Source organism: Phoenix dactylifera, unplaced genomic scaffold, assembly GCF_009389715.1.
Source record: "Phoenix dactylifera cultivar Barhee BC4 unplaced genomic scaffold, palm_55x_up_171113_PBpolish2nd_filt_p 001429F, whole genome shotgun sequence".
NCBI lineage: Eukaryota > Viridiplantae > Streptophyta > Magnoliopsida > Arecales > Arecaceae > Phoenix > Phoenix dactylifera.
In genome coordinates, this window is record NW_024068751.1 from 4,660 (window position 1) to 76,748 (window position 72,089).

Sequence of the window (72,089 nt, forward strand, 5' to 3'; positions counted from 1 at the left end):
AGCAGCACAGCAGCGGGCTCCCATCTCTCCCTCTTGCGATTCCCTTGAGAACGGCTCCTTCTTAGCTCTTAGGGGAAGTTATTCCCAAAATAACCAAGAAATCTTCTCTCTCTTTTTCTTTCTCTCATGTTTTTTAATTCTCCCGTGGGAACATAGCTGTGAACCCGAGCTCTTCTTCTTCCCGTCGTGAATTTGGCCTCTGAGGAGATGGGAGAAGCCTCCCCCCCGGTGGGGGGAGAAGGAATGGGATCAGCCCCCTCCCCTGGTGGGGAAGAGGAGGAATCGGAAGAGGAAATGGACTGGGAGCGTGGAGTTGGGAGGTTAGGAAGATGCTGGGAAGAGGATGAGGATAAGTTCTAATCCATTAGCTGCTGTGTTCTGTTTCCGTGAAGTTTGGGAAGCAGAATCGGAAGCATGAGATGAAGATGAAGGAGATACGTGAGCTGCTGGGTTCATGCGGACGGAAGGGAAAATGATTTGCTGGATCCAAATGAAACGCACACGGGTGGAAGCGGTTTGGGATGCAGAAGCTTCGGAAGAATGAAGCAGTTGGGAGGAAGTGATCTTGTTTGGATACGGGAGAAGATAGATCACGGACGCGGAGGAGAGAAGACGCTGGGATTTGGGTTCATCCCGTGGATCATGGGACGCTGTTTTGGAGCTAAAACAGGGGAGGATGAACTCGGAAGCTTGGAACGGCTGGGAGGAGATCTTACTATTGTTGTTGTTTCGAAACAGGGGAGGATGCGGTTGCGAACTGGATGGAGATGAATCGCGGAATCGTGGGAGGAGGTGAGATGCTGGGTTGGTTCGGAAGAAGAGAAGATGGAGATGGAGCTAATCCGGAAGTTGGGATAGTGTTCTCGGAATGGGAAGATGTGATCCGGAGGACGTTGGAGAAGATCTCGGACGCGGGAGGAGATTTTTGGAATGCAGACGAGATTGGCTTGGTTCTGTTCGTGGGAGCAGCTGGGAAAGGTGCTTGTGGATGAAGCTGTTTAGGATGTGGGAGGGTGTTGCTAGATTCGGAGCTGTGAACGGTGGACACGGCTGATAGCCTGGGAGGAATCACGAAAGGGGAGATGGGATGATGATGAAACAGGGGAAGCGGAACGGCTGGGAAGTTGAGTTCCTGGGATTCTTTTTGATCTGGATGAAGAGAAGAAATGATTCGTGAGCTGGGAGTTTGTTCAGTGGAGAATGTCGGATGAACTGAATTGATTTGGCTGGGAAGAATAAGAATGAATGCAGAGACGTGGGAGTTAGGATTCTGAACGAAATCTGGGACGTATATTGGATGTTATTCGGAGAAGATTTCGGAGCTGTTAAAGCATGGGAGGTGACTGGTTTGGTGGAACCGTGGAAGTTGAAACAGGGGAGAGAACTCATCCGTGGATGGAGTTCAACCCAGAATGGATTTGCACAGCTGAGAGGAGATCTGTGACGCGGGATGGCTGTTGAGATTAATCCGGGAGTTTGCTGGTCCGTGAGGCTCGGGAGGATTAGGAGAAGACGAGGCTTGACTCGCGGACGCTGGGAGCTTCGGAGAAGGAAAAAGATGATCTCGGCTTTTGTTGCGGATTTTGCATTTGATTTGGCTTAGCTGGGATCAATCCGGGTGTTGGGTTGTTGCCGTTGGATGAGAGGAAATCTAGGGAGAATCCGGAAGAAGATGAGGATCAGTGGTTTGTTCTTTGTTGGGGGATGCTGTGAGTTTAAGCTAGAAGAAAAGGATGGCTTGGTTCCGTTCTTTGAACATGGGAGTGAAAGTGACGTGGAAGCTTAATTTCTAAGCACTAAAAGGGTGACGTGGACATGGGTTCAGCTGCAAACGCGACCTGCACAAATTAGTTCAGACATCATCCCAATTAGTTCGACTCGATCTGCACATATTAGAATTGACTAATAAAATCAAGCAAACTCGAATTATTTTTAATAATGCCATGATGAAGGGGAACACATTTTCTTATGTTGAATTCACTAAATATATGAATTAAAATAATGATAAGTGCTATGAATAAGATATTAATTTATGCATTATTTAGCACTTATCACAAAGCTAAGTAGGAGACTCTCCATTGCATCGGTCAAAGTACCGAGCTTTGACTGCTGCAGCTCATAAAAAGTCACCAGCTGAGAGCAAATTTCAGCTGTGGAAGCCTCCATCCTCTCCTTCAGAATTGCGGCCTCCTTTGCAAACTCGGAGATGTCAAGTTGCTCAGGCTGCCCCAGTCTTGACACACGAGCGAGGATGCTCTCAAAATGCTCAGCGATGCTCTCCTGATGTCTGAGCTGGCTCTTCTCAACTGACTTGACACTCTCCTCAAGAGCGTCAATCCGGTGATGCAGCCTCTCAAAAGCAGACGCACACTGGGTAGTCACCTCACCAGCAATCCTTCCTACCAAGGAATCAAGCAGCTCTGTACTCAGCTGTGGTACGGAAGGACCAGAGGTGGGAGCAGACTGTGGCACAGTGGATGAAGGGCCAACATGATCAGTGAATGGGAAGGTGGAGGGATCAGTGGAGGTATCCAGATCACGGTCAGAAGTGGGAGAGTGAGGAGCAACAGGGTCAGATGGTATGTCAGAAGAATTCTTTCTAACCCATGTACCCTCTACCTTATGGAATCCCATTCGATGGAGAGTCCCCTCGTCCATATAGTCAGTATAACGAAGTGAACGAGAGGGTTCCCCTTCAGGGATAGGGACCTCAAACTCCCTAAAGATCAAAGTAAAGAGCATACCATAAGGAAGACTCAGTCTAGATTTTTTTAAGGGATCACAAATATAACTGTAAATGAGTTTAGAAAAGTTGAGAGGGATGTCATGTAGGATGTGGAACATAATAGAAAGTTCTCTCTCAGAAACAAAATCAAACCTACCCGTTTTAGGAAAGAGGGTGCGAGAAATAATGCTAAGTAGAAGGCGCATCTCAGCGGAGAGCTGATTTGTGAAGACCTCTTCAATAGGAGACTGGGGTACTCTCCCTAGAATGGCTGTAAGGGCCTTGGATCTATCAGAGGGGTGAGTGGGAGCTATACCCTCACGAGAGAGGTGGAGGACTCGGGCAATGAGATCCTCCGAGATGCAAACGGAGACATTGGCTATCCTTCCTTGAATACCGCCGCCACCCCGTGTGACGGTGCCATAAAATTTTCTGACTAACCCAGGGTATGTGGGAAGATCAAGAGAACAAAAAAAATCTAGACCTTGAGCCCTAAGATGATGCTTTAAGGTGTTCTTCTCGGGAGAGGAAGTCAAAATCGACTTTCCTCTCGGTTGAGACAACTCTTCCGGCGCACGAACGTGAGGAAACCGACCAAGGCGGAGAGGGAACCGGAGGAGGTGATCTTACCGGTTCGTTCCTCGCCTTGGATCGTCTCTCAGCGCCACTCGCAACGAGAGGTCTCTTCCGGTGAGACACAGTGGCTTTCTTTGGCATCCCGACCTACCCAAGAATGGAGAGACGTGAAATGGGAGGGAAATAGGAGGAAAAATGAAGGGAGGAGGCCGAGACGACTGTCGGAGACGACTCTGGGGTTTTGGGATAGTGACGGCCGAAAAGAAGAATTTGGGAAAAAGTCGGTTCGTTTAGAGTTAAAAGACGGATTTCCGACCTCGAGTCGACTCCTGGTAATTCGCGAGTCGACTCGCGCACGAGTCGACTCTCAGAATCATCCGAGTCGACTCGAGCTCTGGCACAAACCAAAATCTCAGTTAGAACCGTGCCAAAAGAGAGAGAAATGGTAATCTTTAGAGCTTAAGAAATAATTTGATGATCATTGGCGTGGGATACTATATAAAATATAAATTAATGATCAAAATCAATGAATGAGAGAAAAGAATCAAAGAAATGGATCAATCACTTCTAACCCTCTTCTAAGAATACAAAATCGATCTTCACTCAAGGGTTTTGTGAAGATATCAGCAAGTTGATTATCAGTACAAACAAACTCAAGCATCACATCACCATTTAACATATGATCTCTTATGAAGTGATGTCTTATCTCAATGTGTTTAGTTCTTGAGTGTGCTGAATTGGATTTTTAGTTAGATTTATGTCACTTGTATTATCACAGTTTATGGAAATCTTATCTTGTTTAATGCCATAATCTTTCAATTGTTGTTTGATCCATAGAATTTGTACACAACAACTTCCGGCAGCAACATATTCGGCTTCCACCGTAGATAGTGCAACCGAGTTTTGTTTCTTACTAAACCATGAGATTAAGTTCTCTCCTAAGAATTGACATGATCCGCTGGTGCCTTTTCTATCAAGTTTACAACCAGCAAAGTCGGAATCAGTGTACCCTATTAAGTTTATGCTTGATTCTTTAGAGTACCATAAATCTATGTTTTTTGTTCCTATTAGATACCTAAAAATTCTTTTAACTGCAATTAGGTGTGATTCCTTAGCATTGGATTGATACTTAGCACACATGCATACACTAAACATGATATCAGGTCTACTTGCTGTAAGATATAATAATGAACCGATCATACCTTTATACAGCTTTTGATCTACTGACTTACCTGATTCATCTTTGTCTAGTTTGCATGATGAGCTCATGGGGGTGCCGATTGACTTGTTTCCATCCATATCAAATTTTTTTAGCATCTCCTTGATGTACTTAGCTTGATTGATGAAAATTCTTTCCTTAGATTGTTTGATTTGAAGTCCGAGGAAGTAGTTCAGCTCTTCCATCATGCTCATTTCAAATTCACTTTGCATTAATTCAGCAAACTCTTTGCAAAGACGATTGTTAGTAGCATCGAAAATAATATCATCTACATAAATTTGCACTATTAACATATCTTTGTTTTTCTTTTTCAAAAACAAGGTTGTATCAACATTCCCTCTAGAAAATTCATGATCTAATAAAAATTTGCTAAGTCTTTCATTCCATGCTCTAGGGGCTTATTTTAGACCATAAAGTGCTTTATTTAATTTGTAAACATGGTTGGGGTATTGATGATTTTCAAAATAAGAAGGTTGTTCTACATAAACTTCCTCATTAATATACCCATTTAAGAAAGCACTCTTTACATCCATTTGAAATAACTTGAGATCTTTATAACATGCCAATACTAGTAACAACCTAATTGCTTCAAATCTAGCCACAGGAGTAAATGTCTTATCAAAGTCTATACCTTCTTCTTGATTATAGCCCTTTGCTACTAGTCTAGCCTTGTTCCTAATCACAACTCCATTTTCATCAAGCTTATTTTTGTACACCCATTTAGTTCCAATTGTTGAGTATTCAGAGGGTCTTTCAACTAAGTTTCATACATTATTTCTTGTAAATTGGTTAAGTTCCTCTTGCATAGCGTTTATCCAATTTACATCATTTTCAGCTTCTTCAATATTTTTAGGTTCTAAATGTGATACAAATGCAAGATGATTATTTAAGTTCCTAAGAGAAGCTCTACTTCTAACAGGTTGAGATGGATCATCTAAGATTAACTCTTTAAGGTGATCGTAAGCATACCTCAAAGCCTTTGTAAGCCCATGATTAGCAATTACCTCTGGAAAAATCATCTACTATGATGAGACCATAACTAAGGCTTGTGGTCCTAGTTGGTCCAAAGAGGTCCATGTGAAGTAGCTCAAGAGGTCTAATAGTAGAAATATAGTTTATAGACTTAAAAGAACTTTTAGATTGTTTGCCAAATTGGCACGCTCTACAAATTTTATTTTTGTCAAATTTCAGCTTTAGTAATCCAATCACAGAATCTCTTTTAATTAATTTAGACAGTGTATCCATGCTTGCGTGACCTAATTTACGATGCCATAACCAACTTGCCTCATTGAGCTTAGTATCATTAGCTACTAAGCAGCGGCTGTTTTTAGCAAGATCATCAAGATCTACTACATAAACATTGCCACATCTTAGTCCTTTGAAAATTAAGCTATTGTCATTTGAATTGGTTATGATGCATAAAGTTGACTTAAACAAAACATCAAAACTTCTATCACATAATTGACTAACGCTAAGTAAATTATGCTTGAGACCATCTACAAACCGAACATTATCAACAAGGGTTGAAGGTGTGATTTGTATTTTACCGATACCAATGATGTGACCTTGATTATTGTCTTCAAAAGTTACTGCACCTCCTTTCTTAGATTCTAGGGTGAAGAATTGCTCCTTATCACCCGTCATGTGTTTTGAGCAGCCACTATCCAAGTACCAATAGTGTTTATTGAGCTTGGCGGCAAGACACTCCTCATCCTCGTTGGCCATAAGGCAGAAATTGGTCTTCTCCTCTTGTTCCTCTTTCGATGATGATGATGACTTATCGGAGTCAGTCCAGGTGGTGACAAGAGCTTTCTTTTTCTTGTGCTTGTTGACCTTCCTCAGCAAGGGGCAGTCAGCTCTGAAATGATCGGGCTTCTTGCATTCGTAGCATCCGATTCCCTCACTTTTCTTTTTTTTACCTTTATCCTTATTGAAGGAACTCGAAGGAAATCTCTTCTTATGGAAGGGCTTCTTCCTATTGATGAATCTTCTGAATTTTCGCACAAGGAGAGCCTCTTCTTCATCTTCCTCATTGTCTTCTTTTTCACTACTGCTACTGCAAGAAAGATCTTTGTTAGAAGAAGTAGACTTGAAGGCAATTACCTTTTTCTTATGGGTGGATTCTTCTTCGTTGTGTTGTTTCATCATAAGCTCATGTGTCATTAGAGATCTAAGAAGCTCCTCGAGTGGCAGCGTGTTCAAATCTTTTGCTTCTTGGATTGCCGTGACCTTGGCTTCCCATGACCTTTGTAAAGAGCGAAGAATCTTCCTGACAAGATCACTGTTAGTATAACTTTTGCCAAGGCTTTTTAAACCGTTGACAATATCACTAAATCTGGTGAACATGCAAGTGATGGTTTCATTAGATTCCACTTTAAATAGCTCATATTTATGAACTAGCATGTTGATTTTGAATTTTTTTGACTTGATTTATACCCTCGTGGGTAACCTCAAGCCTATCCCATATTTCTTTGGCAGAATTACAGGTAGAGATCCTATTGAATTCATTAGGGTCCTAGGTACAATAAAGAACATTAATTGCTTTGGCATTTAGTTGTGCCTTATTTCAATCGTTATCATCCCAATCTTTTTCAAGCTTGGGTATAGCAATGTTATCAATATAGATAGAAGAAATATATGGTCCATTAACTATAATGCTCCAAACATCATAATCTTGGGCTTGAATAAATATCCTCATTCTAGCCTTCTAATAGGTATAGTTAGCTCCATTGACCAATGGAGGCCTATTGGTGGATTGCCCCTCACTAAGAAAAGATTCAAAAGGGGTTGTCATCTTAATCTTTTACTCTTTTTAAAGATTGAAACACCAATCGATATGAGAGCACCTGCTTTGAGACCACTTGTTGCTTAAGGAGACAACCTAAGAGGAGGGAGTGAATTGGGTTTTAATTAATTATTGACCAATCAAAAATAAAGTGAGTGATTAACTAAATCTATTGCAAGTGGATTAGTTATATCACTAGATGCAATGGATGAAGAGAGAGAAAGAGACAGAGAACAATACAAACATAGAGAGGTTTATAGTGGTTCAGAGCCAACACTTGCTCCTACGTCCACTCCCTAAGCCGCACTTGGAAGTTCACTATAATCCCTAGGATTACAGCCGGTTGTTTTGCAAGCTCACAACCAAACTTGTTGTTTTCACGAGATCACAACGAACTTGGTCGATTTTGATAGGCTTACCGACTAGAACCAAAATGATTGTTTTTCGGGGTGACAATCAAACCCAGTTGGTTTTTTCCGATTCACCAACCATAACCTTACACCGTTGATTTTATTTTTGGCTCACCAACAAACCTTACAACCCTTGATTCAATCCCCTGATTGAATCAAGTACAAAAGGAAAGAGTTTAAAGTTCACAAGTAAAGCTTCTGAAAAGCAAATATTAAACAATATAAACAAGATTGAGTTAGAAGCCCTCAAACAGATTTAAGATGAGAAAGTGGGGCTTCTCGATTTCTGAGTATCCTCTTGAATGAGTCGGAGGATGGAGAACAATCAGTAGAGCTTTTAATGCGAAGGAACCCTCTTTGGTTTGAGTTGAATGCACTTCCCCCTTCTCTTGCTTAGATTCACTCTTAAGATGCTCTTGGTGGTTGAAAATCTTTCATGCTCAAATGGAACCCTCTTTGGTTTGAGTTGATTCTTTGTCTTTTGAACTAATCTGCCTTGGAGTCGACTCGGGCCTTGATGGAGTCGACTCGGCTAACTTGGGGGTCGACTCTGGAACACTTGGAGTCGACTTGTTCATAGGGTCTCCGAAACTGATTCTCTGTTTTTTGAACTGATTTCCTTTGGGAGTCGACTCGGACAACCTGGAAGTCGACTCGGCTGATATGGGAGATGACTCGTAGTCTTCGCAAGTCGGCTCGCTGACAGGGTCTTAAAAATTGACGTTCTGTCTTTTTGTCTACTTCCCTTTGGAGTCGATTCGGGACCATCGGGAGTCGACTCTCCAAGCATCGGAGTCGACTCACAACCTTTTGGAGTCAATTCGCTAACAAGGTCTAAAATCCATCGTTCTATCTTTCTGTCTGTTCTCAGTCAGAGTCGACTCGAAGAGTCCCGGAGTCGACTCGCAAGATTCAAGAGTCGACTCGTGATGCAGACTTTGGTTCAAATAGAGTTCAATACTTAACCAAAATACTTTGAACCAAAGCTCAAGACACTTAGACAGAAATTCATAAAGATTTACTTGAAACACTAGGTTGAATTCATTAGAACAACATAAGACATACTCAAATGCTTTGAGCTCATCAAAATCAATTAGGGAATACTCCATCACTCCACAATAACCCTAAAACTGATTACATTAAGCCTTTATATAGGCACGCAATTTTAGTCTAATCATACATCAACTCAATCTCCCCCTAAGCCACATTCAAAAGCACTCAACCCAAGTCCATGACTTACATGCTCTCTCCCTTTGAGCCTAAACCTAGCCCAAGAATGACTTAGACCCTTTGAGACTTGAAAAACGTTGACTTGGCCTGCTTCACGTCTGAAAATTTCATGAAAACAGTGCTCGGGTAGACTCTTGCTGTCCTGGGGTCGACCCCTGCAGTCCTGGGGTCGACCCTTGAAGCTGTCCCAGAAAACAGCTCTCGTACATTTTTCTATCGCTCTTAAGGAGTCGACCCCTGAAGTCCTGGGGTCGACCCCTGCACTGTGCCAAGTCTTCACAGCGTGTCGGAGTCGACTCCAAGTCTTCAGAAGTCGACTCCAATACACAACCTAGAAACTTGTTGTTTTCCTTTGGATGCGCCATACTTGAGCCTACAATCTCCACCTTGGCGCTCCAAAGCCTCCACAAGCTTCTCCTGGTCCATTAATCCCATCAGCGCCACACACCTGAGGAAGCCATCCTTTGGAAGAGACTTGGTTAGTGCATCTGCCAGGTTCTCCTTCGTATGAACTTTAGCAAGCTCCACTTCACGTTCTTCCACCAACTTCCTAATTCTTCGTGTGATGCAGGAGCACGAGCCCAAATCATAATGGATGTACGTCGAGTTTGGATTCTTGCTTGGGAGTGCCCGAAAACACATTGGGTTCGTAATTTCTAGCATTTAATTGGATTGAGTCTATTTTATTTTGGTCACATTGAGTCCTTTTATTTTGGGTTTATTTGGGTTCTTATTTTGGGTTTGCAATTTGCTGATTTATGTTTGTAATTGAATGCCAAGTGGCATCAAAAGAGTCCATGTTATGCAAGGATTGAGTCAAGTCATATTGGGTCATGTGTGGAGAATTTAGTTTAGTCGTATGAGTGAAATTGAGTCCTTATGTGAGAGGATTGAGTCCATGTGTTTAAGATTGAGTCCTTATAATTGAGTGCCATTAAGAAGGATTCCTAATGCCGTGAAGATCATCACTCATCACGTGGAGAAGTTCAACCAAGAAGATCTCTCACATGTGGAAGAAATTCAGAGTTCAAATCCAGTTGAAATCCGTGACAGATTGAATACCATGTGATATTTTGAAGATTTTGGAAGCTACAGAAGTCTGATTAAGTTGATTCAAATTTTGTTGGAAAGTAGACATCCGTAGCTTTCCAATGACTATAAGAACATGAAATTTGGAGATCAGATGAAATTTGAGGAGTCTCCCGAACTTCATGCTGATGTTGGTACCCGAGAAGGAGTTCCACCTAGATTCCAACTCGTGGCATGCGGCTGAATTTCTTTTGATGGGTTTCAATCCACACGCCATAAGGAATGGATTCCTAGGTGTCTAGGCTTAGGTGTCAAGGCCTTTGATTGGTCAATTAGAAAATTTAAATTTTGAATTGAGTCCTCATGTAATTAGGAGTCCAATTTAAAATTCTGTGCCAACCTTTCTTCCTATATAAAGAAGGGTATGATGAATGAAGTTAGTTTTTCTTTTGGATTTCGAAATTATGATTTGTTTGCGTGAAGAGAGGCTACTCCTCTTGCTGGTGCGATGCCAAAGGGGCTGAGGGAAGGTGGGACGCCTCCCCTTCACTCCATTTGAAATTGGGTTGGTTTTGGATGAGATTTCCCTAACAAACTCAAGTTTATCCTTATCCCTTCTTTTGTTCTCACGCCTCCACCTCTTGTGTGCACCCTCCTTGAGTGCCACATCAGCATTTCAGCTCCTCCCTCACGCCCAAGACTCCTTCCCACGTCCTCCTCTAAGTCCTATTGCCATTAGGACTCCACACAACCCAATTCAGCCTAAAAAAAATTGGTCTAGCCAATTTCAGCCCCCACAAAATTGGTGCCTAATTTTGGTCCATTGGCTGACCCTCCTTGAACCCAATCTCACCAACCAGCAACCCATCTTCTTCCTCCTTCCTTCCACCACAAAGAACCCTAGCCTCCATTGCCATTGCCTGAAAAAAAAAAAAAAAAGAGAAGAAAGATTCAGCCATCCTCAAGAAGAAAAAATCTGCAGCCCACCCCGATTGCGTCAATTGGTATCAGAGCGAATCCTTGTCGCCATGAGTACCAGAAGTGGTCGCCCCTACAACAATGAACGACAACGTGCTGAGATGATGACCGAGCTCATCCGGCAAGTGGCGGCCTTGAATCAGAAGGTGGAAGTTGTTTGGGATCGTCTCTTCCCCGAGCCAAACAATCTTGAAGATGAACATGTTGTCCCCGCGCAACCTGAAAATTCAGAAGTGCCATTTGGAGGAGACCCCGATGTTGAAGCATTCTCCCCCAGGGGTCTATCACCCCAAAGGCCACTTAGGGATCAGCGGATGCCCCCTCCAAACATTCCTCGTATGGGGAATAATTTCAGGAACCCCTATGTTCATCAAAATCAGCGGGAGCGCCATGATCTCGACGATGTCATGAAGCGGGTTCGTGTAGAAGTTGCTGATTACAGCGGAAGCATGGACCCAACCTACTTCCAGGATTGGTTGATGTCTCTCGAAGACTACTTCGAATGGTTCAGCATGCCCAATGAAACCAAGGTGCGATTCGTGAAGATGAAGCTCAAGGGCCAAGCACGCATATGGTGGCATAGCGTTGAAGAGAAGCTTCATCGACTCCGATAGCCCCCTATCAATGATTGGGAGGAGATGAAACTTCGTTTGAAGGAAAAGTATCTTCCCCTTGATTATGAGGAGACACTCTTCGAAGAACTTCTGAAACTTCGTCAAGGAAGCTCTTCCGTAGAGGAGTATACGGCCCGATTCCATGAGTTGATGATCCGCAGCAACCTCACGGAGACGGATCGACAGTCCCTAACTCGGTACCGATTCGGGCTGAGGGATGACATCAAGAGGGAGCTAATGACAACGCGCATCTTCAACCTAGAGGAGGCATACCAACTCGCCATTCGAGTTGAATCGCAGCTACGACAAAGACGCCCTGCGCAAGCACCAGTTGTACGACGATTTCCCGAGCGCAGCACCAACCGAGGAGTTCCATTTCCTCGAGGTAACGCCCCTGCTTTCAGATCTAAAACCTCTGTAAATAGAAGCACATATCAGGAAAGGGGTGCTCCAAGGGCTAATGAAAAGGGTAAAGGTCCTATGCCACAATCCACACCGCAAGGGAAGAATCCTGTTGAATGCTACAAGTGCGGCGGGCGAGGCCATTTCGCCGTTGTTTGTCCTACCCGAGACCAACGATTTGCATTGGTATGTGAGGAGGATGAGATCATAGGACCCTCTGAAGTCACTCCTCCCTCTCAGCCCGCTGATGAAGAGGGAAATGAAGGAAACGAAGAACATGATGAAGAAGCCCCTGCGGTGGAGCTAGAAGCTTCAGATCTACCTGTGTGCGTCGTGCGGCGGGTTCTTACGGGTTGCAAGCTGGAGGAGAACGTGGAGGAAGATTGGAGGCGCACCAATATCTTCCACACTCGCGTCGAGCATGCCAACAAGTCTCTAAACCTCATCATTGACAATGAAAGCTGCATGAATATCATTTCCGAAGAAGTGCTGAAAAAGCTGAATCTGAAATCGGTACCGCATCCAAAGCCGTATCGGGTAAGTTGGATCGAAGACTCCTCCATCCCTGTTAAACAAAGATGCTTGATCAGTTTTTCACTTGGTAAGGACTTCCGAGATGAAGTATGGTGCGATGTTCTGCCCATGAAAGCGTGCCATCTTATTCTAGGAAGACCTTGGTTGTATGATCGTAGTGTCGAGTATGATGGTCGATCCAATTGTTATTCTCTATATTGTGCCAACAAAAGAGTTGTGTTAAAGCCCCTTAGGATCACTGATTTTACCTCTAAAAATCTGATAATCCGACGGGTTTTAACCATGAGAAAGTTTGAAGCTTGTAGCCGAGAGATTGGGGTCATGTATGCACTAATGGCTAGGGAAGTTGGGGCTGAAATTTCAGAAGTTGTTCCTCCTGATTTCAAGTCTATATTGGATGATTTCTCTGATGTAACCCCTGAGGACCTTCCCAAGGAGCTTCCACCGATGAGGGACATCCAACATTCCATAGATTTGGTGCCCGGTTCAAGTTTACCGAATCTTCCTGCATACCGGCTGAATCCTAGAGAACATGAGGAGCTTCACCGCCAAGTCCTGAAGCATGGGCCGCATGCAGAAGATTTTATTGCTGATTCCTGTTGACCTCCTAATGGATTTTGATGAACACAAAACACTAGAGTATAATTCCATTTATCTTAACAATTTAATTGAGAAATTCATGTGTTTTATTAAGAATATAGTTAAGAAATGTCTAGGCAAGTTCCCATAATTTTTATGAATTTATTGAAGAATTTTTTTTGAGATGAAAGAAAAAGTTCAGGGACAGCCGAGACGTCTCCTGATAGTCTCAGAGATGTCTCTGGCACAAACAGGAAGAACTGGCACACTTGGAGACGTCCCCGGCACCTGCCGAGTCGTCCCCACGACAGCGGAGTCGACTCTCTCAGTAGCGGAGTCGACTCTCTCAGTGGTGGCAGAAAGGCAGTTTTTAAGAGATATGCGCGAGACGTCCCCACAGCAAGCAGAGTCGTCCCCACAAGTAAAAAGGAGACTTCCCGAGTCGTCCCCAAGATAGCGGAGACGGCTCTCTCAGGGTTTTCCAGAGAATGATTTTTTCGGTGATAAGGCAGCGGAGACGTCCCCTGAAAGAGCGGAGTCGGCTCTCTCAGAGAATTCCAGAGGACATGTTTTTCGGAGATAAAGAAGCGGAGTCGACCCTGAGACAGCGGAGTCGTCCCCATTCAAAAAGTGCAAACAAGCAGAGTCGTCCCCGTAAAGTGCCGAGTCGACCCCAGACAACGTAAAAAGTAAAATCTTGTAGCCGAGACGTCTCTCGTTGAAGCGGAGACGTCCCCGGAACGCCTGGGACGCGACTGACAACTTTTACAGGTTTGGTTTGAATTTCAAATCTCTTTTACTTTATCTCTAACGGCTATATTTGCTTTTTGGGCTATAAAAGGGAGCTCTTAAGTGCTTCAAAACAACTTTTCACCAACCCAAAAGCTAGATCATTTAAGAGAGAAGCAAGAGAGAGAAGTTCAAGGGAGTGAGTGCATTCAAGTGAAGAAATCAAGTGCTTTCAAGCTTTCCAAGTGATTTCAAGCTCAACCACTCTCTTCCGCTCGTGCATTCAAAGCTCACACTCAAATCTACGCGATCCACATCGGAAGAATCACCATTTCCCACGCTTCCAATGGCAAAAGGATTCTTCCGGGTTCTATTGTTCATCATTGCCATATTTGCCTTTCTAGAGCTTTTCTTTTCTGTGTAAACTCTTTCATTGTGGTGCTTGTTCCAGTCAAGAGACGTGGAACAAGGAAAAGGCGTCCCAAGCCTAAGTGAAATTGGGGGTGTTAGGGTTTGTTGTGAGCCCGGTGTAAAACAACGAGTTAGGTAGTGAACTCGCAAAACTACCGTACTGTAATCTTGGATTATAGTGAAAATTTCCAAAGGTGATTTGGAGAGTGGATGTAGGAGCAGTGGAAGCTCCGAACCACTATAAAACCTTGTGTTTGCGATTGACCTTTCTCATTCCTCCTTCTTTACTTTAGTGCATATATTTGTGTGTTTTATTTTTAATTAGGCGAAAAGTTTTAAAACACCCAATTCACCCCCCTCTTGGGTGACCATCTCTGGGCAACAAGTGGTATCAGAGCAGGTGCTCTGTGTATTTCTTGAAAGACCTAACCGTCTTAGCCAAAGATCTAGATGGCAACACCCTTTAACAATGTTCCTGCCGAGGGGCAAGCAACCAATAGACCTCCACTCTTCAATGGGACAAATTATACCTATTGGAAGACTAGAATGAGAATTTCCATTCAAGCACAAGACTATGCCTTGTGGAGGGTTATAGTCGAGGGACCACAAGAACCATCACACGTGGTTAATGGCATTCGAGTTTCCAAACCTGAGGAGGATTGGGATGAGAATGATGATAGGATGGCTCAACTCAATTCGAGAGCCATGAACTCATTATTTTGTTCTTTAGATGTAAATGAGTTTAATAGAGTCTCCACATGTAGTTCCGCTAAGGAAATATGGGATAGGCTTGAAGTTACCCACGAGGGTACAAATCAAGTCAAAGAGTCCAAAGTGAACATTCTAGTTCACAAATATGAATTGTTTAAGATGGAACCTAATGAAACTATTACATGCATGTTTACACGCTTTACCGATATTATTAATGGTCTAAAGAGCTTGGGTAAATCTTACACTAACCCGGAACTTGTGAGTAAAATTCTCAGGTCTTTGCCAAAAGCATGGAAAGCAAAGGTCACGGCAATTGTAGAAGCCAAAGACCTCAACACCTTGGGGCTAGAACAACTTTTGGGGTCATTGATGACGCATGAGCTCACGATGAAGCAACATGAAGAAGAGTTGCCGAAGAAAAAGACAATCGCACTCAAGGCTACCTCAAGTGTGTGTGAAGAAGAGAGTAGTGAGAGTGAAGAAGAAAGCCAAGATGAGGACTTGGGTTTGATAGTAAGGAAGTTTAAGAAATTCATGAGAAGAAAGAAACCCTTCCCAAGAAAGAAATTTGGAGGGAGAAATGATTGGGAAAAAGAAAAGGAAAAAGAAAGAGACCTAATCATATGCTATGATTGCAAGAGACCGGGACACATTCGTTCCGAATGTCCTCAACAAAAGAAGTATTTTGGAAAGAAGAAGAAGAAGGCATTGAAGGCAACATGGGATGATAGTGACACATCATCCTCCGAGGAAGAGAAGGAAGAGACCGCCAATTTGTGCTTCATGGCGTTCGAAGACGACGAGGTATGTCAAAACCCAACCATAATTTTTACTTTAGAAGAATTGTATGAAGCTTTTCAAGAACTTATGGGTGATTGTAGTATGTTAGGAGCAAAAAATAAAGAATTAAAAGCCTCCAATCAAAAACTGAAGGAAGATATTGAAAACCTATTAATTGAAAAGGAGAACGTTAAAAATATTAACACTACTAACCTAGAAATCAAAAATTCAAAACTTACCATTGAAAATGAAAAGGCAAAAACAGTAATTAAGGAATTAAATCTAAAAGTAAAATCCCTACTCGATAATAATACCTCACTTGCACAAAATGTTGAATCTCTTAAAAAGGATAAGGAAGAACTAGTCAAAGAAAATTTGAATCTTAAGAATGAGGTACATAAGTACAAACCAATTGTTGAAAAATTTACACAAAGCTCTGAAAAATTAAATCTTATTCTTTCAAATCAAAGAGCTGTTTTTAATAAAGCCGGATTAGGATATAAAACTAGCAAGCAACAAAAGTATCTAAAGAATTTCTTCGTAAAAGCAAAAGATGTAAAAACTGAAAAACCTACATGCTTTTATTATGGAAAGAATGGACATAAAGCCTACTCTTGTATTCAAAGAAAGATCCAAACTAACAAGAGTACATTTGTGAAAGCTAAAAACATAACTAAAGTATGGGTGCCTAAGGGAACCAACTACACTAACCACGAAGGACCCAAGAAAACTTGGGTACCTAAGAGCTTCACGTGATCATTTTGCAGGTATGCCTTGCAGCCGGGAATAAAAAGAGAATGTGGTATCTTGATAGTGGCTGCTCAAGGCATATGACCGGTGACAAGAGTCTCTTCGTCACCTTGGAATCAAAAGAAGGAGGAGTAGTCACATTTGGAGACAATGCTAAAGGCCGAATCATTGGTGTTGGTAAAATCTCCATATCACCCTCCTCATTCATTGATAATGTATTGTTAGTTAATGGACTAAAACATAATTTATTAAGTATAAGTCAATTTTGTGACAAGGGATTTAAAGTATCATTTGAATCATCACTATGCATAATTAGTAGTCCAATTGATAATGAGATCATACTCACAGGACATAGGCATGGAAATGTTTACATGGTAGATCTTGATGATCTCACCATGAAGGATGGCCAATGTCTTGTAGCCATGAATTCCAAAGTCAATGAGACTAGTTGGTTATGGCATCGTAGGTTAGGGCATGCTAGCATGGATTTAATCTCTAAATTAATTACAAAGGATCTAGTTAAAGGACTACCAAAAATAGACTTTGAAAAGAATAAAATTTGTGCTGCTTGTCAATTAGGGAAATAAACAAGAAATTCTTTCAAGTCTAAGAACATAGTCTCAACAACAAAACCCTTGGAACTAATTCACATGGACTTGTTTGGACCCACTAGAACTGCTAGTCTAGGGGGTAAGAAATTTGGTCTTGTAATTATTGATGATTTTTCACGTTTTACATGGGTTTCATTTCTTGCACATAAAGATGAGTCCTTTTCCGTTTTTATCAAGTTTCATAATAGAGTTTCGAATGAACTCAATCTTAAATTAAAAGCAATTAGGAGTGATCATGGTACCGAGTTTGAAAATCAGCACTTTGAAAAGTTTTGTGACGAAAATGGTATCAATCACAATTTCTCAGCACCTAGAACACCCCAACAAAATGGGGTGGTAGAGAGGAAGAATCGCACACTAGCAGATATGGCTCGTACCATGTTGTGCGAATCGGATCTACCAAAATATTTCTGGGCTGAAGCAATAAATACTGCATGTCACATTTTGAACCGTGCATTAGTTAGATCCATCTTGAAGAAAACAACTTATGAGTTAATAAAAGGTAAGAAACCAAATATAAGCTATTTTCATGTTTTCGGTTGTCGATGCTTTGTTTTAAATAATGGAAAGGACAATCTAAGCAAATTTAGTGCTAAATCAGATGAGGGGATCTTCTTAGGTTATTCCTCATCTAGTAGAGCATACAGGGTCTTCAACAAGAGAACTCTTGTTGTTGAAGAATCCATTCATGTTGTTTTTGATGAAGCTAATGGAGATTCTTCTAGAAAAGAAGAAGATGGTGATGCAGGTATACTTGAAGACCGAATGAAGGAATTCTCCATACAAGACAAACAACATGAGGATGAGATCAAAGAAGATACAAATCAGCAAGGTGAAGAAGATCAACCTCCATCAAGAATTCAAGATCTTCCTAAGGAATGGAGGTATGCACATGGTCATCCAAAGGATCTAATCCTTGGTGATCCTTCACAAGGTATAAGAACTAGATCCTCTCTAAGAAATACTAGTAATTATCTTGCTTTCGTTTCACAAATAGAGCCTAAATCACTAGAAGAAGCTGAAAAAGATGATAATTGGATGAATGCTATGCAAGAGGAATTAAATCAATTTGAAAGAAATAAAGTTTGGACTCTAATGAAAAGACCCCCTAATGTTTCAATTATAGGCACCAAATGGGTATATAGAAATAAACTAGATGAAGATGGGATAGTAATAAGAAACAAAGCCAGGCTAGTGGCCAAAGGATATAATCAGGAGGAAGGAATAGACTTTGATGAAACTTTTGCTCCTGTTGCTAGATTAGAAGCTATTAGATTACTTTTGACATATGCATGCTTCATGGATTTTAAACTCTATCAAATGGATGTAAAAAGTGCATTTTTAAACGGCTATATAATGGAGGAAGTTTATGTAGGACAACCTCCAGGTTTTGAAAATCACTTACATCCAGATTATGTGTATAAATTGTATAAAGCATTGTATGGCCTTAAGCAAGCCCCTAGGGCATGGTATGAAAGATTAAGTAATTTTCTAATTGAAAACAAATTTAAGAGAGGAAATGTAGACAAAATCCTCTTTATTAAAAGAAAAGAAAATGACTTATTGCTTGTACAAATTTATGTGGATGATATAATTTTTGGTGCTACTAATGATAGTCTTTGTCAAGAGTTTGCCAAGCTTATGCAGGGAGAATTTGAAATGAGCATGATGGGTGAGCTCAACTTCTTCCTTGGGCTACAAATAAAACAATCAGAGGAGGGCATCTTCATCAGTCAGTCCAAATACATCAAGGAAATGTTGGAAAAATTCAAGATGAAGGATGCAAAGGAAATCAGCACACCCATGGGCTCAAGTTGCAAGCTTGACAAAGATCAAAAAGGTAAAAGTATAGAGTGCAAATTGTACAGAGGTATGATAGGCTCTCTACTTTACCTTACTGCTAGTAGACCAGATATATTATTCAGTGTTTGTATGTGTGCTAGATACCAAGCATGTCCTAAGGAATCACACTTGCAAGCTGTTAAGAGAATTTTTAGATATCTAGTAGGGACATCTAATGTAGGCTTATGGTATTCTAAACAATCTGACATAAATTTAATTGCTTATTCCGATGCTGATTTTGCTGGGTGCAAACTCGACAGAAAAAGCACAAGTGGCACATGTCAATTCTTGGGTGCCAATTTGGTTTCTTGTTTTAGCAAGAAACAAAATTCAGTTGCCTTGTCCACAGCTGAGGCTGAGTACATTGCAGCTGGAAGCTGTTGTGCCCAAGTTCTTTGGATTAAGCAACAACTTGAAGATTTCGGTATCAAAATGGATAATATACCAATTAAATATGATAATACAAGTGCAATTAATTTAACAAAAAATCCTGTCCAACACTCTAAGTCAAAGCATATAGAGATTAGGCATCACTTTATTAGGGATCATGTGCTGAAAAATGATGTGATGATTGAATATGTATGTACTGAAAATCAATTGGCTGATATCTTTACAAAGCCCCTTTGTAAAGATAGATTCAATTTCTTGAGGAATGCTTTAAGCTTGTATGATCCTAGCAAATGAATTGAATTTGTATTACATTGCCTTGCTACTCAAACTAGTAATCCATCTCAAGGTCAATATAAGTGAAAGCATGAATCCATCTAATCTAAATGACGAACTGTTTGACTTTCTGGAGGATGGTTACCCTCCCTTGGACTCTTCATAGAGATATTTTCAGAGCCTATATCATAGGTATTCGAAATTTGGTCAAACATTCCTCATTTCAATATTAATAATTCAAAAATCATAACCAAATTATTATAGGGTGTATTATTAATGGGGAGGATCACAAACAAATTCACTCTGTGTTTATCAAAAGAAATCATGTTGTTTAGGGCGATTAAATAAAAATTTGGAAAAAGATAAAATTCAGTCTGAAATTTTTCAGTGCCGGAGACGTCTCTGGCAAGTCGCAGAGACGTCCCCCCAGGCGAGACGTCTCGCCTTAGTCGCAGAAACGTCTCGGGGACCGAACTAGGGTTTTTAAAATAAGTGAAACAACTCGAGCCGACCCGAGCTATCTTCTCTCATCCCCGACCAAAAACGAAAACCCTAGCCTCCATTTGTTCTCCATCACAAACCCTAGCCTCCTTCTCCACTTTTTCTTAGGATTTCCAATCATGGCACCCAAAAGAGCTAGGACAACCCGCGGAAGGCAACCTAGGGCAGCGGCCGACGATGAGGAATGGAGGGAAGAACATTCCCCGCCGTCTCCTCCGGTTGCTCCGCCAACCACGACTATTTCCTGTGCAAATCGCACAGTCACGACCGGAAGGTATATAGATTTCTCATTTTTAGATCATGAGGGGTTCTCTATTGGAGAGAGACTCCGAGCCCAAGGGTGGGAGCACCTTTGTACCCTAAATACCTCGACCTACCCCGGCCTAGTTAGAGAACTTTTTAGCAATATGGCCTTAGGGGACCAAGGGTACACTGCATATGTCCGGGGGACATTAGTAGAAGTCAATGAAGATGTCCTATCCACTGTCTTACAAATCCCTAAGGACGGTGAGGCTCCAACCTCACATTCCCAAAGGGAATCAGCCCTAAATCTACTTTTAGGAAGAGAGGACTGCGGCCCTCTTGATGTTGTCAATTCCCAGGACCTAAATGCAGAGATGAGACTTCTTTTAAGTATTGTCAACCGGGTCCTTTTTTCCAAAACCGGTCGCTTCGATTTTGTTTCGGAGCGAGATTTAGTTATAATGCACCATATCCTACTAGGGATACCCCTAAACCTCCCTAGACTTATGCTAAACTACATTGCCCTATGTCATAGGTATTCTAGGTTTAGTTTACCCTACGGCATGATCTTTACCTTAGTTTTCAAACACTTCAAAGGTTTACAATGACATATGAATGACATACTATCTCTTTTGAAACCCTGTGTACATTTCTAACTCTGTGTATGCGATTGTGTATGTGAGTTTGTGATGTGCCATAAAAATCTCATCACATACCTTGAGTGTTCAAATTTGATACAAAGAAACAATGCATCTAAAACAGAGGGGGCACATCTTGTGATAACTATACTAAACAAAAAGATGAGTCTGAAATGAATTCCAAAACAAAGGGGGAGTGATATGAATGACTGAATTCATTAATAGAAATGACTTGGACAGGGGGAGCACAACTTGAATATTCTTGAGTCGTTCATGGAAATATGCTGAATCTTACTAGGAAGTATGCTTTAAGCACCTACAGATAATTTGTCCCCTTCATTGTTGATGACAAAAAGGGGGAGTAGAACCATAGAACCAATATGGATAAGGGGAGTAGAACCAATATGGATACATTGGAATGCAAAATACAAAATTCATGCTTAAAAGTTGAATTGGAAGAGATAAAATTGAAGAATATTGGCTTTAAGATAATTGCCCTTCTGGAAAAGAAAGGGGGAGTCAAAAAGAACTTAGCTTTCAATTATCTTTATACCTGTACATCTGAGCAAATACTGTGTATATGTTTAAATTTCGAATTTTGCATATACTCAGTGTTTTGTCATCATCAAAAAGGGAGAGATTGTTGACCCCCTAATGGATTTTGATGAATACAAAACACTAGAGTATAATTCCATTTATCTTAATAATTTAATTGAGAAATTTATGTGTTTTATTAAGAATATTGTTAAGAAATGTCTAGGCAAGTTTCCATAATTTTTATGAATTTATTGAAGAATTTTTTTTGAGATGAAAGAAAAGTTCAGGGACAGCCGAGACGTCTCTTGATAGTCTCAGAGACGTCTCTGGCACAAACAGGAAGAACTGGCACACTTGGAGACGTCTCCGGCACCTGCCAAGTCGTCCCCACGACAGCGGAGTCGACTCTCTCAATAGCGGAGTCGACTCTCTCAGTAGCGGAGTCGACTCTCTCAGTGGCGGCAGAAAGGCAGTTTTCAAGAAATATGCGCGAGACGTCCCCACAGCAAGCAGAGTCGTCCCCACAAGTAAAAAGGAGACTTCCCGAGTCGTCCCCAAGATAGCGGAGACGGCTCTCTCAGGGTTTTCCAGAGAATGATTTTTTCGGTGATAAGGCAGCGGAGACGTCCCCTGAAAAAGCGGAGTCGGCTCTCTCAGGAAATTTCAGAGGACATGTTTTTCGGAGATAAAGAAGCGGAGTCGACCCCGAGACAGCGGAGTCGTCCCCATTCAAAAAGTGCAAACAAGCAGAGTCGTCCCCGTAAAGTGCCGAGTCGACCCCAGACAACGTAAAAAGTAAAATCTTGTAGCCGAGACGTCTCTCGTTGAAGCGGAGACGTCCCCGGAACGCCTGGGACGCGACTGACAACTTTTACAGGTTTGGTTTGAATTTCAAATCTGTGGAGTGATTGATTAAAACCCCATTTGATTTTGATGAGCTCAAAGCATTTGAGTATATCTTGTGATTACTAATGAATTCAATTGAGTGTTTCAGTGAAAATCCTGTCCAAGTGTCTCTAGATTTGGTTCATAGTATTTTGGATAAGTTAAGAAGTCTGCTGAACCAAAGTCTGAGACTCGAGTCGACTCTCGAGTATCACGAGTCGACTCCAAGCGTATCAAGTTCACTGGCACGAGCTCGAGTCGACTCCAGACTAGTACGAGTCGACTCCGACTGAGAACAGAAAGAAGAACAGAAAGCCTCATCTCAGAACCTTCAACGAGTCGACTCCTGAAGTGCGCGAGTCGACTCCAATGGTCAACGAGTCGACTCCAGGGTAGTAAGAGTCGACTCCAAGAGGTACACAAAGAAAAGTCAGAGAGCAGTTTTCGAGTCTGAGATTCGAGTCGACTCCAGTGGAACGCGAGTCGACTCCGATGGTTGGCAAGTCGACTCCAGAGAAAGCAAGAGTTGACTCTCAGCGGTACACAAAGAAAAGGTCAGAGAGCATTTTATGGACTCTGAGATTCGAGTCGACTCCCGCAATACGCGAGTCGACTCCGAGACTGTGCGACCAATGACAGACAGAAAACCATGTTACTGCCTCTGAGATTCGAGTCGACTCCCAGACAGCTCGAGTCGACTCCAAGACAAGCTTCACGTCAAAAGGCAGAAGATCAACTTTCGGAAACTGAGAGCCGAGTCGACTCCAAGGAAGTTCGAGTCGACTCCAAGACTGGATGAGCCAAAAGACAGAGAATCGGGAGTTCGGGCTCTGAGATTCGAGTCGACTCCAAGGACAGTCGAGTCAACTCGAGTGAACAAAATTCAAAATTGGATCCACGGACTTCTGTGGATGAGGCGACTCCAAAATTGCCAGGTCAGCTCCAGAAGTTGGCGAGTCGACTCCGGGTCAAGACGAGTCAACTCCCAGTCGTGACGGCAACTTTAATTCAAATTTGGAACAGTTGCCGAGTCGACTCTGGAAAAGCTTGAGTCGACTCCTGCTACAGCCGAGTCGACTCCTGATCGCGCGAGTCGACTCCAACCCACCAACAGTCATATTGTCAGGCTGCGCAGAGTGTGCAGAACGGGCAGAAAAAGCAGTGTAACGGCTAGTTTCCGTGGGGGTTGGCTTAAATAGCCACAGAAGACTGTAGCAAGGAAGAGAACAGTCATTCCACTCCAACTAATCAAGGATTCAAGCTCTGCAACGTGCTCTTCAACGAAAAAGGGAAGATCTGCATTTACAGCTCCACCTACATCTTCCCAGCAATTAAAGCCTTCTCCTCCAGCATTCAAGTCGACTACACATTCAAGAGGAGACCGGAGTTCAAGAAGCCTTACCTTTTCTTCAGCTTAAAAGCGTTTGAGGACTTCTAAACTCCTCTTTGATTATATTGTTTTATATCTGCTTTTGAGAAGCTTATTTTCCTTTCTTTCTATAACTTGTATTTACTTGGTTCAATCGGGGGATTGAATCAAGGGGATTAAGGTTGGTTGGTGAGCCAAGTTAAAACCAACGTGTGTAAGGGTTTGATTGTGAGCCCAGGAAAACAATCGGGGTTGGTTCTAGTCGGTGAGCCTGGGAAAACCGACCGAGTTCGTTGTGAGCTCGTAAAACAACAAGTTTGGTTGTGAGCTTGCAAAACAACCAGCTGTAATCCAAGGGGGTTATAGTGAATTCCCAAGAGAGACTTGGGGAGTGGACGTAGGAGCAAGGGGTAGCTCCGAACCACTATAAAACTCTGTATTTGCATTGGATTGTCTCTTCTCTTCTTCCTCTCACATCACTCACAGCACTTAGCATTAATTAAATAACTTGCAATAGTTTTTAATTAATCATCCTTAAAGTTTTAAATATCTAAATTAATTTAAAACCCAATTCACCCCCCCCCTCTTGGGTTGTCTATCTGGGCAACAAGTGGTATCAGAGCCAAAAACTCTTCCACTCAAGAGTTAAAAGATCAAAATGACAACCCCATTTGGATCTTCTCACATTGAGGGTCAGTCCACCCAAAGACCCCCCTTCTTCAATGGATCCGACTACTCATACTGGAAGGCTAGGATGAGAATATTCATCCAAGCCCAAGACTATGAGATGTGGACCATTGTAGTGAATGGCCCATACATCCCATCCATATATGTAGATGGTGTCAAGGTACCCAAACTAGAAACGGATTGGGATGAACATGACATGAGGAAGGCACAATTAAACTCTAAAGCTATGAGTGTGTTTTGTTGTGCCTTAGACCGTAATGAATTCAATAGGGTTTCAACTTGTAATTCTGCAAAAGAAATTTGGGACAGACTTGAAGTGACCCATGAGGGCACGAATCAAGTCAAGGAATCCAAAATAAACATCTTGGTTCATAAATATGAACTATTTAAAATGGATTCAAATGAAACAATCACATGCATGTTCACTAGGTTTACTGATATTGTCAATGCCCTAAAAAGCCTTGGCAAGAACTATACTAACAGTGAGCTTGTCAGGAAAATCCTTCGGTGTCTACCAAGGTCGTGGGAAGCTAAAGTGACGGCAATCCAAGAAGCCAATAAAAGAGTAGATGCCCTACAAGCCAATCGCAATATGTATTGCGAAGGGTTTTTTTTTTGATTTGTCCAAATCATGTACATGACATTTAAATATGAATAAAGGCGTTATGTTTTATCATATGCTGTTGATTATATTTATGATAAACTCCTTAGATTAGGGCAATGGTTTTAAGACTATGATGAGATCATACTAGTGAGACTTAAAATCCTAAAATCTTAATCTTAAATATTTCCAGTCATTGGTACATTGAGTCGGGGATCAATGATTACCGGAAAGACTGGCATGTCTTATGTATGCTCGATGCAGAGGATGATTGATCTCACAATCATTTGTGTGGAGACACTAATACAAAGATATGGGTGCTCATTAGAAGAATGAGTTCACTGAATTGACCTACAAAGAGAAATCTTATGAAGTCTTACTTACATGTCAAAAGATGATTCTCTTAGTGGGAGTTGTGCAACTGATCCTTTGACCTGAGATCACCATGGTATCTTGTGCACATGAACCTATGTTTTGGTTTACACTCATTCATGACAATAAGTTATGTACGAGGTCTTCTGGATATGGTGTATTGTGTACGAAGATTATGAGTAGGTCAACAAGGAATTAATCACTTCTAGTAAGAGAAGATAGCATCCTATTTATTCTAATCATATGATAATTCAGGAAGCCTTTGATCAAAGCAGAATGAAAATTAGAAAGAGTTTCTAATGTTTCATTATTTGAATTATCATTAAAAGATTGAGAAAAATATGAATATGAAATTGAGTTTGACATATATTCATACTCATATACATATTTGGGATGCAGTTTGATTAAAGGATTGAATTGCATGGTAACTTGCCACTGAAGGATATTTTTGGTATTTCCACCAAATTCCATATTTTCCGGGTAGACATGACACGTTGCTAGATGTCAATCTTGTCTTATAGGTTTGATCGAATTAAAGAGTTTAATTCGATCACCAATTAGAAAGGATTCTAATTGTTAAGTTCGGGTTCGCGCAGTTTGGACTTAAATCGATTAGAAGAGTTCTAATCAAGTTGGGTCAACTCGCACTCACACCTATTGCTGGCTAAGTATGGAACCCAATGGGTCACACACAAGAAAACTTATCAAGGGTCTAATTGGATTAGATCATGTTTGCAAGATAAACATCCTAGCAGGTGTTGCAAACCTTAGCTCCTGATTCGAACTAGATTCGAATCTGATTCGAATTGGATTCGAATCTGATTCTTAATTGATCTAATTTGATTAGATCATATTCTAATATGGGTTAGCCAAGAGTTGGCACCTAAATTGGCTTGATTTGAGTCTAATTGGATTAGATTTGATAAAACATTTAATTTTGACCGTTGGATCAACATTTGGATGAAGAGAAGGATCAAATGGATGGCGCCATGGATTAGAGCCATAGGATCTTCATCATGGGATGATGGGAGATCATGATCTCGTGATGGACTTGTGATATTGACTTAGTCAACATCAGATGGCGTGAGAAAGAAGGGAATACGGTGAATTTAGAATGGCGCCTCATGAAGAAGTGCCATTTGGATTGGATAAAGATGACACGTCATCATATCCTAACTACTTTCCCTTCAACCGCATCATTCTCTCTCTCCTTCTTTCTTATGGCGCCACCAATAAGGGCCTTTGGATCATCATCTAGCCTTGATCAATGGTTGAGAATGCTCCCTATTTTTCATGCGTGAGAAGAAATGAAGAGAGGCATGAGTACGGTGGATTTCATGAAGAGATGCTTAGGGAATGGATAAGGATGAAGCGCCATATCATAAGCACTTCATCTTATCCTAACTACTTCTGATATGCCCTCTCATCAAATGACACATCCCTTGATCTCACGCCCCTCTTCATGCATGAATGGATGGCTACAATGCATCCGTACGCCATCTATAAATAGGGAATGCTCCCGGTGTTTTCAGATCATCGGAAATCAATCCAACTCTCTCTCTCTCATATCCCTTCTTTCTTACATTAGTTTCTTTCTTTCTAACATTGCTTCTAGTGTGTCCTAAGCCAAGACAAGGTGGTCTTCATTAGGACAAAAGGATTAGAAGTGATTTTAGAAGGCTAAAGAAAAATAGAAAGGAAGGAAAGCAAGCCATTAGAGTTCTTTAGAAGAATTCTGCATTAAGGATCAAAAGTCTTTGGAGCTAAAGTCTTGATCAAGTTTTCGTGTGGATCACCATTGGAGGGCGGACACTTGGACGCCTCGTGGAGATTGTACACTTTGGATTAGCATTTGAGGTATTCTACTAATTCTGCATTTATTTTATATTATTTGATTGTAATCATTAAGGTGATCTAGGCTTAAAAGGGTTTCATGCATAGGAACTTTATTAAGAAAATTTTTAAAATCCCTAGCTTCCGCTGCCCATTATGACATGCTAGAACCCTACAGTGGTATCAGAGCCATCCTTAATTGGTTCAATCAAATAATAATGCATGATGTATAATTATTAATTTACTATGAGATAGTAATGTCATATGCTTAATGAAATGCTGAAATATATGATTCATATATGATATGATATGTAATAAAATGTCATGATATGATATTTTCCATATGAAAATATGTTGAAGCATGTTAATTAGTTGCTTATGATTTATACATGCTATGAGATAGCTATGATACATGATAGCTTATTTTAGATATGTTAAATATATGTTACAATTAAAGAATGTGCTAGAGACTAGTAAGCCCTCAATAAAAATTATATTAAGTCATAGTGTTAAAAAATTTTGAGCTAACCCATTCTAGAACAATTAATCTAATTGGTGTCTAAGGAAAGCACTAAAGGTGGTTACTTAATTAGGACCTTACTCTTTGAGTAAGGGGAGCCTCCCACCTGCTTACCTGGCCAATTGTTTGATTGCCTATTATGGATAAGCTTAATATTGATATAACACTATTGATAGCCTTCCTTCATGCCTCGATATTATTATGTCAAGATCCATGCTAGTTTGTTGTGCTAACACAAAACTTGCAATGGGGACTGATGTTATACCGTCTTGGTGCGTTAAGATGCTTCTGGCATATTTTAATATATTGCCTTGTTGTGCAACCACAAGGGCAATATTATTCGAATATGACTATATGAAAATGAAGGGTTTGACTTAACTAAAATATTATTGTTTGTTGTGCTAACACAAGGCAATAAGTATTTTAAGAGGACAAAATAAAGTTGAGAATTGCATGAGATGCAATTGGAAAGAGTTTCCTACCTTTGAACTCATAAGAGTTTGTTGTGTAAACACAAGGCTTTTTATGATGAATTAGGATCTCAACCCTACTAAGAAAAATTATATTTTCACGTTTATCATAGGAGAGGGCTATGATATTCGATAAAAATAGTAGGAGACAAATTAGATTAAAGTCCTTATCTAGTTGCAAACATGTCATCATGATTGGTCTGCTTATATTAGTTATGTTCTTGCATATGTAGAATTATTAAATGGCTTCACTTTCACTAAGAGGCATCTTAGATGCCAACAAGTTGACCGGACCAAACTATGTGGACTGGTTGAGGAATTTAAAGATAGTACTCACTCAGGAGAAAATTTTCTATATACTTGAAACCCCTGATCTTGGAGATCTAGGGGATGATGCTACAGAAGAGGAGGTTGCCACACATAAGATGTGGAAAAATGACAGTTTGACTGTCAAATGTATCATACTTGCCTCTATGAGCAATGAATTACAGAGGCAACATGAAGGCATGGACACTCAATCCATACTTCTCAATTTAAAAGAGTTGTATGGAGAACAAAGCAGGACTGCTAGGTATGAGATATCTAAGCAGTTGTTCCGTGCTAGAATGAATGAAGGAACTCCAGTGCAAAACCATGTTCTTATGGTTATAGACTTAATCACTAGATTAAGTCAATTAGGTTTTGCTATGGATAGTGAACTCAGTCAGGATTTGATCCTGCAATCACTGCCTGATTCATTCTCTCAGTTTGTTGTGAACTTTCACATGAACAAGCTGAACACCTCCCTGCCCGAGCTGTTAAATATGCTCAAAACAGCTGAAGGCCATATTAAGAAGGATAAAGGTCCACTCCTTCTTATAGATGGCACTTCTAAAAGGAAATCGGGAAATAAGGGTTCTAAGAAACGATTGAACCCCAAGAGTAGCATCAAAAAGAAAAAAGGAAAGAAAAACTCCGGATCAAGTACCTGTTTTCATTGCGGCAAAGCTGGCCACTGGAAAAGGAATTGCAAGAGTTTTCTTGCAAGTATGAAGACCGGTGCAAGAGTTGCATCAAAAGGTATGTTTATGTTACATGCCAACTTGTCATTAAGTTCTTCAAATTCAAATTCATGGGTATTGGATACCGGCTGTGGTTTTCACATTTGCAAATCTTTGCATGGACTATAGAAAATTAAAATTTTGAAGAAAGGTGACTTCGAGCTGTATGGCGCTGGAGGAGAGTCCATCCAGGCTGAAGCTGTTGGAACCTACAACTTGGAGTTACCTTCGGGAGAGCTCCTACAATTAGAAGATTGTTATTATATGCCCAAAATTATTAGAAATGTAATTTCCATTCCTTTGTTGTTAAAGAAAGGATTTGAAATTAATGGAAAGGGCAATGGTTGCTCTATTTATTTTTCTAATAAGTGATGTGGAACAAGATTAATGCATGCAATCTAAAATTTCTTTTTTTTTTTTAATTAGATTTCAGCAACCCAATTCATAAACTATTAGCCAACTCAAATCTAACAGCTATCAGATGATTATGTTAAAATCGAATTTACTGTAAGAAACTACTGACAATTGATGAGTTCCTTTAATAAATTTAGAAGAAGGATCGTTGTTGATTAGGAAATCAACACATAATTAGGGCACGTTGTTCTACTTTTAGTTTCCTGCTGTTAAGTATAAAAATTTGGGAACTTAACTGAATCCAATAACGACTTACTCGGAATTTTAGTGGAAGGATCACACAAACACGATGCTCGAGAAAAGTCCTGGAAGAGGGAGGCAAGTCCAGGGTCCTGATTCGCTGACAGGTCGCCCTTCGTTGAGACGGATGGAGGAAACCGACAAGATCTGGAACAGAAGTCCTGGGTTAATTGAGGTAGCAGGATGTTTGGGAAAAACAAAACACAATAATCTATTCAAAGGATAAATAGTCCGGACGAAGGTTCGTCGGATCGGGAAGGAGTCCGGATGAGTGAATGGGAAGCCGGATGAGGAGCGCCGCCTGCACTAGAGGAAGTTGTGGAAGTCAGGGAACGCCGCGTTCACTTAGAAGAGAAGGACTTTAGAGAAGGGAGGAGGGTGGGATCTTGGGATTGGACACCAAACTTCTTTCAGGCAATTCATCAAACAGCTTTTCCTCTTTCATTGAATTTCATCCTCCCCTTACATACCGAGATAAACCCCTTTTATAGGCAGGGCAACCAGTTACATGATAAAGAAGGAATAAATGGCCTCATAACCGGCTGATACATTGATGCAACGATGGGAAATTAATCGCTCCAAGGAACTGTGGAAGCTGGGAAGACTCGTGATGGAGAACACGACGTTGAAATGGATCGGGATGGCTTCTTCTTGGATGAATAACAGCAGCGTTCAAAATCCCATGGCAACCGGCTGATATTTCCTTGAAACAGGGACGCCTCTTGGGCTTCAAAGAACGGCTGGAGGACGTTGGAACCGAATGGGTTTCCTTCGGTTTCCCACCTCTTCATCTTCTGGGAGCGAATCTGATGCGGAAGAACAGGGAAACCGAACCGTCTCTTGCTGCTTAGGGAGGAAGATGATCTACGGGAAGAAGATGACTCGTCGGCTGGAGAACCACCTTGCTTCGTTGGTTGGAGAAGGCGTGGCCGGCTGGGAAGAAGAACCGGCGTGCTTCGTTGGTTGGAGAAGGCATGGCCGGCTGGGAAGAAGAACCGGCGTCGATGGAGTTGGCTTCGGTCGCCTCTTCGTCTTCTTCGGCTGGAGCTGGGAGATGAGTACGGCGCTTACGGGACAAAACAGGGGAGCTGACGGTTTTGTGAAGGAACCGGTCTTTATGACATGGACCGGCTGGCTGGTAGTTCTTTTGGGCTGGTTTATTTTGAATGTGGACTCTATTATGACATGGACTCAATACTACTTAGGCTGGACCGACATTGACTTGACTCAACGATTACTTGAACTGGACTTGAATTGGATTGGACCAACTCAACATTACTTGACTGGACTTAACTCAACATTACTTGATTTAAATAAATAACTAGAGAAAATAAAAAAATAAAAAAAAACTGGACGACACAAGAAATGTGGACTAGCAGTCAAGCCATAGTGATGCTGGCTCATTGGTGTCCCCACCAATTCTCCCGGACTGGAGAAAATTCAACTCCGTTGAAGGAAGTTGTTTCTGGCTCTGATAGTGCTCAAGAATGTCTGGATCAATCTGCTGCAGTTCCTCTCGGGTTATCCATGTGTCATCAGACTCTGGCCGACCGTGCCAACGAACTAGGTATCTCTGGTAGCCTTTCCTCCTAGTAGAAATAATTTGCTCGTCCAGGATCTTCTCAATGCGATCGTGTTTCTTGGAAAATTTTGGCCGTGGACACTCAGGTATGGGTTCACTCTCAAAGAAGGGATTAGGCTCAAATGGCTCACTGGGTATCGTTATTGGCTTTTTATACTTAACCAAATCAGAGATATTAAAGGTAGAACTAATGCCAAAATCTGGTGGTAAATCTACCACAAATGCATTTGATCCAATCTTCTTTAAAATTTTAAAAGGACCTGCTCCTCGTGCATGCAATTTCTTAACAGTTCCAGAAGGAAATCGTTCTGGTCTAATTCGTATCATAACATAATCACCTTCAGCTAAATCAGATGTCCGGCGATGTGAATCTGCTAATTGTTTATAAATTTGATTGCTGATATTTAATTTTTTTATAATATCTTTATGCAGATCCCTAATATGTTGTGCAAATGACTCAGCTGACTCAGATGTCCTGGAATGCATGGGTAATGGAATGAGATCAACAGGTTTTCTAGGGTGTTGACCGTAAACAACCTCAAATGGACTCATGCCAATGGTTCTATTGACGGAACTATTATATGCGAATTCGGCTCGAGGTAGTAAAAGATCCCAAGTTTTCATATTTTCACCTACTAAACACCGAAGTAAATTACCCAAACTTCTATTTACAACTTCGGTTTGACCGTCAGTCTGAGGATGATATGCAGATGAAAATTTTAACTTTGTCCCCATTAGATGCCATAAAGTTTTCCAGAAATAACTGACAAACTTGACATCTCGGTCTGATACAATGGATTCGGGTAACCCATGTAGACGAACGATTTCGTTAAAATATATCCGGGCAACTTGAGAAGCATCGAAGGTTTTGGAACAGGGCAGGAAATGAGCCATTTTCGAAAATCTGTCTACAACCACAAAGATGGAGTCATGTCCCTTGGCAGTCCGTGGTAATCCTAGAATAAAATCCATACTGACATCTTTCCAGGGATATTCAGGTATTGGAAGTGGAGTGTATAATCCCGTATTCTGTCTTTGCTGTTTGGCAACAGCACAGATTCGACACTGAGCCACAATTTTGGCAACGTCGCGCTTCAAACTGGGCCAGTAGAATTGACGCTCTACGGCTTCAATAGTTTTGGCCTTCCCAAAATGACCAGACAATCCCCCAGCGTGTAATTCCCAAATTAAAAAATCTCGAACAGACGTATGCGGGACACATAATTTATTATTCAGGAAAAGGTACCCCTCTTGTAGGGAATACTTATCTATCTCTTTCGAAGTTCCTTGTTGGAGTGCAGACATGATTTTTCCAAAATCAGGACAGTTATCATATTCTTCTTTTAATTTTTCAAATCCAGTGACTTGAATACTGACTACTGACAACAGGTTTGCCTTTCGAGATAACGCGTCAGCAGCTCGATTATCTACACCGGAACGATGTTTTAATACAAAAGTGTATGATTATAAAAATTCAACCCATTTGCCATGTCTAGGATTTAATTTCTTTTGTGAACTAAGGAATCTGAGGGCTTCATGGTCTGAATATAAAATGAATTCTTGTGGTAGTAGGTAGTGCCTCCAGAATTTAAGAGTTTGAATTATGGCATAAAATTCCTTATCGTAGGTGGAGTATTTGCGCCTGGTTTCATTTAGTTTTTCACTAAAATAGGCAACAGGGTGTTTGTCTTGACTTAGGACTCCACCAATTCCTACACCTGATGCGTCACATGCGACTTCAAAGACTTTAGAAAAATCAGGAAGTCGTAACACAGGTGCACTGGTCATTAAAGTCTTTATCTCCTCAAAAGCGCGATTACCAGCCTTAGTCCACTCAAAGGCTCCCTTACGAATACAATCTGTAATTGGTGCCATGATTGTGCTGAATCCTTTAATAAATCTACGGTAAAAGGTGGCTAACCCATGAAAACTTCTTACTTCATGCACATTCTGGGGTGCGGGCCAATTCTTGATTGCACTCACCTTTTCAGGATCCACAGATAGTCCATCTGGAGTCACAACAAATCCTAAGAATGTAACACGTGTCGTCATAAACTCACATTTCTTAAGGTTGATAAATAGGCTTTCGGATCTAAGCGTCTGAAAAACTTGCCGGAGGTGGTCTAGATGTTCCTCCTTTGTTTTACTGTAAATGAGGATGTCGTCAAAGTAGACGACAACAAATGTTCCCATGAAAGGTCGTAGTACTTGAGTCATTAGTCTCATGAAAGTGCTGGGAGCATTTGACAGACCGAATGGCATTACTAACCATTCATATAGTCCATCCTTTGTTTTAAATGCGGTCTTCCACTCGTCTCCTGGTCTGATTCTAACCTGATGGTAACCACTTTTAAGATCAATTTTAGAAAATATATTCGATCCAGAGATCATATCTAGCATATCGTCTAGTCGGGGAATCGGAAATCGATATCGTATTGTGATCTTGTTAATTGCCCGACTATCAATACATATTCTCCAAGTTCCATCTTTTTTTGGAGTTAAAAGGGCAGGTACGGCACATGGGCTTAAACTCTCCCTAATGAATCCTTTTCTTAGGAGTTCTTCGACTTGACGTTTCAACTCGGCATGTTCGGTAGGGTTGAGCCGATAGTGAGGGGCATTTGGTAGGGTCGCTCCTGGGACTAGGTCTATTGCGTGTTGTATGTTCCTCATAGGTGGTAGTTGATCAGGAAGTTCCTCTGGGATGATTTCCTCAAATTCTTTAAGAAGACTAGTCATTTCTTCTGGAATTGGGCTTGTTTCTTTTAGACTAACTTCTTTAACAGCTAAAACCCACACAGAAGGGCTTTCTTTGATGTCTCTTTCTAGTTCTTTTGCGTTGATCAAGTGTAATTCCTTGGGTTGTTCTTCCTCTTTTGGTTTTATTGAGTTACTATCCTTTGGCTTTTTTGGTGGTGAAGGGTATAGTGTGATTTTCTTGCCTTTGTGCGTGAATGAACAAGTATTTGTTCGACCAAAAAGCGCGGCATCTTGATCGAATAACCAAGGTCGTCCTAAGATAATGCTTCCGACGTCCATAGGAAGAACGTCGCACCAAATTTCTTCCTGGTAGGATTGAAACTTAATGGGTACCTTGCAACGGTATCTAACAGGTATGGATGAAGTGTCTAGCCAGGCGACCTTGTAGGGACTGGGGTGGTCGACGGGTGTAAGTCCAAGCTTGGAAATCATATCAGTGGAAACTGCGTTGATGCAACTTCCACTGTCAATGATAATTTTACAGACCTTGTTCCCATTGTTTATATAGGTGTGAAAAATTGTAGTTTGTCGCCAATCTTCACATTCCTTTGGTTGAGTCAGGGTACATCTTAGTACGTTTATCCTAACTTCAGGTTCAGTTTCTTCAGTGAAATTTGGTTCATCGAATCCCTCGGCTAGTTCAGGATCAGCTATGTGAATTTCTTCGTCTTCTACAGTTTCCCCAGGGTGTTCCTCTTCGATCTCTCCAATATGTAGGGCACGAGAAGGGCACTGGTTTGCAAAATGTCCAATTCCATGACAGTTGAAACATCTACCCCTTGAGCTACCCTCCCTACGTCCTTCATTCAGGGTGCCTTTGCCTCGGTCTTCTTTCCTGGGTGGAGGAGCAACTAATGGAGGTCTAGTGGTTGAGGTTGGATTTGGATTAGTTCTGGGGACTTGGTGTGGTTCGGGTCTAGGACCTAGTATACTCGAAGTTCTAGGTTCACTGGGTCGAGTGATTGGCATTCTTTGGAATCTCTCATAATCCTGCGCTAATTGATATGCCTGCTCTAGACTATAGACCTCTCGCATGAAAAGCTCTCGTTGGATGTCATTTCTTAACCCGGCACGAAATCGGGAAAGGGTGACAGAGGGATCCTCATTGACATGACATCGCATGAGATACTCATCAAACTTGGCGATGTAGTCAGTGACGGATTTGTTTCCCTGGGTCAAGGTCTGCCATTGATCAAGGAGGCGTTGTTGATAGGAAGTAGGTAGGTATTTCTCCCTGAGTTTATCCTTCATTTCATCCCAGGTTCGGATGGGTTCCTGTCTCCTATGTAAAATTAGACGTTCCACATTCTGCCAATAATATTTGGCTTGACCGAGAAGCCTCATTTTTGCAAATCGAATTTTACGCTCTTCAGACATGTCGTACCATTCGAAATAATGATTCATATCTGACTCCCAGTCAAGATACTCATGAGGATCCATGCGGCCTACGAAACTGGGTGCCTCAACCCTGACACTTCGAAGTATACGGTCATCGATGTCACGGTGATCATTAAGAGGTTGATTTATAGGATCACGACCTCTTTCATTGTGATGGGGCCTTTCTCTGGGATAGTCATCTAGTGGACGATTGTGATTTCTGTCAAAGTTTTGCCTATTCCTGGGATAGTCATTGACATGTTGGTGGTTCCGATCAAAGAGTGGGTGATCAATTCTTTCTCTTGGGTTATTGGCTAGGGAAGGGCTACCCCTATCTTGGTATTCTTCTAAGGCATCAACTCGGGTACATAACCTTCCTAGCTTCTCATTAATTTCTCTAAGGATTGAGCTGATGTCAGGGTCCATCCCACGACTGGACTCAGGCTCGTCTGGTTGATAACTAGTTCCGGATCTGGTAGTCATGGAGTTTGGGTAGCTTTTCTTTGAAAATTTTATTATTTTTTTTTTCTTTACACAAACACCCTAATACAATAAAACAAAAACATGCATCACCCAACAATTTCTAAGGTTTTCCTAAAAAATTCGAGACAGCTCCTAACTGGGTTGAAGGGTACACTTAAGCCTCCAATCCGGTCTAATAACCTAGTCGACCAGGTAAGCTCCCAGGTAAGTGGAGGGGTCACGTTGCATGTAGCAAAGGTCCCACTTAAAACCCACTTTCCTCGAACAGAAACTGTCTCTCTTTAATCACTTAAAGGGACAAAGCTTGCCTAGACATCGACCGGATCATAGAGCGAAATTGGTGCAACTTTCAGTGGTCTTCGTCCTATTGAGCTCGATTATCCTTAGGGGCCAACGTCTAGTTGATTTTAATTAGGCTTAGGAGATTTATGCACGGGGATGATTTTTGGGCTAAGGACGAGTGATGAAATCCCGACCTTATCTTGTTAATGGGTTCAGCCCTTAGATTATTTTATGCAAATGCTTATATGCAACAATCAAGAAAATTTTTTTTATCATTTTATGTCATGTCATTAAATTGTATGTGAATAGTTGATCAAGCAAACTAGCTAAAAACTTTTAATCTTAATGTTGATGTCCCAAATAAACTATACTCAGAAAAGGATGCGGAAAGATTAAAACTGGTGCCTAGTAATTCTAAGTTCTACACTAATGCATGAAAATGGTGCCCTAATAAACCTGGCTCTGATACCAAAATTGATGTGGAACAAGATTAATGCATGCAATCTAAAATTTCTTTTTTTTTTTTAATTAGATTTCAGCAACCCAATTCATAAACTATTAGCCAACTCAAATCTAACAGCTATCAGATGATTATGTTAAAATCGAATTTACTGTAAGAAACTACTGACAATTGATCAGTTCCTTTAATAAATTTAGAAGAAGGATCGTTGTTGATTAGGAAATCAACACATAATTAGGGCACGTTGTTCTACTTTTAGTTTCCTGCTGTTAAGTATAAAAATTTGGGAACTTAACTGAATCCAATAACGACTTACTCAGAATTTTAGTGGAAGGATCACACAAACACGATGCTCGAGAAAAGTCCTGGAAGAGGGAGGCAAGTCCAGGGTCCTGATTCGCTGACGGGTCGCCCTTCGTTGAGACGGATGGAGGAAACCGACAAGATCTGGAACAGAAGTCCTGGGTTAATTGAGGTAGCAGGATGTTTGGGAAAAACAAAACACAATAATCTATTCAAAGGATAAATAGTCCGGACGAAGGTTCGTCGGATCGGGAAGGAGTCCGGATGAGTGAATGGGAAGCCGGATGAGGAGCGCCGCCTGCGCTAGAGGAAGTTGTGGAAGTCAGGGAACGCCGCGTTCACTTAGAAGAGAAGGACTTTAGAGAAGGGAGGAGGGTGGGATCTTGGGATTGGACACCAAACTTCTTTCAGGCAATTCATCAAACAGCTTTTCCTCTTTCATTGAATTTCATCCTCCCCTTACATACCGAGATAAACCCCTTTTATAGGCAGGGCAACCAGTTACATGATAAAGAAGGAATAAATGGCCTCATAACCGGCTGATACATTGATGCAACGATGGGAAATTAATCGTTCCAAGGAACTGTGGAAGCTGGGAAGACTCGTGATGGAGAACACGACGTTGAAATGGATCGGGATGGCTTCTTCTTGGATGAATAACAGCAGCGTTCAAAATCCCATGGCAACCGGCTGATATTTCCTTGAAACAGGGACGCCTCTTGGGCTTCAAAGAACGGCTGGAGGACGTTGGAACCGAATGGGTTTCCTTCGGTTTCCCACCTCTTCATCTTCTGGGAGCGAATCTGATGCGGAAGAACAGGAAAACCGAACCGTCTCTTGCTGCTTAGGGAGGAAGATGATCCACGGGAAGAAGATGACTCGTCGGCTGGAGAACCACCTTGCTTTGTTGGTTGGAGAAGGCGTGGCCGGCTGGGAAGAAGAACCGGCGTGCTTCGTTGGTTGGAGAAGGCGTGGCCGGCTGGGAAGAAGAACCGGCGTCGATGGAGTTGGCTTCGGTCGCCTCTTCGTCTTCTTCGGCTGGAGCTGGGAGATGAGTACGGCGCTTACGGGACAAAACAGGGGAGCTGACGGTTTTGTGAAGGAACCGGTCTTTATGACATGGACCGGCTGGCTGGTAGTTCTTTTGGGCTGGTTTATTTTGAATGTGGACTCTATTATGACATGGACTCAATACTACTTAGGCTGGACCGACATTGACTTGACTCAACAATTACTTGAACTGGACTTGAATTGGATTGGACCAACTCAACATTACTTGACTGGACTTAACTCAACATTACTTGATTTAAATAAATAACTAGAGAAAATAAAAAAATAAAAAAAAACTGGACGACACAAGAAATGTGGACTAGCAGTCAAGCCATAGTGATGCTGGCTCATTGGTGTCCCCACCAATAAGCATCTTTGCAATGGCATTATGGAAAATGGTCTTCTTGTTTTATTACTTAATGACAATGTCTTTCATATTAATAAAAGCAATAAAAGAAAGAGAGAGGAAGCAAATAACACCCTTCTTTGGCATTGCCGACTTGGTCACATAAGTGAATCAAGAATCAACAAGTTATACAAAGAAGATTTCTTTGATCCTTATGATTATGAATCATAAGGAACTTGTAAATCTTGTCTTATGGGTAAAATGACTAAGTCTCCATTCACTGGACATGGAGAAAGGGCAAGTGAGTTATTAGGACTTATACACACAGATGTATGTGGTCCTATGACAACTCCAGCTAGAGGTGGATACTCTTACTTCATCACATTCACTGATGATTTATCAAGGTTCGGATATGTGTATCTTATGAAACATAAATCCGAAGCTTTTGATAAGTTTAAAGAGTATCAAAGTATGGTTGAAAAACAAACCGGAAAGTGTATTAAAATCCTTTGATCTGATCGAGGAGGTGAATACCTTTCTAGTGAGTTTTTAAATCATCTTAAAGAAAAGGGCATTCTCTCTGAATGGACACCTCCGTATACGCCACAATTAAATGGTGTAGCTGAACGGAGGAATCGTACTTTATTAGATATGGTACGGTCCATGATGTGCTTTACTGATTTTCCTATTTCCTTCTGGGGTTTTGCCCTAGAGACTGCTGCACTAATATTAAACAGGGTACCTTCTAAGTCTGTACCTAGCACTCCATATGAGATATGGAGAGGAAAGAAGCCTAATCTTAAGTATCTTAAGTTATGGGGTTGTCAAGCTTATGTCAAAAGAAATTTTGGACACAAGCTAAGTGCTAGATCAGATAAATATATTTTTGTAGGTTATCCTAAAGATAGTATAGGATACATCTTCTATCATCCTACCGAACAAAAAGTTTTTGTAGGTAGGCATGCCATTTTCTTAGAAAAAGAGTTTATCTTAGAAAAGGGCAAGGATAGAAAAATAGAACTTGAAGAAGTTCAAGACCTACAAATAGAAACACAAGAAATTCTTCAACCAGATGTACCTATTGATGAGGTACAACCACAACACACATCTCCTCTCCGAAGGTCAGATAGAGTGCGAAGAGCACCTGAGAGGTATGGGTTCATCATTGAGAATGATGAAGCCCACATTGTTCAGAATAATGATCCTCTGACCTATTCGGAAGCTGTCATGAGTAGTGACTCTGACAAATGGCTAGAAGCCATGAAATCTGAAATAGATTCTATGTATACCAACCAAGTATGGACTTTGGTTGATGCACCAGAGGGTGTAAACCCTATAGGTTGCAAATGGGTCTATAAGAAAAAGATTGGAGCAGATGGCCAAGTAGAAACCTACAAGGCTAGATTGGTGGCAAAAGGTTTCAGGCAAAAGCAAGGAATTGACTATGATGAAACTTTTTCGCCAGTAGCTATGCTCAAATCTATTCGGATTTTGCTTGCAATAGCTGCATACTATGATTATGAAATCTGGCAGATGGATGTCAAAACCGCCTTCCTTAATGGTTATCTTGAGGAAGAGGTTTACATGACACAGCCAGAAGGATTTGTCTCAAGTAAGAGAGCAAATCAAGTATGCAAGCTTAAGAGATCCATTTATGGATTAAAGCAAGCATCGAGGAGTTGGAACATCCGTTTTGATACAACAGTCAAAGAGTTTGGTTTTATCAAAAATGTGGATGAACCATGTGTGTACAAGAAGACTAGTGGGAGTGCCATTGTCTTCTTAATATTGTATGTAGATGACATACTGATCATTGGAAATGATATTCCAATGTTACAATCGGTCAAGACTTGGCTGTCAAAAAGCTTTTCCATGAAAGACTTGGGAGAAGCATCCTATATACTTGGTATAAAGATCTATAGGGATAGATCTAAAAGGATGCTAGGCTTGTCCCAGTCTAGGTACATAGATAATGTGCTGAAAAGATTCAGCATGGAAGAAAGTAAAAGAGGTTATTTGCCTATGAGTCATGGCATACGTCTCTCTAAGAAGATGTCTCCTAAGACATCTGAAGAGAGGAATAGAATGAATTCTATTCCCTATGCTTCGGCAATAGGATCGATTATGTATGCTATGCTATGTACTAGGCCTGATGTTGCTTATGCCTTAGGCATAACAAGTAGATTTCAGGCTGATCCAGGAGAGGATCATTGGATAGCTGTGAAAAATATTCTTAAGTACTTGAGAAGGACTAAAGATATTTTTCTAGTTTATGGAGGATCTAAGTTGAAACTAGAAGGATTTTCTGATTCTAGTTTTCAATCAGATCCAGATGATAGCAAGTCCACTTCAGGGTATGTCTTTACCCTAAATGGTGGTGCAGTGAGCTGGAAGAGTTCCAAACAGCAAACTGTAGCTGACTCAACTACTGAGGCAGAATACATTGCTGTAAGTGAAGCCGCTAAGGAAGCTGTCTGGATGAAGAAGTTCATCTCTGAGTTAGGAGTAGTTCCTGAGATTGCTGGACCAGTCCCAGTTTATTGTGATAACACTGAAGCTGTTGCTCAAGCGAAGGAACCAAGGTCTCATCACAAATCCAAGCACATTCTAAGACGCTTCCATCTTGTTCGAGAGACTGTCGAGAGACAAGACATAGTCATTGAACGAGTAGACACCAAGAACAACTTAGCAGACCCGTTCACTAAAGCTCTACCACAACAGCAGTTCGATCGCCACCTCGATTGTATGGGGATAAAATATAAGAGCGATTGGCTTTAGTGCAAGTGGGAGATTGAAAGAGTAGATGCCCTACAAGCCAATCGCAATATGTATTACGAAGGGTTTTTCTTTTGATTTGTCCAAATCATGTACATGACATTTAAATATGAATAAAGGCGTTATGTTTTATCATATGCTGTTGATTATATTTATGATAAACTCCTTAGATTAGGGCAATGGTTTTAAGACTATGATGAGATCATACTAGTGAGACTTAAAATCCTAAAATCTTAATCTTAAATATTTCCAGTCATTGGTACATTGAGTCGGGGATCAATGATTACCGGAAAGACTGGCATGTCTTATGTATGCTCGATGCAGAGGATGATTGATCTCACAATCATTTGTGTGGAGACACTAATACAAAGATATGGGTGCTCATTAGAAGAATGAGTTCACTGAATTGACCTACAAAGAGAAATCTTATGAAGTCTTACTTACATGTCAAAAGATGATTCTCTTAGTGGGAGTTGTGCAACTGATCCTTTGACCTGAGATCACCATGGTATCTTGTGCACATGAACCTATGTTTTGGTTTACACTCATTCATGACAATAAGTTATGTACGAGGTCTTCTGGATATGGTGTATTGTGTACGAAGATTATGAGTAGGTCAACAAGGAATTAATCACTTCTAGTAAGAGAAGATAGCATCCTATTTATTCTAATCATATGATAATTCAGGAAGCCTTTGATCAAAGCAGAATAAAAATTAGAAAGAGTTTTTAATGTTTCATTATTTGAATTATCATTAAAAGATTGAGAAAAATATGAATATGAAATTGAGTTTGACATATATTCATACTCATATACATATTTGGGATGCAGTTTGATTAAAGGATTGAATTGCATGGTAACTTGCCACTGAAGGGTATTTTTGGTATTTCTACCAAATTCCATATTTTTCGGGTAGACATGACACGTTGCTAGACGTCAATCTTGTCTTATAGGTTTGATCGAATTAAAGAGTTTAATTCGATCACCAATTAGAAAGGATTCTAATTGTTAAGTTCGGGTTCGCGCAGCTTGGACTTAAATCGATTAGAAGAGTTCTAATCAAGTTGGGTCAACTCGCACTCACACCTATTGCTGGCTAAGTATGGAACCCAATGGGTCACACACAAGAAAACTTATCAAGGGTCTAATTGGATTAGATCATGTTTGCAAGATAAACATCCTAGCAGGTGTTGCAAACCTTAGCTCCTGATTCGAACTAGATTCGAATCTGATTCGAATTGGATTCGAATCTGATTCTTAATTGATCTAATTTGATTAGATCATATTCTAATATGGGTTAGCCAAGAGTTGGCACCTAAATTGGCTTGATTTGAGTCTAATTGGATTAGATTTGATAAAATATTTAATTTTGACCGTTGGATCAACATTTGGATGAAGAGAAGGATCAAATGGATGGCGCCATGGATTAGAGCCATAGGATCTTCATCATGGGATGATGGGAGATCATGATCTCGTGATGGACTTGTGATATTGACTTAGTCAACATCAGATGGCGTGAGAAAGAAGGGAATACGGTGAATTTAGAATGGCGCCTCATGAAGAAGTGCCATTTGGATTGGATAAAGATGACACATCATCATATCCTAACTACTTTCCCTTCAACCGCATCATTCTCTCTCTCCTTCTTTCTTATGGCGCCACCAATAAGGGCCTTTGGATCATCATCTAGCCTTGATCAATGGTTGAGAATGCTCCCTATTTTTCATGCGTGAGAAGAAATGAAGAGAGGCATGAGTACGGTGGATTTCATGAAGAGATGCTTAGGGAATGGATAAGGATGAAGCGCCATATCATAAGCACTTCATCTTATCCTAACTACTTCTGATATGCCCTCTCATCAAATGACACATCCCTTGATCTCACGCCCCTCTTCATGCATGAATGGATGGCTACAATGCATCCGTACGCCATCTATAAATAGGGAATGCTCCCGGTGTTTTCAGATCATCGGAAATCAATCCAACTCTCTCTCTCTCATATCCCTTCTTTCTTACATTAGTTTCTTTCTTTCTAACATTGCTTCTAGTGTGTCCTAAGCCAAGACAAGGTGGTCTTCATTAGGACAAAAGGATTAGAAGTGATTTTAGAAGGCTAAAGAAAAATAGAAAGGAAGGAAAGCAAGCCATTAGAGTTCTTTAGAAGAATTCTGCATTAAGGATCAAAAGTCTTTGGAGCTAAAGTCTTGATCAAGTTTTCGTGTGGATCACCATTGGAGGGCGGACACTTGGACGCCTCGTGGAGATTGTACACTTTGGATTAGCATTTGAGGTATTCTACTAATTCTGCATTTATTTTATATTATTTGATTGTAATCATTAAGGTGATCTAGGCTTAAAAGGGTTTTGACGCAATCGGGGTGGGCTGCAGATTTTTTTCTTCTTGAGGATGGCTGAATCTTTCTTCTCTTTTTTTTTTTTCAAAGCAATGGCAATGGAGGCTAGGGTTCTTTGTGGTGGAAGGAAGGAGGAAGAAGATGGGTTGCTGGTTGGTGAGATTGGGTTCAAGGAGGGTCAGCCAATGGACCAAAATTAGGCACCAATTTTTGTGGGGGCTGAAATTGGCTAGACCAATTTTTTTGGCTGAATTGGGTTGTGTGGAGTCCTAATGGCAATAGGACTTAGAGGAGGACGTGGGAAAGGTGTCTTGGGCGTGAGGGAGGTGCTGAAATGCTGATGTGGCACTCAAGGAGGGTGCACACAAGAGGTGGAGGCGTGAGAACAAAAGAAGGGATAAGGATAAACTTGAGTTTGTTAGGGAAATCTCATCCAAAACCAACCCAATTTCAAATGGCGTGAAGGGGAGGCGTCCCACCTTCCCTCAGCCTCTTTGGCATCGCACCAGCAAGAGGAGTAGCCTCTCTTCATGCAGACAAATCATAATTTCGAAATCCAAAAGAAAACTAACTTCATTCATCATACCCTTCTTTATATAGAAAGAAAGGTTGGCACAGAATTTTAAATTGGACTCCTAATTACATGAGGACTCAATTCAAAATTTAAATTTTCTAATTGACCAATCAAAGGCCTTGACACCTAAGCCTAGACACCTAGGAATCCATTCCTTATGGCGTGTGGATTGAAACCCATCAAAAGAAATTCAGCCGCATGCCACGAGTTGGAATCTAGGTGGAACTCCTTCTCGGGTACCAACATCAGCATGAAGTTCGGGAGACTCCTCAAATTTCATCTGATCTCCAAATTTCATGTTCTTATAGTCATTGGAAAGCTACGGATGTCTACATTCCAACAAAATTTGAATCAACTTAATCAGACTTCTGTAGCTTCCAAAATCTTCAAAATACCACATGGTGTTCAATCTATCACGGATTTCAACTGGATTTGAACTCTGAATTTCTTCCACATGTGAGAGATCTTCATGGTTGAACTTCTCCACGTGATGAGTGATGATCTTCACGGCATTAGGAATCCTTCTTAATGGCACTCAATTATAAGGACTCAATCTTAAACACATGGACTCAATCCTCTCACATAAGGACTCAATTTCACTCATACGACTAAACTAAATTCTCCACACATGACCCAATATGACTTGACTCAATCCTTGCATAACATGGACTCTTTTGATGCCACTTGGCATTCAATTGCAAACATAAATCAGCAAATTGCAAACCCAAAATAAGAACTCAAATAAATCCAAAATAAAATGACTCAATGTGACCAAAATAAAATAGACTCAATCCAATTAAATGCTAGAAATTACGAACCCAATGTGTTTTCGGGCACTCCCAAGCAAGAATCCAAACTCGACGTACATCCATTATAATTTGGGCTCGTGCTCCTGCATCAATTCCCCCCTTCTGGAAAAAAGACTCGACTCCGTCGAGTTTCACAACTGATAGAGCTTGTGGAAGTTTGGATTTAGCTGTTGGACTTCCTCCGTCTTTAATCATGAGCGATCTGAATTTAGTCGGTCCTCCAATAAAAAACTTCTGATATCCTCCTCGGTGGGTGGACACTATCTGAACAACTAGGATGTCCTCAATGATGTCCGTCGGGGCTGATCGTCGAAGAAGTGAAGATGGTACAGATGGGATGTCTTCATCTTCAACATAGTGAGCTTCATAGGGCTGCAACTCTTCAACATAGAAGATGGGGCTAACCTGCAAATCATCTGGTAACTCGAGCACAAAGGCCTTGGGTCCCATCCACTTCAGCACCTTGAAGAATTCGACTTGGCAAGGTTGAAGCTTCTGAAAATTTCTGCATTCAACACTCAACCACATCAACACAAAGTTTGCTTCCTTGCGCAGGGTCGGCAAATAGAACTTATCCTCCACCATGGTGACTGTTTTGACGTAGCCAAAGTGACCACCAAGGTCTCCGCCATGGACCTCTCGAACAATATGATCACCAAGTGAGGTCTCCGGGACACATAAAAGAAAGCAATCATGGGTCAAAAATTTTGAATGCTGCCACTGATCCACTCCTGAAACTTCTGCATATATGGGCTGAAAATATACTTCAGAGGGGTACAAAAATTTTAGATTGGCAAACCCCATTACCTCAACATTCAAAAGAGTTAGAACATAAGAATTTTGAGTGAGGGCATCAGCAATAAAATCTTCTGCATGCGGCCCATGCTTCAGGACTTGGCGGTGAAGCTCCTCATGTTCTCTAGGATTCAGTCGGTATGCAGAAAGATTCGGTAGACTTGAACCGGGCACCAAATCTATGGAATGTTGGATGTCCCTCATCGGTGGAAGCTCCTTGGGAAGATCCTCAGGGGTTACATCAGAGAAATTATCCAATATAGACTTGAAATCAGGAGGAACAACTTCTGAAATTTCAGCCCCAACTTCCCTAGCCATTAGTGCATACATGACCCCAATCTCTCGGCTACAAGCTTCAAACTTTCTCATGGTTAAAACCCGTTGGATTATCAGATTTTCAGAGGTAAAATCAGTGATCCTAAGGGGCTTTAACACAACTCTTTTGTTGGCACAATATAGAGAATAACAATTGGATCGACCATCATACTCGACACTACGATCATACAACCAAGGTCTTCCTAGAAGAAGATGGCACGCTTTCATGGGCAGAACATCGCACCATACTTCATCTCGGAGGTCCTTACCAAGTGAAAAACTGATCAAGCATCTTTGTTTAACAGGGATGGAGGAGTCTTCGATCCAACTTACCCGATACGGCTTTGGATGCGGTACCGGTTTCAGATTCAGCTTTTTCAGCACTTCTTCGGAAATGATATTCATGCAGCTTCCATTGTCAATGATGAGGTTTAGAGACTTGTTGGCATGCTCGACGCGAGTGTGAAAGATATTGGTGCGCCTCCAATCTTCCTCCACGTTCTCCTCCAGCTTGCAACCCGTAAGAACCCGCCGCACGACGCACACAGGTAGATCTGAAGCTTCTAGCTCCACCGCAGGGGCTTCTTCATCATGTTCTTCGTTTCCTTCATTTCCCTCTTCATCAGCGGGCTGAGAGGGAGGAGTGACTTCAGAGGGTCCTATGATCTCATCCTCCTCGCATACCAATGCAAATCGTTGGTCTCGGGTAGGACAAACAACGGCGAAATGGCCTCGCCCGCCGCACTTGTAGCATTCAACAGGATTCTTCCCTTGCGGTGTGGATTGTGGCATAGGACCTTTACCCTTTTCATTAGCCCTTGGAGCACCCCTTTCCTGATATGTGCTTCTATTTACAGAGGTTTCAAATCTGAAAGCAGGGGCGTTACCTCGAGGAAATGGAACTCCTCGGTTGGTGCTGCGCTCGGGAAATCGTCGTACAACTGGTGCTTGCGCAGGGCGTCTTTGTCGTAGCTGCGATTCAACTCGAATGGCGAGTTGGTATGCCTCCTCTAGGCTGAAGATGCGCGTTGTCATTAGCTCCCTCTTGATGTCATCCCTCAGCCCGGATCGGTACCGAGTTAGGGACTGTCGATCCGTCTCCGTGAGGTTGCTGCGGATCATCAACTCATGGAATCGTGCCGTATACTCCTCTACGGAAGAGCTTCCTTGACGAAGTTTCAGAAGTTCTTCAAAGAGTGTCTCCTCATAATCAAGGGAAAGATACTTTTCCTTCAAACGAAGTTTCATCTCCTCCCAATCATTGATAGGGGGCTGTCGGAGTCGATGAAGCTTCTCTTCAACGCTATGCCACCATATGCGTGCTTGGCCCTTGAGCTTCATCTTCACGAATCGCACCTTGGTTTCATTGGGCATGCTGAACCATTCGAAGTAGTCTTCGAGAGACATCAACCAATCCTGGAAGTAGGTTGGGTCCATGCTTCCGCTGTAATCAGCAACTTCTACACGAACCCGCTTCATGACATCGTCGAGATCATGGCGCTCCCGCTGATTTTGATGAACATAGGGGTTCCTGAAATTATTCCCCATACGAAGAATGTTTGGAGGGGGCATCCGCTGATCCCTAGGTGGCCTTTGGGGTGATAGACCCCTGGGGGAGAATGCTTCAACATCGGGGTCTCCTCCAAATGGCACTTCTGAATTTTCAGGTTGCGCGGGGACAGCATGTTCATCTTCAAGATTGTTTGGCTCGGGGAAGAGACGATCCCAAACAACTTCCACCTTCTGATTCAAGGCCGCCACTTGCCGGATGAGCTCGGCCATCATCTCAGCACGTTGTCGTTCATTGTTGTAGGGGCGACCACTTCTGGTACTCATGGCGACAAGGATTCGCTCTGATACCAATTGACGCAATCGGGGTGGGCTGCAGATTTTTTTCTTCTTGAGGATGGCTGAATCTTTCTTCTCTTTTTTTTTTTTTCAAAGCAATGGCAATGGAGGCTAGGGTTCTTTGTGGTGGAAGGAAGGAGGAAGAAGATGGGTTGCTGGTTGGTGAGATTGGGTTCAAGGAGGGTCAGCCAATGGACCAAAATTAGGCACCAATTTTTGTGGGGGCTGAAATTGGCTAGACCAATTTTTTTGGCTGAATTGGGTTGTGTGGAGTCCTAATGGCAATAGGACTTAGAGGAGGACGTGGGAAAGGAGTCTTGGGCGTGAGGGAGGTGCTGAAATGCTGATGTGGCACTCAAGGAGGGTGCACACAAGAGGTGGAGGCGTGAGAACAAAAGAAGGGATAAGGATAAACTTGAGTTTGTTAGGGAAATCTCATCCAAAACCAACCCAATTTCAAATGGCGTGAAGGGGAGGCGTCCCACCTTCCCTCAGCCTCTTTGGCATCGCACCAGCAAGAGGAGTAGCCTCTCTTCATGCAGACAAATCATAATTTCGAAATCCAAAAGAAAACTAACTTCATTCATCATACCCTTCTTTATATAGAAAGAAAGGTTGGCACAGAATTTTAAATTGGACTCCTAATTACATGAGGACTCAATTCAAAATTTAAATTTTCTAATTGACCAATCAAAGGCCTTGACACCTAAGCCTAGACACCTAGGAATCCATTCCTTATGGCGTGTGGATTGAAACCCATCAAAAGAAATTCAGCCGCATGCCACGAGTTGGAATCTAGGTGGAACTCCTTCTCGGGTACCAACATCAGCATGAAGTTCGGGAGACTCCTCAAATTTCATCTGATCTCCAAATTTCATGTTCTTATAGTCATTGGAAAGCTACGGATGTCTACATTCCAACAAAATTTGAATCAACTTAATCAGACTTCTGTAGCTTCCAAAATCTTCAAAATACCACATGGTGTTCAATCTGTCACGGATTTCAACTGGATTTGAACTCTGAATTTCTTCCACATGTGAGAGATCTTCATGGTTGAACTTCTCCACGTGATGAGTGATGATCTTCACGGCATTAGGAATCCTTCTTAATGGCACTCAATTATAAGGACTCAATCTTAAACACATGGACTCAATCCTCTCACATAAGGACTCAATTTCACTCATACGACTAAACTAAATTCTCCACACATGACCCAATATGACTTGACTCAATCCTTGCATAACATGGACTCTTTTGATGCCACTTGGCATTCAATTGCAAACATAAATCAGCAAATTGCAAACCCAAAATAAGAACTCAAATAAATCCAAAATAAAATGACTCAATGTGACCAAAATAAAATAGACTCAATCCAATTAAATGCTAGAAATTACGAACCCAATGGGAATTGTATCCTAAATGTCAATCGTCAGCATATTGATGATTGAATATTGTAAATAAATTGACAAATTAATAAAGTATTATTTGGCATTATTCATCATTTCATCTTCAAATGAACTCTTATATGATGAAGTCCTTAGGACTTATGTTATGATAAAGGATGATTTATCTTTGAGTCCTTAAACTTGTTCGCGACCAAATGATATGTTGTTACTAGGACGACAACATTATCGAGATTAGGTCGTTGTGTGACATATACGTTGGTTGTCCTCTTAACCAAGGAGTGTGGAGACACTGGTATGCCATACAAGTGAAGTGTAGGAGTACATTTCACTGAACGTGACCAATTCCGGAACGCTCTACTGTCGAGAGATGTTCCGAGTGGATATGGGTATAAGTTTGGCCCTCTGACCTGAGACCGCAACCTGTGACTAGCAAGCAACTCACTGTACTTTGGTACCGGACTATCTGAATTTCTAATTCAGTGACGGAAGGTCACTGGGTGCAGTCAAGTACTTGCGTAGTCAGTTGTGAGTCAAGATGGAATTGACCCCTCCTGCAAACAGGAGATAATGTCTTGTGACTAATTTAGCAAAACCTTGGCCAGGGTAATCTCAGTGAGGAGTCACGGGATATCTAAAGTTAATCACATAATGGATGTACTAATTATAGGGTTAACAGTGAGCTCTAAGTCATCCTGGCATTAAGAGTCAAAGGGATTGAATTATACAGTAACCATAGTTCAGGATTCCAGAATATTTGCTTCGCATATATTCGGCCTATTCGGACGTCGGGTACCATTGCTAGATGGTCACATCGATTAGTATAGGAAGTCGTTCCTATACTACCGGCTTAGGTTCGAACCTATGAGGTCACACGCATAGAAGATTCCTGATTGATCAAGAAGGCTGATGAATGATTAAGAATCATTCAGGGGTAATTTGGTCAATTCGATTGACAAATTATCTTATAAAATAATTAAAGTAATTATCGGAGGATTAATTAGTAATTAGATTGCTAATGAACTCAATTGGATTGAGTAATTAGACTAAGGATGAGCCAAATTAAATTAGATTCAATTCTGGGCTCAATCAGGGTTTTTGACCTGATTGGATTAGGTCTGAATCAAGAGGACTTAGGTTGACCAAATTAAATTAGATTAAATTTATGCTTAATTAGGGATTGACCTAATTGGATTAGGTTCAACCCATGGTAATTGAATCATTCTAATTGTTAGGATTTAATTAAATTAAATGGGTTTGATCTGAAACTATTCGGATCTTGAAATCCACTTGTCACATATCCATGCATGGCGCCATAAATTGATTTTTAATATGATTAAAAATTAATTTAATTTATTTAATGGTGCCATGGGACACTTGGCAACATCAGGGACCTCTTTCATCATTAGATGGGTCGAAATGGAGAGATAAATTCATGAAAAGAATTGGATAAGATCAAATTCTCTCTCTTCATGACATATGCCATCCTTATCTTTATCTCACTTCTAATTAAGGTTGAATTTCGAATTTAATCACCACAAAATCACCACGTGACCCTCTAATCTGATTAGGGGCATGGGAATTTCGAAATTGAAAGAGGGAAGTGGCAACATGATGAATGGTTTAGATTAGATCAAGCTTCATCATGTAATGGCACATGAACTTGAATTTTGAATTCAAAATTCAAAACCCCACAAAATCCTCCACAAATATGGGATGGTTGGCATGAAGTTAGGTAGGAGAGCAACATTAAAAGGACCTCCATCATCTGGTGGTCGAAAAAAAGGAAAAAAGAGAGAAAAAGAAGAAGAAAAAAGGGAAAAGAAAAGAGAGGAACCCTAGTTCATGCATGGAAAAATTCTGCATTCAATCTAGCTGACTTCTTCCTCCTCTAAGTCCATCGCGCCATTAGTGTTAGGGGTCCCTGATAAGAGTCTTTAGATCAGATCTAAGTCCTCTTCAATCCCTTTAAACCTTTCCTCCAAGTTCTTCCAAGAAGGCGGATCAAAAGTTGATAGTGTTTGGAAAATCAAATTTCAGCCTCAAGAAATTCTGCGCAAGCTAGCACTTCCGCAGGATTGGATCTCTTCAGGAACTTCGCGTGGACTTCTCGTAGAGGCCATTCGTGTGCGTGGCTGCGAAGTCGAGGATCAGATCCACAAGTTTCATCCATCATAAAAGGTATTAATCCTACATTAATCTTTTATTATGGTGTCAAGATCTAGGTCTGATTCCCCGAGGTTTTACCCTCTTTTGGGGCTCCTCATGGAGATATCTCCAGAATCCATTCAATGGATATTCGGAGATTAATCGGAATAGAGTTCTTAAGTTTCAGATCTGATAGTTAACCATGCATGAAAGTTTTAGCATAATTGTTTAAACGATTCCGGCATAATCCTATGTGTTCTTAAGGTGCTGATTTCTAGATTTGATCTTGTAAGCATGCATGAATTAAATTGTTTGATTCGATTTTTCCGCTGCGTTTTAAAACTTAAAAAGAACTACGTATGGCTTGATCCCCCTTATGAAGGGGTACGTAGGCAACCCGATCAGGTTCAGCCATGGTTTTAAAAAAAAAAAAAAAATCTGCATGCTTAACACCGAAGAACCTAGGATTCACTTTCAGTGGTATCAGAGCAAAGGTCCAAGAGTTGTGACCGATCTCCGGAAACTCTCACGCGTGATCGTGTGACGAAGCGTGGCTCTCCATCCGGAGGCGTATAGAGATGCGTGCTCTGATAGGTATACATGGGTGTCACCCTATTTTTAATAGGACCGAACCCATGTAGGAGTGGAGACTCCCCCCATCAGTGGTATCAGAGCCAGGTTCATGTTTAAACTTTTATGTTTTAATTCTTGTAATTAAATCTGAAATCATGAGCATGCTTAGATTAGATCTAAAGTATTTTTTATGATTGATTTAATTGCTGATTATGCATGATTAACTAGATCTGAAATTTTGAATGCATATGATGCATGTTTGTGTTAAGATTTGTAACATAAATAAATCTGAAATCATAATATTGTTTAGATTAGATCTAAATAAAATTTATGATTCATATGATCTCTGATTTTAATGAACAAATCAGATCTGAAAATAAAAGTGAAAAAACAAATACATAAGATGTATGTTGTTTGTATTAATTCATGTTGTTATGTATATGTGATGCATGAACATTAAATATAATGACTTAAACATGAATTTAATCTGATTACATGTGATTAATTACAAAAACTCAGATCTGAAAATATGTTTTAAGAACTGAAAGATTGTAATTAATATGTAATTAAAAAGAAATATGCAATGATCAAAACTTTCATAAGTCTAAACTTAATTGAGAATTAAGTGTTATGAAATAGAATTGTAACTCAATTAATTGACATTGCATAATTCTTTGGGCATATGGGTTAGCTTGAATCAAGTTCCTAGGATTGGGTTAGACCTAAGGTTAGAATCATACATGGACAAATAGAATTAATTGATCAAATCTAATTAAGTAGTAACTAGATTAGGTCAAGAAAATTCTAGATCAATTTACAATAGTTGTAGATGGATCAAGTCCATGTCTTTGATTAGACCAAGATGGAACTTGATTTAGGCTCAGAGGTGTAGCCCGAGTCATTTGAGTAATCAAATCGAAATTGATTAACCAGTCGGTGTCTAAGGTAAGTTTGGCAGTTTTGACCGGTGGTTTTTAATTGGGAGCTACTCGCACTGATTCGTCTTTGCCGAATTAATGGCATATCCCTTCCACCGATCTCACTTACCTGGCCGACATGGTCAATCACATTTTGATTGGATCACTTAATGATTCGAGTTAGCCCATGCCTATAAGGAAAATCAGTTTGACTGATTTAGGTGTCTCCTTAACCGGTTTGAGTCTAATCTGATTTGGTGAAGTCAGTGGGAGAAATTAGACTAACCGGATCTTCTCATCTATCCTAATTATGAAATCCTCTAAAATTATTAGGTCCTTAAAATGAAATGGTTATGGGGATAACTAGGTCATAGCCTCCCATTAAGTTGGGTGATAATGGGTCCAATGTTTTGATAATTATTGGAGGCGCGACACGCCTGGTACTTATCAAGCATTGGAATTGTCATTCAATATATGATGAGTTAAGTGTACCTTCAATAGGCGGTCAGGTGAGCCGAGCCACACTCGGGCTTGGTCGTCTATTAGTTGATTAGACTTAACCCTATCATTTAATGGTTGGACCTGACTAGGGTATTCGGTGGAGGCGCCACACGCCTGCCGAAGAACCTAGGGCAAAATTATCACTAGAAGTTGCTTGGTGAAGCAACTGGTTTAGAACCTACCAATAGGTGCATATGGGTTAGCCGAGCCACACTCGGGCCTATATGCGATCTATTGGGTTCTAGTGCCCACTAAAGAATTAGGAGTAATTTTTCGAATTGGAGGTAGAGGCTACCAATTTGTATAAAATAGTGGGAGTATCTTTAGACTAAAGTCCAAGTCTACTGTGTTTAGTCAATTCATATACTAATAGCCAAATTTTCTTTTATGTAGAAATGGCCACAAGTTTGTCACTTCGCTCATTATTGGATAATGACAAGTTGACTAGTCCCAACTTCAATAATTGGTATAGAAAGCTGAAAACTCAGCATAGTCAGACCAAAAGGATTAAGGATGACCAAAGTCAGGCAGAATGCTTCTATTGTAAGAAGCAGGGGCATTGGAAGAGAAATTGTCCTCAGTACCTTACCTCACTTGACCCGAACAGGCTAAGCAAGAGAAAAGGGCAATCAGTTGCGGATCAAGGTATTTATATGATAACACCTTGTAATTTCTCTATATGTGATAATTCAACCTGGGTATTAGATACTGGAAGTCCGTTTAATATATGCAATTCATTGCAAGGACTTCAGGTCAATGAGAGATTTGAAAACAGCGAGAGATTCCTGAATGTTGGAGATGGAAGATCTGTTCCAGTTCTAGCTTTAGGAAATCTCAAACTTATTTTCAATTCTCATGTAGTTGTCTTGAGTGATTGTCACTATTGTCCTGCATTCTTATTGAATGTAATTTCCGTAGGCCTTTTGGCCATGAACGGTTATGAAATTTCAATAAAGAAATATTCTTGTGATATCATTATGAATGGTGTTACTGTAATGAATGGACAATTGAGCAATGGCATCTACTTGTTATCACAACCTGTTAATGTAATGTACACGTCAAGTAAGCGTCCTAGAATAGATAATGTCACGGATGTCTACCTTTGGCATCATAGGCTAGGTCATATTAACAAGAACAGGATGAACAGATTAAGTAAAGAGGAAATCCTCAATGTTAATGATTGTGAATCATTGACAACCTGTGAGTCATGTCTTCTTGGTAAGATGACCAAATCACCTTTTACCGGAAAAGGTGAACGAGCCAGTGATTTATTGACCCTTGTACATTCTGATGTATGTGGGCCAATAAGCACAGATGCTAGAGGTGGGTATTCATATTTCATTACGTTTACAGACGACCTTTCTAGGTATGGTTATGTCTATTTAATGAGACATAAATCTGAAGCATTTGAAATGTTCAAATTGTATCGTAATGAAGTAGAAAAACAAACTGGAAAGAGTATTAAAACTCTTTGATCAGATCGAGGAGGCGAATACCTTTCCAATGAGTTTTTGACATATTTAGGAGAGAATGGGATTCTCTCCCAATGGACTCCTCCTGGTACACCACAGTATAACGGTGTATCAGAAAGAAGAAATCGAACTCTGTTAGACATGGTTCGATCCATGATGGGGTTTGCAAGTCTGCCCATATCCTTTTGGGGATATGCACTTGAGTCAGCCTGCTACATTCTAAATAAGGTTCCAAGTAAGTCTGTAAATAAAACACCACATGAGATGTGGACTGGACGTAAGCCAATGCTGTCTCACCTTAGGGTTTGGGGGTGTCCAGCATATGTCAAACGTTTGAAGACAGACAAACTTGAACCCAAGTCTGACAAATGTTTCTTTGTTGGTTATCCTAAAGAAACTAAAGGATATTACTTCTACTTTGCTGAAGAACAAAAGTTATTCGTAAGCAATAGAGCTGTTTTCTTAGAGAAAGAATTCCTTAGTGAAGGAACTAAAAGCTCTAATGTTGAGCTTAGGGAAGTTCAACATGTAGAAGATCCGACACCATCTACTGAACTAGTTGAGTCAGATTTGATTAGATCAGATCCAGAACCCATCTTAGATGCACCATTAAGGCGATCAGGTAGAGTACCACGTCAGCCGGACAGATACTACGGTTTCTTGGTCCAGGACGGGGATTCTGTCGAACTTGATGAAAACAATGAGGATCCGATCACCTATATGGATGCTATGCAGAGGCATGACTCTGATGCATGGCTTGGAGCCATGCAATCCGAAATGGAATCCATGAAGGTCAATGATGTATGGACATTAGTTGACCCACCCGAAGGGATTAAACCCATAGGGTGTAAGTGGATTTTCAAAAGAAAACGGGGCGCAGACGGAAAAGTAGAGACCTATAAAGCCCATCTGGTTGCCAAGGGATATCGTCAACGTTATGGTATTGACTATGACGAGACGTTTTCTCCTGTGGCAATGCTCAAATCCATTCGGATTATGCTTGCGATAGCAGCACACTTAGATTATGAAATCTGGCAGATGGATGTTAAAACCGCTTTTCTAAATGGAGATTTAGAAGAAGAGGTGTATATGATGCAACCTGAAGGTTTTATATCTGTAGATGAGTCTAAGGTGTGCAAGCTTCAAAAATCCATTTATGGATTAAAGCAAGCTTCACGGAGTTGGAACATACGATTTGATAAGGTGATCAAATCATATGGCTTCATTAAGAATGAAGAGGAACCTTGCATTTATAAATGGGCAAATGGTTCAGTTATTATATTTCTTGTTTTGTATGTGGATGACATTCTGTTAATCGGGAATGACATTCCTGCATTACAAGGTGTTGCTGGTGGTCCAAACCGAGAACGATTGGCACTGCGGTGTGAACGGGGTTCCGTCTGAGTTGTCTTGGTTGGTGTTGGTTGCGCTCCACCTTCCGCCAAGAAACCTGCAAACAAGCCTTGCACCACCACCAGGGTGGTGATGGCCCTCCGACGGTCAAGTCAGAGGAGATTGGAGGAGGAGGAGAGGTGATAATCGCAAGTAAGAGAGTGCTCTGGGAGATATTGCTCACCTCCCCCCTTTCTCCCCCCAGCCGCATATATACCTGGCTGGGGGGGTCTCTCAGGGGGGTTCGTTATCGTGGGGCACGATGGTGTGGCCACTGACATGGCCGTTACAGGGCGTCGTGGAGCAGCACCGGGTACGGCCACGTCAGGGCATAGTGGGGCTCCGCTTTGTACGGCTGATGCAGAAGATCGTGGAGCAGCATCGGATACAGCCGTTGCAGGGAGTAGTGGAGCAGGAGGCCGCGGCGTGCCTCTGGGGAATAGCCTGTCGTTATCAAGAGATCTCCGACTCGGGGTCGGAGCGCTGGATCAAAGGGCAGCCGACTCGGGGTCGGGCTGCGGAGCCGAGGATATCCGACTCGGGGTCGGATTGCTGGATCAAAGGACAGCCGACTCGGGGTCGGGCTGCGGAGCCGAGGACGTCCGACTCGGGGTCGGATTGCTGGATCAAAGGGCAGCCGACTCGGGGTCGGGCTGCGGAGCCGAGGACGTCCGACTCGGGGTCGGATTGCTGGATCAAAGGGCAGCCGACTCGGGGTCGGGCTGCGGAGCCGAGGACGTCCGACTCGGGGTCGGAGCGCTGGATCAAAGGGCAGCCGTAGTCTTCCTGGGCGCGCGTGCCGGTCACGTGGGGCATGGCGGCTTAGTTCCCCCGTAACAGTAGCCCCCCACTTCCGAGCCTGGAACCAGAAGGGGAACAGGTGAAGGGAGTGATGTTTCGGGATTGCCGCCGTTCCTCGGAGAGGCGCGCGCGCTTCGAGCTCCCCGCCCTTTTTATGGCGTATGGCGGTTATTGCTGACCTGGCAGTCTGAGGATTTCGGCGGACATCCTTCCCTAATGGTGTCGATTCGCCTTTGGGGCGCGAGCGACCCTTCGGCAGCCAGGCGTCCTCTGGCGTCATTGAGGCGTCACTTGCCTTTCCGCCTATTTAATCGGGGGCCTTTCCCCGTCCGTCTTCTTCTTTACAGATATTTTCAAGTTTCCCCTTTGTGCTGCTGTTGCTGCCGTCGGACTGTTCACTCGTTTCTCCTTTGGCGCTCTCGGAGCCGTTCTTACCTCTTTTCCGGTGAGTTTTCCCCATTCTTCTGCTTAGGGCTCTCCATACTTTCCCCTCTTATACTAGTGTACTCCAGTCGCTCCGGTCTTTCCCCCCTTCCGGTCCCCGTCCTAACCGTAGGTTTATTGGCCATTAGGAATGGGCGAAGTGAGAGCAGACCAAATTAAGTCGGAGCTGGTCGCCACAGATTTAGACAGACTCGTGGCTCGGTACCACCTTCCCGAGGCCTGCAACGCCACGCTCCCGGGGCCTGAGGAGAGGATGTCCCATCCTCCTCCAGGGAAGATCGCCATCAATGAGGGCATTCTCCAGGCCGGGTTCCGCTTTCCCCCTTCGGACTTGGTCATGCAGGTGCTACGGGGTTTAAGAGTGGCACCGACACAACTGGTGCCGAACTCGTGGCGGGCCCTGACGGTCTTCCAGGTTCTCTGCCGTATGCACGAGATCCCCGCCACCCTGAATGTTTTTTGGGAGTTCTACAGCCTGAGCGGCCACCCCCAGGACAAAGGGTGGTGGTGCTTCGCAGCGCGGCGAGGATGCGGCCTTGTCAAGGAGGCTCCTACCTCCATTCACAAATGGAAGGAGCGCTTCTTTTTTGTTGATGCAGATCCCTCTTGGGAAATCAGGGCGACCTGGGAGACCCCGATGAAGTCTCCGATCGGCCTATCGAGACTGTCAAGGGAGGAGTCCGATGGCTTGGCCGCCTTGAAGGGGTTGGTTGCCGAGGGCCAGCTCCCCCCGGTGGCCCGCCTTATTTCCGAGGATACTTTGGTGAATGTCGGTCTGAGCTCGGTCCCCACCGACCGTGAGTCCGCCACCGATTCTTTCTTGACTTTTTTCCCTTCTTTCGTCCCGTTCTTTCCTTTGGTTTCTCCGTCTCCGACTATCCCGTCCTTTTTGCAGAGATCGACGACGTCATGCGGTCGGTGAAGACAAAGGCTGTTGGTAGGGCGTCCCTGCTGGAAGCAGCCCAGAGGAGGAAACGAGCTCTTCCGAGCGGGGCCCCACCGGCGAAGAAGTCCTGTAAGGAGGTGCCTCCGACGCCGACCGACGAGTCCGGGCCCACCGATCAGGGAGACGTCGTGGGCACGGACCGGCAGCTGACGCTGTATCAGCCCTCCGGTGGTAAGATTGCCGCTACTCCGGAGGTATCATCCGAGCCTGCCCGAGACGGACGGGTCGGACGTGATCAGTCCCCGACCCGGCCTTCGACTCGGTCGGCTCCTGATGACTCGAGGAGGGACGCGCCGAGGCCCCGACCGAGCGGGACCCTATCAATTCCTGGGGTGACCCCCGCCCCGAGCGCGATCGGCCGGACTCTTCCCCAGGCGATGGATAGGGGTAAGGCTGCAGAACCACCGTCCGGCTCTGGGGAGAAATCGGGGTCTGCCTTCACTACCGATGGCGCCCGAAATCTCATCGAAACAGTGCTGCTGGAGAAGGACCGTCGGCGGGTCCGGGAGTTGGAGGTCTCTGACGTTGGGGCTGCCAGCTGTGTCTGTCTCATGTCGGTGAGTATTCTTCTGGCCGCTTTTCACCATTTATTGGCTCTGTTGTTCTCCGCCTGACTCCCTTATTTTTCCTATTTCTTAGCTCGCCCAGTACATGATCCGTCTGGAGGAGTGCTACAAGGAACAGGCGGGGCTTCTGGCGAAGGCCGAGGACCGGCTGAAAGCAGTGGAAAAGGGAGGCCAGGCTGTGGCAGGCAGAACAACCGGGGACTTCGAGGCGAGGCTCCGGGAGGCCGAAGAGCGGGCACTCGGCTTTGCTGCCCTCGAGAAGCAACTGTTGGAGGCTCAGGAGCTTGCCTCGGGTCTCGAGGGCGAGGTCAAGAAGGCGGATGAGCGGGCCGAGAAGCAGTCCCGGAAGGCTGCCGACTACCGGGAGAGGTGGGAGAAGGCCCAGCGGTCAGCCGACAACGCCCGCAACCGAATCCGGTCTCTTGAAGCTAAGCTGGGCGAATTGGAGTCGGCCTTGGAGAAGTCCCGTGCGAGCGATCAGGAGCTTCATTCGCGCCTGACGGAGGCTGAGGCTGCTCGCATTGCTGCCGAAGCGAAGCACAAGGAGGCTCGGGCTGAGCTGCTAAGGGTCTCCACCGAGGCGGAAGGCCGGATTGTGGCGAAGGTCTTGGAGGCGAAAGCCCAGATTATGGAGCGGGCAGAGGCGGCGCTGGCCGAGAGGAGTGCGGAAATCGGGCGTCAGGCGGTAGAGGCTTATCGCCAGTCCGCCGAGTTCGCTCATGATATGTCGGAGGCAGTACAGACCTATCGTCAGTCCGACGAGTTTGTCCGTGACGCGTCGGACGCGGGGGCCGAAGCCTTTATCTTAGGCTTCGAGGAGGGCCTGGCAAGGGTGTCGGCTAAGTACCCCGAAGTTGACCTGAGCGAGATTTCCCTTCTCGACTCCTCTCCGGCGCCATTGCCTGCTGGTTCTTCTGCTGCTTCCCTACCTCCTGCGGACGAGCCCGACGTTCCCGACCCGGGAGTTCCTCCAAGCTGACCTCTTGTACCTTTCGTTGTCTTCTCCTTTTTTTTTGTATACCGGGGTTTTGCCAAATTGTATGGGCCTCGGCCCTGAAACAATGAAAATTGATGCAAGTTGAATGTTTCTTCATCTCGCCTTCGTCCTTCTTTTTCTTTTAACTCTCGGTAGCGTCTTGCTGACTCCTGGCTTCCGAAATTCTTCCGGCGCTAAGCCAGGCATCCGAGGGTTAGGCCTCGGGAAATTCTTCCGGCGCTAAGCCAGGCATCCGAGGGTTAGGCCTCAGGAAATTCTTCCGGCGCTAAGCCAGGCATCCGAGGGTTAGGCCCCAGGAAACTCTTCCGGCGCTAAGCCAGGCATCCGAGGGTTAGGCCTCAGGAAATTCTTCCGGCGCTAAGCCAGGCATCCGAGGGTTAGGCCTCAGGAAATTCTTCCGGCGTTAAGCCAGGCATCCGAGGGTTAGGCCTCGGGAAATTCTTCCGGCGCTAAGCCAGGCGTCCGAGGGCCGTCAAGCCTCAGGGAATTCCGCTCGTTGGTCGGCCAAGGCTGGCGCAAGCCGAGGCGACCGGTCGGGGCTTCAGGCTAGTCTGCTCCCGGGATGATCGTCGGGTTAGCCTGGCATCCGAGGGCCGAGCCTCGGAAAATTCCGCTCGTTGGTCGGCCAAGGCTGGCGCAAGCCGAGGCGACCGGTCGGGGCTTCAGGCTAGTCTGCTCCCGGGATGATCGTCGGGTTAGCCTGGCATCCGAGGGTTGTCAAGCCTCAGGAAATTCCGCTCGTTGGTCGGCCAAGGCTGGCGCAAGCCGAGGCGACCGGTCGGGGCTTCAGGCTAGTCTGCTCCCGGGATGATCGTCGGGTTAGCCTGGCATCCGAGGGTTGTCAAGCCTCAGGAAATTCCGCTCGTTGGTCGGCCAAGGCTGGCGCAAGCCGAGGCGACCGGTCGGGGCTTCAGGCTAGTCTGCTCCCGGGATGATCGTCGGGTTAGCCTGGCATCCGAGGGTTGTCAAGCCTCAGAAAATTCCGCTCGTTGGTCGGCCAAGGCTGGCGCAAGCCGAGGCGACCGGTCGGGGCTTCAGGCTAGTCTGCTCCCGGGATGATCATCGGGCTAGCCAGGCATCCGAGGGCCGAGCCTCGGGAAATTCCACTCGTTGGTCGGCCAAGGCTGGCGCAAGCCGAGGCGACCGGTCGGGGCTTCCGGCTAGTCTGCTCCCGGGATGATCATCGGGCTAGCCAGGCATCCGAGGGCCGAGCCTCGGGAAATTCCACTCGTTGGTCGGCCAAGGCTGGCGCAAGCCGAGGCGACCGGTCGGGGCTTCCGGCTAGTCTGCTCCCGGGATGATCATCGGGCTAGCCAGGCATCCGAGGGCCGAGCCTCGGGAAATTCCGCTCGCTGGTCGTGCGCTTGTCGCTCGCTGCCCGACGGGGTTTCTCCGTGGCCAGCCGCGATCATGTTTCTCCTTTTCTCTAAGCGTTGCCTGGGGGAACACGAGAAGGGCATTAAACGCTAATTAATGCGTTACCTGGGAAATCGGATCGCCAGCTGCTGCTTGCGAGGAGTGTTAGTTGAGCGGCCGCGATACGCGGGTTCTTCGTGGAGGATACGGCCTGGGCGCGAGCGGAGATATGTGGACCTAGGGGTACATGACACCCGGATTGTCCTGCACAAAGAATGCGGTTTAAGGAGAATGACGCTTAGGAAATCGCGGGGAGATACGCCTCGGGAGCCGGAACGGCTCCGGTTTCAATGCGCCTGCATTTATTGGAGCCACCCGCATCGGAACGACCAGGGGGCCGCAGTTTGGCTATAAATACAGGTGCAGGTACGATGGAGTTTGCCAAGCCGGAGCTGTTCAGGTTGCCATGGATCGCGGACCTCCTCCTTGGCATATGACTGAGAGACTCCTGTTGAAGGAAAGGGGAGACGCTCCCCTTGCGACTTCAGCCAACTAGCCGTTTCATCTGGGATCAACAAGGAGGGTCTTCCCGGCGGAGCTCCGCTCTAGGCGTTTCATCCGGGATCACATCTCCCCTCCTTGAAGTTCAGCCTCCCGATCGAGCTCTGCACCAGACGCTCAGTCCGGGGCCGCGCCTCCATATGCTCTTCCCCCTCGAACTCCTTCTCTCTCCTATCACTGGGGAGGATGGGAATATCCTTTGGAGGCGGCGTTCCCCTGGGGGCAGCGGGAGCTTCTTCTGCGGCGGCTCCTCGTCTTTTTGGTGAGGTGCTGGATGGCGCCTCCGGTTAGAAGCACCCACTTCCGGTGGGATTGCAGCTGCTTTGGATTGAGGGTTTGGGATCCTCGGTCCTCAGCTCCACGGATTCTCCACCTCTTCTTTGCTTTCTTTACTCCCTAATTTCCCTCTGGGAATTCCTTGTAATCACACGAGCACGCCATTGTAACCAGAAATTATTGAAATGAAAAGTGTTGCACCTTTCCAAATTGTCTTTCTGGCCTTGTTGTTCTACTGGTAATACATCCGCAGGTTAGCGGAATTCCAGCCCCTTGGAATTTCTCGGCCATCTAGGGCTTCCAACTGGTAGGAGCCAGGTCGGTTTACCCAACGAACTTTATACGGGCCTTCCCAATTCGGCGCTAGCTTCCCACCTTCCGTAGGTTGAGATGCCTTAGCTCGCCTCAGCACCAGATCTCCAATTCTGAAAAGCTTCGGTCGGACTTTGGAGTTGTAATATCGGGCCACCCTCCGCTGATACATTGCCATCCGAACCTGCGCCATTTCCCTTGCTTCTTCCAAGAGATCCAGGTTCCCTCGGAGTTGCTCCGAGTTGGCCTCGGGTCGGTGTGCGGCTACCCGAGGTGAGGGAAGTCCGAGCTCTACGGGGACAACGGCTTCCGTGCCATAGGTTAGGCTGAAAGGCGTCTCCCCGGTAGGAGTCCGATGCGTGGTCCGATACGCCCAAAGGACATTCTCGAGTTCCTCGACCCAAGCTTGCCCCGTCCGTCCGATCCGCGCTTTGATACCTTGGAGGATTGTCCGATTTGTGACCTCGGCCTCGCCGTTGGTTTGGGGGTGCGACACGGACGTGAACCGATGTTCGATCCCGAACTCCTCGCAGAAGTCTCGGAAATGCTTGTTATCAAACTGTCGACCGTTATCCGAGATGAGGACCCGAGGTACCCCAAATCGGACAATGATGTTCTTCTTTACGAACTTCCGGACTTGCGCCTCCGTGATGGTGGCCAGTGGCTCTGCCTCCACCCACTTGGTGAAGTAGTCGATGGCGACAATCAAAAATTTCCGCTGGGCCGAAGCGATGGGGAATGGTCCGAGGATATCCATTCCCCACTGTGCAAAGGGCCAGGGGGCGGTGATTGGCGCCAAGGGAACAGAGGGGACTCTCTGGATGTTGGCGTGGCGCTGGCAGGCGTCGCATTTCCGTACGTGATCCTTTGAGTCTTCCAATAAGGTCGGCCAATAGTAGCCTTGCCTCATGATCTTATGTGCTAGGGACCTAGCCCCCAGGTGCGATCCGCAGATGCCTTCGTGGACTTCGCTGAGGGCGTAAGCCGCTTCCGAAGGGCGGAGGCACCTTAAGAGGGGGGCGGTGAATGAGGTCCGATACAGCCTCCCTTCGTAGAGTACGTAGTGGGCGGACTTCATAACAAGTCGCCGAGCTTGATCTTCATCTTCGGGGAGGATCCCTTCGGCGAGGTAAGCTACATGCGGGTCCATCCAAGATGGTTCCGGATCAATTGCCATTACCGCTTCAGCCTCGCCGATGCTCGGGGCATCTAGGGTCTCCAGGTATATCGCCCTTGACAAGTTGTGTGCCTCAGCGCCCACCAAGCGGGACAACCTGTCGGCCCTAGCATTTTCGCTCCTTGGGACCTGCTGAATGTCAATACTGCCGAGGTCGGGAATGAGTGCTTGCACCTTCCGGACGTAGCTCTGCATGGTCGGGCTCCGTGCCTCAAACTCCCCTCGAACCTGCCCGACCACCAGCTGGGAGTCGGTGAAGACCTTCAGACGCCGGATGCCGAGCTCCTTGGCGAGTTTGAGTCCCGTGACTAGGGCCTCGTACTCCGCCTCATTGTTGGTCACTGGAAATCCGAACCTCAAGGCATACTCGGCTATCACTCCATCGGGATTGGTAAGGACCAGCCCAGCCCCTCCACCTTCAGGGTTTGACGACCCGTCAATGTGGAGCGTCCAGATCGGGAGATCGAGGCTGGGTGTTTCCGGCGGCCTAGGTTCCGCCTCCTGCACAGTGCACTCAGCGAGAAAGTCCGCGAGCACCTGGGCCTTGATGGCGGGCCAGGGCTGGTAGCGGATGTCGAACTCACCAAGTTCTACTGCCCACTTCACCAGCCGTCCCGCATTCTCAGGATTGCTGAGGATCTGCCGCAGTGGTTGATCGGTCAAAAGGGTGACAGAATGAGCCTGGAAATAGGGGCGAAGCCTCCTGGTCGCAGTCAGCAGCGCGAAGGCGATCTTTTCAGCCTTCGTGTACCGCGTCTCGGCATCCCGGAGGACTCGGCTGGTGTAGTACACGGGCTTCTGAAGCTTTGCCTCTTCCCGAACCAGTACTGCGCTGACTGCGGTTGAGGAGACCGCCAGGTAAAGGTAGAGCATCTCCCCCTCTTGCGGCTTGGACAGCAGGGGAGGAGACGCCATGTACTCCTTGAGCTGGTCGAACGCCACTTGACATTCAGCCGTCCAGAGGAAGTCTTTCGGGCGCTTCAACACCTTGAAGAACGGTTGGCAGCGTTCGGCCGATTTTGCCACAAATCGTCCGAGCGCGGCGACTCTTCCAGCGAGCTCCTGAACCTCCTTCACTTTGGTCGGAGGGGACATATCTTGGATGGCCTTGATTTTGTCCGGGTTGGCCTCGATCCCCCGCTGGTTGACAATGAAGCCGAGGAACCTCCCGGCCGAAGCACCAAAGGCGCACTTCGCTGGGTTTAGCTTCATACGAAACTTCCGCAAGGTGGCGAAGGTCTCCTCCAGATCCGCAATGTGCTGATCCGCATGGCGGCTCTTTACCAGCATATCGTCCACGTACACCTCCATGTTCCGCCCGATCTGCTCCTTGAAGATTTTATTGACGAGGCGCTGGTAAGTAGCGCCAGCGTTCTTCAGATCGAAGGGCATTACCTTGTAACAGTACAGCCCCCTGTCTGTTATGAAGGCCGTTTTCTCCTCGTCCTGTGGAGCCATCATTATTTGGTTGTAGCCGGAGAAGGCGTCCATGAAAGACAGCAGCTGATATCCGGAAGTCGCGTCGACCAGTTGGTCTATTCGCGGAAGCGGAAAGCTATCCTTGGGGCACGCCTTGTTCAGGTCGGTGTAGTCGACGCACATCCTCCACTTCCCGCTCGCCTTCCGGACAAGTACGACGTTTGCCAGCCACTCGGGGTAGCTCACTTCCCTTATGAAACCTGCCTCCAAGAGTTTGTCTACCTCCTGGTCGACCACCCGGATCCGATCCGGGGCACAGTGTCTCTTCTTTTGCTTTACTGGTCGGTGGGTCGGGTCGACGTTGAGGGCATGAGAAATGACCTCCGGGTCGATCCCAGGTACATCGGCCGCCGACCAGGCAAACACATCAGTATTGGCTCGGAGGAATTCCACTAACCGGAACCGAGCTTCCGAGTCGAGGTTGGCACCGATCCGGACCGTGCGGTCCGGGCGGCCTTCTTCGAGGGGAACCTCGATTACGCCCTCGGCCGGCTCCCCGTGCCGCAAGGCCACTTCGTCTCTGGCGTCAAGGGACTCGACGCTTAGGGCCTCCATGGGCTTCTTCCCTTTGAGAGTTGCTAGGAAACACTGCCGTGCGGTTGGTTGGTCACCTCGGACCTCTCCAATCCCGGCCGCCGTGGGGAACCGCATGAGCAAATGGTAGGTAGAAACCACCGCGCGAAGGGCGTTCAGTCCGGGTCGTCCGAGGATAGCGTTGTAGGCCGAGGGGACACGGACGACCAAGAACCCGAGTCGCATCGTGGCTTCTGCGGGTGCAACGCCCGCAGTCACAGGCAGCTCAATGACACCTTCGGCCGAGATAGCGTCTCCAGTGAATCCTATGAGGGGGGTGGATGTTTTGTGCAACAATTGTCGGGACAAGCTCATCTTTCGGAAGGCCTCGTAATACAAAATATCAGCTGAGCTTCCACTATCCACAAGAACACGCCTTACATCATAGTTCGCCATAGTGAGAGAGATCACCATGGCGTCATCGTGGGGAGTCTGAACCCCCTTTACATCTTCATCACAAAAAGTGATTACATTTCCGACCCGCTGCCTCTTCGCGACGGCCACTCCTGATGCTCCCGCCGAGCCCCCTGCGTTCCTCATGGGCCGAGAGCAGCCCCCAGTGATGGTGTGGATCACTCCCGCAACGGGTCGATTCTGTTCCCGAGGCTCCTGAGGGGCCGGGTCGGCCGGACGTGGGTCTGCCGGGGGACGTCGGTCGTTTACATATCGACCGAGACGCCCTCGGCGAATGAGAGCCTCGATCTCGTCCCGAAGCTGGAAGCAGTCTTCGGTATCGTGGCCGTGGTCTCGGTGGTACTCACAGTACGCCCGAGAAGGCCTCCTCCCAGGGATCTTCTTCATCTGCCTCGGGACCGGGAGGTCCTCCCGCCCCTTGACCTCCATGAGGATCTGGGCCCGGGGGGCCAGGAGTGGGGTGTACCGGTTGAAGCGTCGGTGCGGAGAACGAGGGCGTGTGGCGCCGTGGTTCCTTGCTGGTGACGGGCTTCTGCGCCGGCGTTGAGGCGTCGGGCTCCTCCTCTGGGGTGCCTCTTTTCGCCTTTTCTTCTCGGGCTTTAGAGGGGCCTCGGCGGCCTCCTTGTTCCGGTGGGATGCTGCCTCCTCGGCGTCTGCATACTGGTTTGCCCGAGATAACAGCTCCGGGAAGCTCCGCGGCAGGCGTTTGTCCAGGGAGAAGGTGAGTCTGCCCTTCCGGAAGCCACGCTTCAGGGCTGAGAGAGCCACTTCCTGGCTCAGGTTCCGGACCTCCAGTGTAGCCTTGTTAAAGCGGGTGAGATAATCCCGCAGGCTTTCTCCCTCGTTTTGCCGGACATCAAAGAGGGAGTCGGAGACCAGTCGCCGCCTGCTACTGACGGCGAAATGGCTGATAAAGAAGCGGGTGAACTGGTCGAAGGACTGGATGGAGTTAGCCTCCAGGCCGGCGAACCATGCCCTTGCCGGGCCACGGAGGGTCGCCGGGAAGGCCTTGCAGAGGAGCGGATCCGATGCTCCATGGAGGAGCATAAGAGTCCTGAAACTCTCCACATGGTCCCGCGGGTCCGCCGCCCCGTCGTAGGGTTCGATCGCCGGCATTTTGAACCCCGGCGGGTTCGGGGTCCGCAGGATCCTCGAGGCAAGCGCTGGCTGGGAGGAGATCTCCAAGTCAGCGAAGGGATCTTTGGAGTGGCCCTTCAGGACCTGGAGTTGTCTGTGGAGATCGTCCACCCGCCGGTCCAGGGAGCGCGACCGGTGGGTGGGGGACAAGGAGCGGCGCGAGGGGGACCGACTGGAGTGCGGGCCCCTCGAGGACTGGGGTGTTTGAGAACGCGCCCGGGTCCGCCTCTCGTACCCCGCACAGCTCCGATGAGAGGGTCCTGGCAGAATGGACCGCACTCGAGAATCCTCCTCGCGCCGGCGCTCCTCTCCATGGGAGAGGAAGGAGCGCGGGTTGTGAGGAAGAGGCGAGTGCTCGGGGGGCAGCGGCTCCTGAGCCCGTTGCGGCACCCGAGAGATCACACCCTGCAGATTCTGCACTGCCTCCACGAGGGTGCGAACCTGCTGGGCTAGCTGGTCGAACTGAGCAGCTTCGACCGTCTGAATGGGAGAAGGGGCGGTGGAGTGCTGCTGAGAGTGCGTTGGGGACGCAGCAGCCTCTCGGCCGGAGGCGCGAGAGGCTCCGCGACCGGAAGCATTGGAAGCTCCACGACCACCTCGCCGTGCCATTACGATCGTTCTAAGATTCGGGCCCCTCCTTCTAGCGCCAACTGTTGCTGGTGGTCCAAACCGAGAACGATTGGCACTGCGGTGTGAACGGGGTTCCGTCTGAGTTGTCTTGGTTGGTGTTGGTTGCGCTCCACCTTCCGCCAAGAAACCTGCAAACAAGCCTTGCACCACCACCAGGGTGGTGATGGCCCTCCGACGGTCAAGTCAGAGGAGATTGGAGGAGGAGGAGAGGTGATAATCGCAAGTAAGAGAGTGCTCTGGGAGATATTGCTCACCTCCCCCCTTTCTCCCCCCAGCCGCATATATACCTGGCTGGGGGGGTCTCTCAGGGGGGTTCGTTATCGTGGGGCACGATGGTGTGGCCACTGACATGGCCGTTACAGGGCGTCGTGGAGCAGCACCGGGTACGGCCATGTCAGGGCATAGTGGGGCTCCGCTTTGTACGGCTGATGCAGAAGATCGTGGAGCAGCATCGGATACAGCCGTTGCAGGGAGTAGTGGAGCAGGAGGCCGCGGCGTGCCTCTGGGGAATAGCCTGTCGTTATCAAGAGATCTCCGACTCGGGGTCGGAGCGCTGGATCAAAGGGCAGCCGACTCGTGGTCGGGCTGCGGAGCCGAGGATATCCGACTCGGGGTCGGATTGCTGGATCAAAGGACAGCCGACTCGGGGTCGGGCTGCGGAGCCGAGGACGTCCGACTCGGGGTCGGATTGCTGGATCAAAGGGCAGCCGACTCGGGGTCGGGCTGCGGAGCCGAGGATGTCCGACTCGGGGTCGGAGCGCTGGATCAAAGGGCAGCCGTAGTCTTCCTGGGCGCGCGTGCCGGTCACGTGGGGCATGGCGGCTTAGTTCCCCCGTAACACAAGGAATAAAGGTTTGGCTATCATCTCAATTTGCCATGAAGGATTTGGGAGAAGCATCTTACATCCTAGGGATGAAGATCTATAGAGATAGATCTAGAAGATTGCTTGGATTATCCCAATCCACATACATTGATACTATACTGAAAAGGTTCAGTATGATTAATTCCAAGAAAGGCTATCTTCCAATGGGCCATGGAATTAACCTCTCTAAAAGGGATTGTCCGACAACCTCTCAAGAAAGAGAGACTATGGATAGAATTCCATATGCTTCGGCAGTGGGATCTATAATGTATGCCATGACATGTACTAGACCAGACGTGGCATACTCACTAGGAGTAGTGAGTAGATACCAGTCTGATCCAGGTAGCAACCACTGGAAGGTTGTCAAAACCATCCTTAAGTATTTGAGAAATACTAAAGATCAGTGGCTTGTCTACGGTGATTCTGACTTAAAACTTGAGGGATATACCGATTCAAGTTTTCAGTCAGATCAAGATGATAGCAAGAGCGTGTCGGGATATATCTTCACTCTTAAGGGTGGGGCCATCTGCTGGAAGAGTTCCAAGCAGCATACAGTGGCAGATTCTACATGTGAAGCAGAATACATTGCAGCATCTGATGCAGCCAAGGAAGCCGTATGGTTGCGCAAGTTCATCACCGAGCTGGGAGTGGCACCTTCCATTGATGGTCCAGTTCCTATATTTTGTGATAACACTGGAGCCATAGCTCAGGCAAAGGAACCTAAAGCACATCAGCGGACCAAGCATATTCTGCGACGTTATCACCTGGTTCGAGAGATTATAGAACGAGGTGATATTGATCTTCAGAAGATTGACACAAAAGAAAATCTGGCTGACCCATTTACCAAAGTCCTCGGCATCAAAGAGTTCAACGAACACAAGTCGAAGATGGGTATTAGATACTGTGCCGATTGGCTTTAGGCTAAGTGGGAGTTGTTGGGAATTGTATCCTAAATGTCAATCGTCAGCATATTGATGATTGAATATTGTAAATAAATTGACAAATTAATAAAGTATTATTTGGCATTATTCATCATTTCATCTTCAAATGAACTCTTATATGATGAAGTCCTTAGGACTTATGTTATGATAAAGGAGGATTTATCTTTGAGTCCTTAAACTTGTTCGCGACCAAATGATATGTTGTTACTAGGACGACAACATTATCGAGATTAGGTCGTTGTGTGACATATACGTTGGTTGTCCTCTTAACCAAGGAGTGTGGAGACACTGGTATGCCATACAAGTGAAGTGTAGGAGTACATTTCACTGAACGTGACCAATTCCGGAACGCTCTACTGTCGAGAGATGTTCCGAGTGGATATGGGTATAAGTTTGGCCCTCTGACCTGAGACCGCAACCTGTGACTAGCAAGCAACTCACTGTACTTTGGTACCGGACTATCTGAATTTCTAATTCAGTGACGGAAGGTCACTGGGTGCAGTCAAGTACTTGCGTAGTCAGTTGTGAGTCAAGATGGAATTGACCCCTCCTGCAAACAGGAGATAATGTCTTGTGACTAATTTAGCAAAACCTTGGCCAGGGTAATCTCAGTGAGGAGTCACGGGATATCTAAAGTTAATCACATAATGGATGTACTAATTATAGGGTTAACAGTGAGCTCTAAGTCATCCTGGCATTAAGAGTCAAAGGGATTGAATTATACAGTAACCATAGTTCAGGGTTCCAGAATATTTGCTTCGCATATATTCGGCCTATTCGGACGTCGGGTACCATTGCTAGATGGTCACATCGATTAGTGTAGGAAGTCGTTCCTATACTACCGGCTTAGGTTCGAACCTATGAGGTCACACGCATAGAAGATTCCTGATTGATCAAGAAGGCTGATGAATGATTAAGAATCATTCAGGGGTAATTTGGTCAATTCGATTGGCAAATTATCTTATAAAATAATTAAAGTAATTATCGGAGGATTAATTAGTAATTAGATTGCTAATGAACTCAATTGGATTGAGTAATTAGACTAAGGATGAGCCAAATTGAATTAGATTCAATTCTGGGCTCAATCAGGGTTTTTGACCTGATTGGATTAGGTCTGAATCAAGAGGACTTAGGTTGACCAAATTAAATTAGATTAAATTTGTGCTTAATTAGGGATTGACCTAATTGGATTAGGTTCAACCCATGGTAATTGAATCATTCTAATTGTTAAGATTTAATTAAATTAAATGGGTTTGATCTGAAACTATTCGGATCTTGAAATCCACTTGTCACATATCCATGCATGGCGCCATAAATTGATTTTTAATATGATTAAAAATTAATTTAATTTATTTAATGGTGCCATGGGACACTTGGCAACATCAGGGACCTCTTTCATCATTAGATGGGTCGAAATGGAGAGATAAATTCATGAAAAGAATTGGATAAGATCAAATTCTCTCTCTTCATGACATATGCCATCCTTATCTTTATCTCACTTCTAATTAAGGTTGAATTTCGAATTTAATCACCACAAAATCACCACGTGACCCTCTAATCTGATTAGGGGCATGGGAATTTCGAAATTGAAAGAGGAAGTGGCAACATGATGAATGGTTTAGATTAGATCAAGCTTCATCATGTAATGGCACATGAACTTGAATTTTGAATTCAAAATTCAAAACCCCACAAAATCCTCCACAAATATGGGATGGTTGGCATGAAGTTAGGTAGGAGAGCAACATTAAAAGGACCTCCATCATCTGGTGGTCGAAAAAAAGGAAAAAAGAGAGAAAAAGAAGAAGAAAAAAGGGAAAAGAAAAGAGAGGAACCCTAGTTCATGCATGGAAAAATTCTGCATTCAATCTAGCTGACTTCTTCCTCCTCTAAGTCCATCGCGCCATTAGTGTTAGGGGTCCCTGATAAGAGTCTTTAGATCAGATCTAAGTCCTCTTCAATCCCTTTAAACCTTTCCTCCAAGTTCTTCCAAGAAGGCGGATCAAAAGTTGATAGTGTTTGGAAAATCAAATTTCAGCCTCAAGAAATTCTGCGCAAGCTAGCACTTCCGCAGGATTGGATCTCTTCAGGAACTTCGCGTGGACTTCTCGTAGAGGCCATTCATGTGCGTGGCTGCGAAGTCGAGGATCAGATCCACAAGTTTCATCCATCTA

General features: G+C 44.3%; 1 protein-coding gene across 1 annotated transcript; it reads right to left on the reverse strand.

The window, feature by feature from the left end:
• Positions 1-32,244: 32,244 nt before the first annotated feature.
• On the reverse strand, positions 32,245-36,073 carry LOC120108609. Its single transcript, XM_039122269.1, has 2 exons — positions 33,494-36,073; positions 32,245-32,418 (listed from the first exon to the last, which is right to left on the reverse strand). Exons 1-2 carry the CDS (start codon positions 36,071-36,073, stop codon positions 32,245-32,247), a joined length of 2,754 nt encoding a protein of 917 aa, XP_038978197.1.
• Between the last annotated feature and the right edge of the window lie 36,016 nt (positions 36,074-72,089).

Bases quoted from the DNA above. Each gene is read 5' to 3' on its own strand.
- LOC120108609 (XM_039122269.1), bottom strand. From the start codon at position 36,073: ATGGACCCTGACATCAGCTCAATCCTTAGAGAAATTAATGAGAAGCTA. The intron at 32,419-33,493 runs GTGAGTGCAATC...TTGTGGTTGTAG, and splicing joins TATCTGTGGATCCTGAAAAG to ACAGATTTTCGAAAATGGCT.